The sequence below is a fragment of the Aythya marila genome, assembly GCF_965140915.1.
Source record: "Aythya marila genome assembly, chromosome: 2".
NCBI classification, from domain to species: Eukaryota; Metazoa; Chordata; class Aves; order Anseriformes; family Anatidae; genus Aythya; species Aythya marila.
The window spans coordinates 5,996,999-6,048,446 of NC_139043.1; the positions used below are offsets into that span (position 1 = coordinate 5,996,999).

General features: G+C 35.8%; 1 protein-coding gene across 1 annotated transcript; it reads left to right on the forward strand.

Annotated features, from left to right (window-relative positions):
- Window positions 1-343: 343 nt before the first annotated feature.
- Window positions 344-39,382, forward strand: LOC309875212 (sodium channel protein type 5 subunit alpha-like; the record flags this gene model as incomplete). Its single annotated transcript, XM_082754358.1, is given in 26 exon segments — window positions 344-578; window positions 581-615; window positions 2,019-2,137; window positions 3,527-3,616; window positions 4,775-4,903; window positions 8,442-8,533; window positions 9,817-10,032; window positions 10,711-10,774; window positions 11,414-11,558; window positions 13,797-13,991; window positions 15,512-15,703; window positions 18,041-18,143; window positions 20,770-21,008; window positions 21,126-21,278; window positions 22,442-22,795; window positions 24,062-24,511; window positions 26,053-26,164; window positions 27,205-27,359; window positions 28,765-28,947; window positions 30,226-30,363; window positions 31,018-31,272; window positions 31,810-31,863; window positions 32,839-32,980; window positions 35,356-35,456; window positions 36,153-36,417; window positions 37,803-39,382. Coding segments are annotated over 26 exon segments (5,367 nt in total). The 3' UTR covers window positions 38,954-39,382.
- Between the last annotated feature and the right edge of the window lie 12,066 nt (window positions 39,383-51,448).

Here is a 51,448-nt window from a genome sequence, read left to right on the forward strand (position 1 = left end):
GAGAAATTCAGTGATTGTCAGAGTTCTGATAGAGCTGGGATTTTGTCACTTCCCAGGTGAAAAGAGGAAGGAAAAAAGCATCAGTTCTGCAACCTGAATTATACAGGATGTCTTCAGAATCAGCTGCTAGTCTTTGCGGGTTTTGTTTTACATCACCTTTCTTCTAAATGAATGTTTCTAGTTGCTTTTGCTCTATTTTCACATAGGGTTTCACAGAACGAAGAACTAATTTATCTAATTAGTATTAATTTCAGTTATGTATTATTTCTATTAATTTGTAATTATCAATAACTTTCTCTTTTAAGCTATTTCTAGCATGGGAAACAAATATATAGAAGGAAAGATGGATCCCTTGTTTTGGCCACCAGAACCCAACTGCTTCCAGCGTTTCACTCCTGAGTCCTTGGCAGCAATTGAGAACAGAATTGCTGAGAAAAAAAAGAAGAAAGCCAAAGCTAAGAAGGAGAGTAGTGACCAAGAAGTTGAAGAAGATAAACCTACTCCTCAGCTTGATCTGAAAACCTACAAAAAACTGCCATCTTTCTATGGGGATGTTCCTGCAGAGCTTGTTGGGGAACCCTGGAAGATTTGGATCCATACTATAGTGATCACAAGGTTAAAACCTTCAAAAGCATTTCTTGGTTTAATTTGGTCTGCTAATCTCTTACAAGATAGTAAAAGCTGTGTTCAGAAGTTGCCCTTTGTTCTGTAGACAGAACATTACTAGCATTTATTGGGGTAGAAGTGTTGAGTTATGCTCCATATAACCTAATTACAAGGTATTTTAAGGCCCAGTCAGCAATCAGAATTAATTATGAAAATAGAATACATATAGGATAGATAGGATACATACTTTTTGATCAAAAATAGTTTCTGAAATAACCGATATTTTGTTAGAGCAGTTTCTATGAAGTCTGAGGGGCTGGACTTACTGTAGTATAATCAATAGCTGTTAAATGGTAGGTCACCATGGTCTTACTGCAAATGCTTTTGTTTAATTACAAATATACTAATTAGAAGAGACAGATCTGAAATATTTCCAGTAGTCTATGTAACAAAAAGAAAAAAAAAAATCAGACTACATTAATTTTCTATTTTGTAACATCCTATCAGCTTTGTTTATTGTACCATATTTATATTGCATATATTCCATGCCATTGCAAAGTATTTTCTCTTTTTTGCCTATAGGAATATGTAAATTACTTCCTGTAGTATTTCCTTCTAAATTAAATGTCTATTGTGTGATTGCTTATTATTGAGAGGGACTTGACCTGAAGAGCAGAACATTGCATTCTTTAATATATACCAATAAGTTTCTGGAATGTAATCATTTAATCAGAGAACGTGCAGAAGGCTTTGTAATTATTAGTGAAAAGATTCTTCCGGAGACTTTTTTTCTCAAAGTAATCAGAGTGACATTCTTGATGAAGAAAAGAGAAACTAAAGCTGATTCAGCTGAAGGCATTTACATAATGTTAGTTTGCTGTGGTTTCAATTTAAGGGATTTCATTTTAACTTCATCTGGCAATAGTACTGAGCCACGATGGGCCTTAGGGTAGTTTACAGGGAATTACAAAGTTATTTGATAACTTAAGGATATTTCAAAATTAAAATTCCTGGCATTGTTTTGTTACACAAAACAATGTGTGCTTTGTGAATGATCTCTTGTAGCCTATAAAACTGTCTAAGGGTAAGGTACTTCTGAGCAAGATTAACAACAATATTGCAGTCCAGAATGGTATCCTTTAATTACTTTGACCAAATGAATATCAGCAGTCGCTCTTCTAATTAATTTTCATTCTTACTTGTTTATCACAGTAAATACAAACTTTCCTATAGTTGCTCTTTCTTCAACATGTAGTATCATCATGTCACAGCTCCAAGTAAGAAGGCAAGAAATTTTTACTCATAACTACAATTAGATATAGTGCAGATTTAAAAACCAAAACATTATTTTTTGGAGGAAATTTGTGTTTCTTTAAAATATTTCATATACAATTATTATTATTTTTTAATAGACTTTCATGGTGATAAATAAAAAGAGGAATATTTTCCGGTTTACTGCCACACCTGCCTTGTGTATACTTAGTCCTTTCAATCCAGTCAGAAAAGCAGCAATTCACATTCTGATCCATTCATATCCTTTCATTGATTCCTGTAATTTTAATTTTAGAATATGCTGTGCCATTTTCTGTGATTCTTTTCCTCTCTATATATTAATCTAATTGTAGGCTCATGTGGTTTTGATACTGAGAATTTTGAACCTTGTATTACAACAGCAAAGCTGTTTACATGAGGTTGCTACAAGTAAAATTGTTTAAAAAGCTACTGTTTAACAGTCAGATCTACAAATATTGTTATGAAACAACATTTAGAGGCTACTGTATGATATTTTAGCCCTTTTCTAGAACTTTTTCTAAATCTGTGCTGTGGTGACAAGCTTCAAATTTTAATTAAAAAACAAAACAAAATAGAGACTGTCGAGTTATTGAAGCATGAAGAGTGGGAATTACAGCAATGCTTTGCTGAAAGAATCTGGTGTTACCCTAAGAAAGGTATTTCACACTCAAGTTTATAGACAGCTCTGAGCACCCATTTTTCATGTATTTGCAAAAAGATAAGCGTAGTTTGAAGAAAGTAAAAATATGAAGGATTGCAAGTACAAAACTGTAGGCTTTCTGCTTTTTCTGCCAAACATCTGATTTCATTTAGGTTTATTCATTTGTAGAAATAGATCCTTTTACAGTGACCTTTGGCTGATTTTGAATGTATATTAGTGCTATTAGAAATAGCTAAATTGGCTGTTTGGTTCCAAGTTAATCCTAAATTTTGTTTAAAAACAAAATACAAAACCAACATTTTTTTACATGGTGACTGAACTTTCATGAAAGGACATCTTTTCTTATGTATATTTTCATTGTCTGCCACATAAAATGACAAAACTTTCTGAACTTGTGGTAGGCTGTAACTGTCCCATCATAAAAAATGTATACATGGACCCCCAACTTCAAAGAACACTAGTTATTGATAATTAACATTTTTCATCTTATTCTATTTCATTTTTATCCCTAGGATTTATTAAAAACCATGGTTAGTATGGGGTTGTGACCCCTTTCTCTTTATTTCATGTTCCTGCTGCAAAAGAATGGAGGTTTCTAAAATTTCAGGTAATACTAGACAGCAGAGGATTCTCAGATTTCCTTCTTTAAATGTATTTCATTTATTTATGATCCTCATATCTTCTGACAGCTCTGTCTGACCTCTTATGTCCGATTGGAATTTCAGTCTAATGTCCTGTCTTCCAAAACTGTCCCCACGTGCTGTTATTTTTACATCATGAGGTTTACCCAGCCGAGTAGAAATTTAATCTGACATCAGCTTCTTTGGAAAAAAGCAAGAAAAGTCGTGCATATTCAAAACCAAAGTAGTTATTTGAATAAGTCAATGGGTTTTGTTTGTAAATTGGCAACTTTTTTGAACTTCATTGTTTTATAATACAGCAGTTTTTCCTTGACTTATTATTCACAATATTTGTTGGCTTTATTACATGTACTGTGATACTCAATTGTGCTTCCATGGCTGTAAATAGCCTTCCACCACAGCTCAACTGGACTGAGTAAGTTACCTCAATTGCCTTTTCTTCACTCTAAGGAAACTAACCTGCTGGACTGAAGGAGATTGAACAATGTGGTGATCTAATTCTGGGGTTTGAAAATCCTCTGAGAGACTTCTGAGGAAGATTTGGGATTTTTGTAATAGCAGCCAGTCCTTGTGGATCCTGTTTTCTCAGAGGAATACACAAGGAATATGCCCTTTACTCTGTGTTGGGTAATTTTGCCATTTGGTATAATATAGAAGGTCGGCCCATTTTACCTTTAAAGGATTAAGCTGTTTAGAGAGGTTGTGTAGCATGATTCTAACATCTAAAATTTGGTAGGGACCTTCAAAGATCATGATTCAAGGTGAGGCCACACCAATGGTAAATATAGCAGGAGAATCACCTCATCCTAGGGTAATAACCTGAGTGTCTGCTATGCCCAGCTCATGCAAAAAGTATAGAGGAATAAATATTAATTCCATTCTCTCTTGCTATTTTCTGGGGACACCCCCAGTTCAGTTTTTCACATTAGAAACCTTTTTGTACCATCTCATTACCTTTTGTAACTGTGCTCTGTATCCAGTTTAACTTAAGTTGAGGTTCTGGAATTAAAATTTGTTAAAATCTGCTTGTGGCATCAGAGGTTCCATAATTTTAATCTCTCTCTCTCTCTTTTTTTTTTTTTTTTCCTAAGCAAAGTGATACTGTTAGCTTAGTTTTACAGTTTTACGTAGAGTTTCTTTCAGTTTTAGAGTACTTGCTAGAATAACTGTGTAATATATGCAATCTTATCAAGCTATGCTGAAAAAAAGATTTAATCTTACTGTTCTGCCAAAAGGCTGAGACTTTGATATTTTCCAGTCTGCTTTAGACCATAAACATGGGCTTTCATAATTCTTCATAAGGAAGTTTTTTCATCAGAAATAATATGGTATACTTACATATACACTTATGGTTATAGATTTACATCAAAATCTTACTGAAAGTCAGAAATGCATGTTCTTATACCTACAATGTGTTTCTAAGAGTAATCTATCCTGCCCTATCAGATTTCACATTTTCGACTTTCATTTCCATCCTGTGCCTAAACATGGAAAAGTTACAATGTGCCTAAATGTCTCTTAATCTCTTTCGTGTTTTTATTTCTATAGCTTTAATATATTCTTTCCTTCTCAGACATCTTTTTACAGGTATATATACTGGTGAAATATTGATAAAATTAGTAGCAAGAGGATTTGTTTGGAATGAATTTACTTTTCTTCGAGATCCGTGGAACTGTTTGGATTTTGTTGTTATCATTGTGACGTAAGTAAAACTCCGTTGTTCTCTTACACTTGAGGGACAAACATGCAAATACATGTAATATGATACTTGATGGTCTGAAGTTCTTTACAGTAGTTGACATTCTACCCACTGAAGAGTTCCTGTGTTTGAATCACTCTTTGCATACCTGCTGTCTGAAGAGAGAAAAATTGTCTTAGACTTTAAAGAGAGAAAAACTGTCTTAGACTTTAAAGCAAGACCTAAATACAAAGCTCATCTGTTTGAGTTAGCATTCATTTGCTCATTTACTACATGTATTTTCACAATTAATAGACCTGTTTTATTGTTCTCAGTGCAGTACTTTTTTTTTTTTTTTAAACGAAGTGTCCCCACAGACAGCCAAAACCAAGCATGCTTCCTTGCTTCCTTATGTTGTCTTATTTGCTGTGGTCTGGGTGAGATGAAGTTTTTCTGAGAAGGATTCAAAGTGCATCACAAGATGTTGAATGACATAGTGATAAACAGCAGATGAAATATAAAGAATGTAAAATGATGCTCAAGCAAAAGCAGACCTAACTTTACATATACAGTTAGGAGCTCTGAAATAGATTTCACATGTTGGAAAAAAAAAAATGGTGAAAACACCACTCCAGTGTGCAATAATGGTCAGAGAATTAAATAGTAAAAGAGGGCATCATGGGTAAGAAATAATAGAGCAGAACACAGAGTTATTTCACTGTAGAAGTCTGTTTTTTTTTTTTCTTTCTTTCTTTCCAAGGCCATATGTAGTCTTGCTTCTGACATCTCAAAAGATGACAATTAAAATACATCACAGAGAAGAGTGGCAAAGATGGCTACATCTTGTGCTCAATCTAATGAGAAACTACCTAGAGTAGGGCTCTCATGAAAAACAAACAAACAAACAAACAAACAAAAAAAAGCACCCTCATTGAAGAAGTCTCTAGTATAGAGTCAAAAAGAGAATAAATTTGTTATTTTTTTTCTCCTAAAATGAGAGCTAAAGACAGCAACTAAAGTTCTCAAATAACAGAATGAAAAAGAAGGGTTGAGTTTTTCACACCATGTGTAGGCACATTTTCTTTCAGAGGAGGTTGTGGATGCAGAAAGCTTATTTGCATTCTGGACAGAATTATTTGGTTTCTGGACAGAATCCAGAATGAGAAGATGCTAAGGGTTATATTTAAAACAGAGACACTATGTCTTCTACAGGAAGTCCCTGAGCTATACATTTTCTGGAAGAATGAAATCTGTTAAGCATTGAATGATTGCCTTGATGCTAAACTCTTCTGTAAGCCTTTGTTATGGGCCATTCTTGAAGGGGTAATTGGCCAGATGGATCATTGGCCAACGTGGTCACATTCAAGTTCATATCAAAACCAGGTAGCTAAGTGGGCAAGAAAATAAGAAGAAAGAAAGTCAGAATTTGTATCTCAAATACAGAATGTCAATCTTGAAAGCAAAATAGTCTTACAGCAGTGAGCAGATTCACTCAAAACCAAGTCTCAAGAGTTTTTAAAGCTTTCTCTGACATTTAGCATCTCTGAGTGTTTTTCAGTTGTCATGTTCTAATTTGTTAAAGAGGAATGTAGGTTGGAATGGAAATTATGTGGTCCAACTCCTTGCTAAAAACAGGGCTAATTTAAATTGGGTTGTTTAGGATCTTGTCCAATAAAGTACTGAGTTTCTCTAAGGATGGAGATTCAGTAAGTTCCCCAGGCAACCCATTCCAACCACATTGTGATTTATTTTTTTCTCCCAAATACCTATATGGAATCATGTAGCAACTTAAGTCTGCTGCCTCTCATTGTTTCATGGTAAGCTTCCAATGATAGTGCAACTCCATCTTCTCTAACCCCTTGTATTGGGCAGCTAGTAACAACAGTAAGATTGTAAGGCTCGTCACCCCATTAGCCTTTTCTTCTGTGGACTCAAACCCAACCCAGGCTAAGAATCTAACCATCTAATTGTTTTACTAGCCATCCCCAGAGATCTGGCCGCATGTGTTCCAGTATGTCAAATGTCTGTCTTGCCCTGGAGAGCCCAAGGCTGGTCACAGGACTCCAGATTCAATCAGATTCAATCTCAGAAGTGATGACTACTCTCAGGGATCTGGGAGGCCTGACAGCAGACTTCACAAATAAAGATCTAAGCAGTGTTGAGCAGCCTCAACTTTTGCATGTCCTTAGTCACTGCCTTCTTGAACATCAGTGTAAGTGATCAACATAAGTGAAGTGCAGTGTTCCTGTGCTTTGAAGAAAATAACCTTGACGATCAACCTGCTGTTCTGGGGGCTACTTTTCCCTTTGAGGTGGTTTCCCGTGGGATTCTGCCAAGCAGATCTCTGAATGCACTGGAATCTGTTGTCCTGAAGTCCAGGGTTTTTATCCTTCTATTCATTTTGCTTATTTTTCCTGGGGTCTTTAAACTGCAGCATCGAATGGGCTCTGTAGCAAAGACTGCTGTCAACTGCCATATCCCTCACTGCTTTTCCCTCGTGAGTAACAAGTTACATACTCAGATGACATCACACACCTATGTATCTATGTGAGCAAAGTGTTCTTATGGGTAACCTACAAATCAGTAAGGATTTTATATGAACTAAATTTACACATCAGTAACAATCAAATAGTCCGATAGCTGTATGAACAACTACATTTTGCAGTCTTTGCTACACATGTTCCTAATTCATTTGTGTTCAAACAGGTATAAGCACTTCCCAATAAGTTACCTGCTTCTGGTTTTGGGGTCCTATCATATTACAAATAAAAATATTTTGAAATTAACAGTGAAGTGATTAATTTATGTACTTGATTTAATCTTACAGCTTAGGTAAAGCTGTAGTGGTCTGAAGTTGTGCTTTGAGTGGCAAGTTACCTAGATGGCCTCCAGAGGTCCTCTCCAGCCAGTGTTTGTCATATTTTATTACTGAGACTTCTTATTTTAAGGAATTCTGTTACATGTTATGGCCTTATTATAAGAAGAGTCACAATTGTCCAGTGTCACATGAAGGATGTCTTACAAAATGTAGGGTAACTAGTTAGTGTTGTATATACAACTCTTAAAGTCCTCATTTTATGAAATTTTCAAACTGTTGTTAGCATATTGTAAACGTAATTTTGTTCAAATCCTTTTCTATAAACTATATATTGTGTAGTTTTAAGAGATAGTTGTAGTATATACTTTCATGTATTTTTCTGAATCAGGTCAGCCTTGATGTGAGATGATGTCATATTATTGAATGACAATCAATAATATCAATCAGTTATATTTTTTTTAGTAGACATTTTGATGGATAAACACTTCAAAAGTGCTTCAAAAGCATCCAAATCCACAAGAAGAAAAACTTGCTCTGTTTCTTTCAAGCAGCATTTTTCAAAAGGCTCATTACTTTATAACAATCCCTAGCAGTGGACTTAGATTCCTAACTTCAGACATCTACTTTGGGATATATTGGACCTTTTTCTGTTCTGTATTATATTCATTACTCTATCCTCTATACGCATATTCTGTGAAAAGCTGGATCTTTGTCATTCCATTATATGGTGGTTTAATTTTATAGGTATGTTAGTATCTGTAAAACATCAGGAAATGTTTCAGCTCTTCGAACTTTCAGAGTACTGAGGACTTTGAAAGCTATTTCAGTAATACCAGGTAAGGAACAAAATATATTATTATTTGTCTCTTTGTTTCAGCAGAGAATTACCATTTTACTACTTCCTCTCCTGTTCTTGTGCTGTCTGTCACTTTTTGTGGTAGTTAAAAGCATGCCAAGGTGTTGTGACCATTTTGCAGTGTGTAGTAACTTTCAGCAGCATCTCAACAGAATTTTATTTACCATCTTTCATCAAAATGATTTTGACCTTCGCAAATTTTTGTATTTTCTGCTCTTTTTTTTTTTTTTCCTCTCTGTAATTTTCCACCATCACTACTGTTCACCGTTTTTTACCTCAGTACCTTTGTATTTTTGCTTCTGTCTTTTCTGAGCAGTGCACCCCATCCAATAAGTTTTCTTAACATAATAATTGCTATACCACCATCTTTCTGGTTTCACATTAACTTCACAAGCTTACGTTTCTATGGTTTATTTCAGAGAATGCTGGCCTCACAATATTTCAGAACTGCATTTCTTTGTTTACTGGCCACAGCTGCAATTTGGGTTAAGGATAATTCTTTTATCAATATTATTTTGTATATGTTATCCATATATATATATATATATATATATATATATATATTATTTTTTTTTTCTTTTAAGCTGTGCCACTAATTTAGATGTGAATGTATGGATTTCAGAATCTACAACTCATTTGAAAATCTAAAAATGACTGTATAACCCATTCTCATGATATATAATAGCTGTGCCATTTCTATATAATTACAAGCATTTTTGGATCTCACTCTCTGCCTATGTCATATTTCAAATTTCATTATTCTGCCTGAATATGTATCTTCAATTTATATTTTGTCCCTTTTACCTTCCCAGTGTTGTAAATGTTATGTTTTTAAACTGGTGACATTTACAAGATACTGTTTTCTAAAAAGAATACCCTGAGGTCAGCAGAAGTTACCCTTTATTGTAATGTGTATTCAACAAAATGTGTATCATTTATTTAATGTTGACCAATCACAAAAATCTCTCCGTACTCATTAAAACTCAGAAGAGTTTGTTAGATGCCATCTTAATCTAGAATGCTCAATTTAGCAAAATTAGTGTTAGAAGGAAGTAAAAGCCAAATAAATTTTGATTAGGAAACTTAAATAAAAAATGTATTGCTCATTATATGCTTTATTTTACCTCATTTAGTACTGTGAAGATACAAAATGATTTACACTGACTTGTTTTTAACATACTTGCAACTCTTGTGTGTTGTCATAAAAGAACATTACTGCATTCCTCTTCTCATGTTGCGTATTTTTAAATCTTATTTTTCTAGGTCTAAAAGTCATCGTAAATTCACTTATTGAATCTGTTAAGAAACTTACTGATGTGCTGATCTTGACTGTTTTTTGCTTGAGTATATTTGCTCTAATAGGCCTCCAGCTTTTTATGGGCAATTTAAGATACAAATGTATCCTCAATTCTACTAAACCTGAAACATACAATGACAGTTTATGTAAGGATGCCAAGATATATTTACCAAATGAAACTGGTAAATTTTTATCATTACCTCCTTTTACTTAATCTGTATATCTTCCTATGTATGACTCGTTTTTCACATACGTCTTAAAATATGGTTGCATGTGTCTCGCAAGAAGGCATGTTCTTGCATTTGCACAAGTAGCAATATGAAATCTCTGGAACAACTGAATCAGAGGTTGGTGAATCTGGAATTTGGGGAAAGATTCCAGGAAAGCAGTCTGTGTGATATAAGGGACTGAGTTTTCTGCAAGCATTTCCTTCTTTACCAATGCATATTGCATGGGAAGCCTAATTTTAGGGGAACAGCACTCAGAATTTATTTTTTTTTTTTTGGGGGGGGGTGGGGATGACACACATGAACTTTGTTTTTCAGGGATTTTGCTTACTTCTTTCAGACATTCCTATTTTTACCAGAAAGCAATAAAAATCTTACATTATAAGTTGTGCTGTCAATGAATTTTCAAAAAAGAAAAAAAAAAAAAAGCCATACTTATGAACAGATCTCTTGAGAAACAACTCCATTATGCCCTTTGTTGTGAAAGACCAGTGTTAAAAAGTGCAGTAACATATGGCTTAATATCTGTGTGCTGTAGGAAATGAGTATGTGAACACTCACTTTAATTTGGAGAAGTTTAAAGCAACAACTTCAGATTGTATGATTCCTTTGTTTATTTATTTATTTTAATAGATATCTGTGCCAGAATGAATAAGTCTTCTGAAATACTGCTCTGTGGTTTCAGTTCAGATCCTAAGTAAGTGAACAAAACAGTTTTAGTATTTCCCTATTTTTTCCCCCCAGATAGACTTCGGTTTTATTTTTGGCATGAAGAAATGCTTTTGATTTTTCAGAAGGGTGGAATGTTTTTATTTTTTATAGTTCAATAAAAAATGTATTTCAATTAAGAGAAGAAATGAAATAATGAAAATAAAGAAAAAAATAAAATACTAGGATATAGGCAATTATGTACGTGCTTTATTGCTAATAATCGATAATACAATGGTAATGTAGAATGACCTAAAAGAGGAAGGGAACAGATCAGTAAAGAATATGAGGTATTAATAAACTCTCCTCATCTTGGTGAATTATTTAAAAGTAAGCAAATTCTAATTTTTTACCCCCTCTGCATATTTCTTTGCATCCTGGGTAGATAGTTTCTATCCAGTAAGACTATACCATGAATCTTCGACTAGACAAATGACTTTCCAGGATTTTCTCATATAAATCAGTCCTTCTGGCAGAGTTGTGTTGGGGAATAATTAAACTGGACATTGAGATGAATTGAGAAAATCCATATATAGTGTTGTGCATTGGGTGCTTTCAGAAACAATCAAATACTGCAAGCATGAGTATTGTCTAAAGTTTTTTTTTTTTTTTTTTTTTTTTCGGTTAGGGGAGAGTGCCCCCAAAACTATACATGCTTGAAGATTGGGAAGAATCCTGACTTTGGCTACACTAGTTTTGATCATTTTGGCTGGGCCTTCCTTTCTTTATTCCGTCTGATGACACAAGATTCCTGGGAGCGTCTCTACAGACAAGTAGGTACTTTTTTTTACCTGCTAGGTTGACTTTAGGCATGAAGTTTAGAGCTTTATATCCCCTAGAAAATCTTCACCTGTTTTTGTTTGTTTGTTTGTTTGTTTGTTTGTTTGTTTTCCACATTAGTGATACAAAATTTGTTTTGAAACCGATGGAAGCAGTAAGGAAGGAGATTCAATTAGCTAAGTTCTCACAACTTCTGCAAATTGGATGGCAGCAATCTTTCCATGAGCGCTCATAGCTTGGTTGGAGAGCACACTCGAGTCATTGATTAGTAGCTAAATATATTAATTATGTAACTATCTAATGATTGGGGTATAGAATAGGTCCAGCTAGTGAGCTCACTGCTGTTGCAAGAGCAATGAGGACTTACGGGCTCTGTTTCTCGTTTCTCTCTTTTTAAATATTGACTCCTCACCAAACCTTTTGGCTCAGAACAAACGTGCTTAAATTTCAGAGCATATTTTGATAACTACGATTTAAAAAATGAAGCCTTTCATATTTTATTATTTTATTTTGTAACTTTTTGATTATTATTGTGTATATATATACACACACACATAATTAATACAGAAATTGAAGAGATCTCTCTGGATCTCCTACATCTGTGCAGTGTCTGTGCTAAAAGGGAATTATCTTCTGCTTTGTTCTGTAGCTTTCATATGGTTCACTTGAACATTTCTCCAGCAACTGATTTTTTAGCTGATTTATTAACTGATTTTTTAAATGAATGCATCTGCAGATGATGCCAAATTAGGTAGAAATCTTGGTCTGCTTGAGGGTCAGAAGGCTCTGCAGAAGGACCTGGGTAGGCCAGATTGATGGGCCACATCCAAGCACATGATATTCACCAAGGCTGAATGCTGGGTGCTGCACTTAGGTTATAACAACCTCATGAAGCTTGGGGAAGAGTGGCTGGAAAGTTGGACAGGAGAAAGGAGTTAGGGCTGCTGGTCACCAGCCGGCTAAGCATGAAACAGCGGTATGCCCAGGTGGCCAAGAAAGCCAATGGCATCCTGGCCTACACCAGAAATAGTGTGGCCAGCAGGACTAAGGAAGGGATTGTCCCATTGTATGCAGCACAGGTGAGACTGCACCTTGAATAGTGTGTTCACTTTTGGGCCCTTATAAGAAGGACATTGATTTGTTTAAGCATGTCCAGAGAAGAGCAACAAATCTGGTGAAGGGACTGGGAAATGAGACGTGAGGAGCAGCTGAAGTAACTGGGGTTGTTCAGTCTGGAGAAGAGGAGGCCAAGGGGAGACTCATAATTCTTTACAGCTACATGGAAGGAGGTTGCAGTGAGGAGGGTGTTGGTCTATTTCCTCAGGTGACAAGTAATAGGATGCAAGACAATGGCCTCAGGTTGTGCCAGGGGTGGTTTAGATTGGACATTAGGAAGAATTTCTTCAAGGAAACGGTGCTTAGGCACTGGAACAGGCTGCCTGGGGAGGTGGTGGAGTTGTCATCTCTGGAATTATTTAAGAAACCTGTGGATATGGCACTTAGGGGCCTGGTTTGGGGTTTGGTGGCAGACTTGTAGTGTTAGGTGGGTGGTTGGACTTGATGATCTTGAAGCTCTTCTCTGAAATGATTCTATGATTATGTTTTCTTTCTGCCATTTCAAGGTCATGTTATTTTGTTTTCTGATGCTTCAGAGCTTCATTTTGAGCCATCTCTTCCACTGCTGTTTAAAAAAAAAAAGAATATGCAGCCTAATTACTGCTTCTTATTCACTAAATACACATCTTTCATTATTGTTTAGATAATCCTAGCTTTCCTCCTCTTTAATAAGTTTCAGTAATTTATTCTGTAGTTAGCTATATATCTCTTTACAGATGAAGTAGCTTCTCATAAGTTAAACTCTGATTATCATTTGATTGATTTTCTTAGAGGTATTTCATTTAATTTTAAGATTTTTTTTTTCATTCTCAGTTGTACATGGTTTCATTATGAATGCTTAATGGTCTGTTACATGAAGAGAAAAATATTATATGATCACAGATAAGTTTTTAAGAGCAGAAATTTATTTACTTGTAGGCCAGATGAACTCCCAGCTAGATGTATTTCTAGACCTTCTGTATAACCTAGACCAGAGGTAGTGCAGTTGTTTAAAGAAAACAGCTCAGTATCTTGACCTCTTGCATTGTATTGGAAGATAAATTGTTAGCTTGTAATTCTGTTGTAAATGTTAGTTTGTTAAGAATCTGTTATGACCTTTCTTTTTTTCCTCACAGACTATCCGTACATCTGGGAAGAGCTACATTTTATTTTTTATGGCAGTCATCTTTTTATGCTCATTTTATCTCTTCAATCTGATCTTGGCTGTAGTAACTATGGCATATGAAGAGCAAAATAAAGCTACTCTTGCTGAAACAGAGGCAAAGGAAAAATTACTTCAGGATGCTCGTCAAATTCTAGAGAAAGAACAGGTTTGCAAATTATTTTACATAGTATATAATATGTAGTTCCTTTTGTATTCTTCTGTTTGTGGGTTAGGGGAGAAAGGTTCTTAATTATGCATGATTCACACAATATGTTATAATATTTCATTTCTTTCTTTTTTTTTTTTTTATTTCTTCCTCATTATAAATATGTATAAACAATTCTTCAATACGAGCAAAGAGTATGAGTTCAGGTTACATCATGTTAAGTTTTATTTTTTTGCAGACCTGACACTGCATAATCAAACAATGAGCTTTCAAGGAAGATATGTAGCTTTTGTAGTATTTTATCTTACCTACATCATAGGTACCTGCACCCTGTGGTTTGCTCTGTTCTTGTATAGTACCACTATGGCTGTGTACAAGAAATCCTTTCTTATATCCTTTGGATATAAGAAACTTTTTGCTATTATTGCATAGTTTGACAAAAGATATATGAGTAAAGAGATATGCATCCATTGGAAAAGCTGACATTTCTTTACTTCTCTAAGATTGAAGTTAGAATACTGATGATTTTCAGGGTTGTTCAAAAATAGATCTTTCTGAGAGCTGCTGTTCTCAGCTGTTCTCATGCCTCTTTTTGAATGATCACACACAGAAGGTTTACTGATTGACAGGAGCAGGAACAGTCTTTGGACAGGCTAATGCTGTTAGTTCCACATTAATGTAAAAGGACATCCAGGACTGTGTCAGTTTGTTTGCTTTTGGTTTCAAGAGTTAATACACACTTCAGATTTCTACAGCGTTCCTTCTTATTCTTGTTACAGTATTGCACGCTGGACCACAGGAAACCAGGGATCGCTTTTTTTTTAATTTTTTCTTTCCTTTTTTTAATAAAAAAACTAATTAATTAATGTATTTATTCACTTATTTATTGTTTTTTTATTCTTAAGAAGTGAAGTTCAGCTGAGGCAACATATAGTTTGTAAATAAGATATCATTTATCCTCTAACCTTTTATGAAAGATACTTCTAATTTACTGCTAACAACTAAAAAAAGTCACAGTTGTAAGAAGACTTGCATATATTTCCTACCAACTGTCCAATTTCATCAAGATGAAATGTATCACCAGTGTACCAAATTCCTCCTACATAGCTGTGGACACACCTGTGATGTTTCTCTGGCTGAAATGCTAGGTTTTATTCAGGCTTTTCCTCCTTCTCTTTCTTTCAAGAGGAATAGTAATAAAGAAAGATTTAGTATTTTAGGATTTAGTTGGAGCCCTGTGTCCTCTATTGTCATTGTGTTCAAGGTTGAAAGTGAGAAAAGGGGGAATAAACAGTACACCTGAAAATTTTCTGTAGTAGCTGATAAATAACTTTTATCTTTCAGTCTTGTGAGTAGTATTTTGTATTACTACCACTTTATGATAGTTTAATATTTGAAAGGTAAAAATTGCTAATTCAAAACATTTAGATAGCACAATAATTAAGCTGTATATGGTCCTAGTCCATTCATTGGCATTTGCCCTGTATTAATAGACAGACTTTTTGCTGTTTCTTTTACAGATGTTGGCTGCTGGAGAAAATGATAAGGCCTTGCATGTCAGATCTGAAAACCCAGTTGCTGACTTAGAAAGTTCAAAAGAAAAAGAGATGAACGGAGAAAAGCCCATTTTAAGAAAAACCTTAATTTTAGGTGATCATGGTGAAGAGGAATACATATTTTATTCACAGCCTAATCATTGCCAAAAGAAACTTGTAAGTATTTGAAATACAAGATAAATTCATTAGACTTGGATGTGATATGACAATTTGATGAGCAGAAAAGCTTTCTTTACTTGCATTTTTTCCCCTCTCCCTTCTTGCATAAAATGGATTGAACTTGTTTTGTGGACCAATCTGAAAGTTAGATTTGGGGACCAAAGGGAGAAATCAAATGTGGACTTGAAAGGAAAGTTAGAAGTGGCTGTCGGCATAATTAAGACACACTATAGCCTGCTGCACTTACAGCTGTGGTAAGATATGTCAGCATCTCTGTTGTGCTGCATAAAGAAACATAGAAAACCCTGTAATTTTCAGAACTTCCCTAATAACCAAACCTTTCTTTTTTGTACACATGTAATTCTCTGACCAAAATATTTCGCATTGGATTTAGTTCAGTATGACTACTGCTGATGTTAGGGGCATGATTCAGTTGTCTAAATATAAGCATCTAGTGCCATTTTATATGTTCTTGAACAGGCTGTACATCCTATACAACTTTGGTGTCAGTGGCCTATCTTCCAGTACTGTTGTATTGGGTTTACCTGGCAAGGCTTTTGTAGCAGGGGGGACTGCAGGGGTGGACTCAGAGAGTTAGTCAAATATAATCTGCAACATTTAGAGGTAATGACAACTACTAGATTATCACATCTAGGAATTATGGCAACTACAAGATCTGCTAAAGCTGACAACTCTTCAATATGCTCTGTACTTCAATCACAAGAAGAGGCTGAAGATGCCAAGCCAAAGAGGAAAAAGCTGATCAGAGAGAAAGGACACCATCAGTTCCATAAGAACTTAAAGAACTGTCTTTCTAGAGCTTATTTCGATATAAAATCCTAGTTTGCCAGAGGACTACTCATCACTAGTTATTTCATTCAGTTTGAGAGATGAGCAACAGTAAATAGTTCAGTGTTGATGGATGCTCTTAACTTTTCTAAAAACATGAACGCTGAAAGCTTGTGAACAAATGTGAACTCCAGAAAGAAGACTTTGGGAAGTTCAGGCAAGCAGGCACACAAATTTTTACAAGTTTATCTCTTTAGAGTGACCAAATATCACAGAAAGAAATAAAAGGACAAAATTGCCCTGGTAACTGGAATGTGATTAAGATAATCTAATTGGGTCTTTTAGATTCTGAAAAAATGCAGATAGAAAAAATGAACACTTTATCACTATATTACAAATTCATTTTATATGTCTATTCTATAACTATCAGCTAAGTTTTGCTTAGCTTTGAAGTCATTAAAATATCAAAGAGACAAAAAGAAATTAATTAATAGTAAACCCCTAGGGCCAAGGGTATTAGTTTCATTCTGTGAATAATGATTTTATAAAATATGTTCATAAAAATCTTATTATGATGAAAGTCCGAAGTAATGATATAACATATCAGCAGTTACGTACCCTCCCCTCCCAAATAGAAATGAAATTATTTTTTGTGCTGAAATAGAATACTAAAGTACTGTACATTATGATGTGGTCAGTCAGTAACTTCCTGCCAGCTGGTGGCTAAAATTATATTCTCCCTAATACTTGAATCTTCCTCCTTTCTATTTTTCTCTACCTAGAAGAGTCTCACCTACTCTTTGTAGCCTCTTTTAAAACTCAGTGTTTTACAACTATCTATTTATTTAGGCTTTAAAAATATGCATGTATTGGGATATATCGGGGAGAGGGGGGAAGGATGCACAGTTATTGTATCAGAAACTAAATCTTTGGTTGTAATTTAGCGTATCCCATAAGATATATGGCTGTTTCTCAGTGCATATCAGGAACAGTGAGGTTAGTATTCTGTTACTTTAATGAAAACAAAAGTAGTCCCATTTCTAGTTTTAAGCAGTTTGATATTAGTATTCTTGATAGGCTTAAGAGGTCTGGGCAAACCAATTATTTTGACTCACTAATTAGCTATTATTAATATAAATTCTTATTTCTTAATAATAGTTCAATTTTTTTTTTTTAATTATTTATTTTATCGAACACTGGAAAGATGGAACGATTTTTTTCCTTGCTCTCTTGATAATCATTTTTTACCTTCTAGAATGAGAATATACATTCTATAATGGCATAATTATTTTTGTTAAATATTTTCAGAAGGAAAAAACTTCTTGAAGAATGTTAGTGTTTTTAATGAAATGTCCTGTCTCCATGTGATTTTTTTGTTGTTGTTTTGTCTCAAATTCTGTCAGCAAGGTAAGGCCTTATTACAATGTATATTTAAAACATTTTAACTGCATATTTATCTTACACTGTACATATTATTTTTTATATTAACAAACATTTATTCATATTCCCCGGCTGTATTATCTTCTGTTGTATTTCTAACCAAAGAGGCAGATCCTGCTGTCCTATGAATTGTCAGTGGACTCCATTAATGATCCTCTTCGAAGACAGAGGTTAATGAGTGCAGCCACTGTTATTACAGATAATTTGGGTAAGTCGTTCATTCTTCAGAGTTTTTTTCTACAGTGCTTGAGTAACTTGACCTAAGAGATCAACATGTCACAAACAATCTACATTGTGTAGAAGTCACTAGGGGAAATCATGCTGTAGTCAAAAGTGAATTTCAATAAAATAAATATTCTCATACCTCACATAACTCTAACTGTAACTCAAAATTACCAAAGGTCATTCTCATCTGATCAATAAAGTCACTGGGGTCTGTGGATGAGGGGAGAGAAATTATGTCATTTATCTTGACTTTAGCAAGGCTTTCTGTAGTATTTTGTGTCTCTGTTGGGATGTTAAGGTCTTCATGAGTGGGCAGCCAGCTGATCAATGAACTGGTTGGATTATTGGGCTTTGAGAATCTGGTGGCTGTGTTGCATTATACCTTGGGTCAGGTAACAAAGGGAGCACCGCAGGGTTGTATCCCAGGATCCTTTTTGTCATCAGTGATCAATGACAATAGAGTATTTACTCTTAAAATTTGTGAGTGACACCAAACTGAGAGAGATCAGTTTGGGGTAAGGGGATCACTGGGGGTAAGAGCTGGACAGACTGGAGGAATGGGCCAGCAGGAACCTTATAAAAATTCAACCAGAGCAAACTTTTGCATAAATGCAAGAACCTCTTGAACAATATAGGCTGGGAGCTGGCTAACTGGAAAGAAATTTTGTGGAAAAGGTACTTGGGGTCCTTTTGGGAAGTGAGCTGAGCATGAGCTCAGCAGTCATGGCTGATAGCATCCTGGACAGATAGCATCTTAAAAAGAGCATAGCCAGCCAGAAGACTAAGAAAAGTAATTATTACCCTTAATTAAGCATTTGTTAGACAACATACTATGCCCAGTTTTGGTCCCCTCCCATACAAGAAATACATTGACGAGCTAGCCTGCGTTCAGCAGAATGCCACCAAGACAGCCAGGAGCTGGAATACTTGCCCTGCTCTGGGCTAGTTCATCCTGGAGGTGAGAAAGTTTTGAGGGTTTTGAATATCACTCTTCCCCTATATGGGACAATGTTTCCAGGAAGATAGAGGTGGGCTTTTCACAGTGGTGCACAGTAGGATGACAAGACACAACAGACATCACGCTTCATTGGGTTAGAAACTGGCTGGATAGCTGGGCCCAAAGAGTCGTGGTAAATGGAGTTAAATCCAGTTGGAGGCTGGTCACTAGTGGCGTTCCCCAGGGCTCGGTGCTGGGGCTGGTCCTCTTCAATATCTTCATCGATGATCTGGACGAGGGCATTGAGTGCACCCTCAGTAAGTTTGCAGATGACACCAAGTTAGGTGCGTGTGTCGATCTGCTCGAGGGTAGGAAGGCTCTGCAGGAGGATCTGGATAGGCTGCACCGATGGGCTGAGGTCAACTGCATGAAGTTCAACAAGGCCAAGTGCCGGGACTCCACCTGGGGCGCAATAACCCCAAGCAGAGCTACAGGCTGGGAGATGAGTGGTTGGAAAGCTGCCAGGCGGAGAAGGACCTGGGAGTGATGGTTGATAGTCGGCTGTATATGAGCCAGCAGTGTGCTCAGGCGGCCAAGAAGGCCAACAGCATCCTGGCTTGCATAAGAAGCAGTGTTGCCAGCAGGGCTAGGGAAGTGATCATCCCCCTGTACTTGGCTCTGGTGAGGCCGCACCTCGAGTACTGTGTTCAGTTTTGGGCCCCTCGCTACAAGAAGGACATCGAGGTGCTCGAGCAACTCCAGAGAAGGGCGATGAATCTGGTGAAGGGTCTGGAGAACAAGTCCTACAAGGAGCGGCTGAGGGAGTTGGGATTGTTCAGCCTGGAGAAAAGGAGGCTTAGGGGCGACCTTATTGCTCTCTACAGGTACCTTAAAGGAGGCTGTAGTGAGGTGGGGGTTGGTTTGTTCTCCCACGTGCCTGGTGACAAGACGAGGGGGAATGGGCTTAAGTTGTGCCAGGGGAGTTTTAGGTTGGATGTTAGGAAGAACTTCTTTAACGAAAGGGTTGTTAGACATTGGAACAGGCTGCCCAGGGAAGTGGTGGAGTCACCATCCCTGGAGGTCTTTGAAAGACATTTAGATGTAGAGCTTAGGGATATGGTTTAGTGGAGGACTGTTAGTGTTAGGTCAGAGGTTGGACTCGATGATCTTGAGGTCTCTTCCAACCTAGAAATTCTGTGATTCTGTGACATACTTTGAAAGAAAAGAGCTTCAAGCTATTTGTAAGGACAAGCTTTCACCATGAAGACAGTCAGACTTTGACCTCACAGATGAGCAGGGGGTTGGACTAAGATATGGGAGAAAACTTTCTTCATTTTATTCTGGATTTTTTTTCAATGCGTACTGCATCTGTGACTGTGCAGGTACAACTGACAGAAAAGTTAGTCTGGGTAATAAACATATGAAGAGATGGGTAATATCACCTGTTTCTGTAATTACAAGATTTGTTGATGATGATCTTTAAATGGCCTGTAACTAGTTTGTGTAGAATGAATGAAATATTTTTTTTCTATCATGCTCACGAGTTTGATATTTTTTTCTCAATCTTTTCTATGATTGTTTGTCTTTTTCTTCATACAGTGAAATTCCAATTAGTATTACTAATGTCACTTTCCTTTTTTCTTTTTCTTTTTTTTTTTTTTTTTTCATTCAGAATTGCAGGAGTCAAAGCTGAAATTCCCTTTAATTTGTAAACGTTTTGCTCAAAAGTATCTAATATGGAATTGTAGCCCATTCTGGAGATTAGTCAAAGAGAAGGTGAAATTTGTAATTTTGGATCCATTCGTTGATCTCATAATCATGATTTGCATTGTAGTGAATACCTGTTTCATGGCTCTTGAGCACCCCGACATGACACCCACTTTCAAAGACATGATTTATACAAGTGACAAGGTAAGTTAATACTACTGTAGAGTGAATATGGAGGTATTGTCCCAGACTGACTGGGTCAGCCTCGTAAGATGTATTTTTTCTGTGACTTTATAGTGAATTTCTTCTTCCTCTTCCCAGGTCTTCACCCTGATTTTTGCAGCAGAAATGGTCTTGAAAATCATCGCTCTAGATCCTTACTACTACTTTCAGCAAAAATGGAATATTTTTGATAGTGTAGTTGTTATGGTTGGCTTAATAAGTTTTAGTGCAAATCTGTCATTTTTCAGGCTGGTAATCATTTCTTTATTCTCTTTTTAAAAATGCCCATGTTGTATAGATTTGTAAAATCATTACAGTGATACCCTCAAATTATTTTACTGGTGAATCTGTTAAATCTCTTTGTAAGTGAATAGTAAGCCAACATGAATGTTAGATTAGAATTAATATTAAATGAACATTAAAAAAAAAAACCATTTAATATGTTTATTATAGTGTGTACATTGGATATAACAAATTCTCTGGCATGTGTTCCCCCTTAGAGATTTGACTTTGTGGGAAGTTCATCAGTGTTCTGTTTGGTCTGTACAATGGCACTGATCAAATACATTTCAGATCTTCAATCAGGAAAATGTATTATCCATTTTCATGAGCTTTAAAGATAGCAATGGTTCCTTACCTACATAACTTTTCCTTTTGGGTTGAGAATTGTAAAATAGCTGGCTTTCCTTAAGGCTTTCCACCTTCTTGGGTAAAAGGACTCTCTCTCAGATATCTATACATAATGTCACTTTTTCCTATACCCTTGCAGTGTATTCAGAATTACATATACTAAATTTACTAATTATTTTTAATATTCTTCCTAGCTTTTCAGAGACATCACACCTGAAAAGTCAGTTGAATTCTGTTTCTTCTTTTGTATTGTGACTGAGTTTAACAGCTCAGAATTCTAATTTGACTTAAAAAGTCCCTTTTAATCATGAGGGTACATAGTATATATCCCATCCATTTTTCCAAGTCTGTTGTGTGAAACATAGAAAAACTTCTTTCCACTGTGATTTGATTATACGTGCTTGATGTAGTCCAAAATGCAGTCATTTCATAAACCTCGTCCAAGTTAGCTATCTGATTATTACTTCTGGTAGCTGTAGTACTGTGAGTAATAGAAATGAACTTACACATGCTGTTATTTAACATAGCATTAACAATTTGAAAGCTTGCCTGAGCAGTTCTCCATCCTCAGCAGTATTAACCGTTTGAACTTAAGCACAGTACTTTTGGATTAGAACAGATAAAAACCTTTATTTGGGGGACAAATTATGATGGTCTTATTGGATATGGTCTTTACTGAAGCAAAGACAGCATGATAAATGCAGGATATCTTGTGTGTGTGTGTGTGTGGTGTGTTATCTGTGTAGTGTTCTGCTACTCATTCTTCTCTTGTGTTTTACTTGCAGCTCAGGATCTTCAAACTGGCAAAGATTTGGCCAGCCTTAAATACTCTTATGAAAATAATTCTAAACTCAGTTGGCGCTCTGGGTAACCTCACTCTGGTTTTGATTATTACCGTATTTATTTTTGCTGTAGTAGGAAAGCAGGTTTTGGGAAAATGTTATGAGACTAACTTCACAAAAATAAGTGTAAGCAGAAATTTACGCTGGCATATGAAGGATTTTTGTCATTCATTCCTGGTCATATTCCGAATATTATGTGGAGAATGGATTGAAACCATGTGGGAATGTATGGAAGTGGCTGGAGAACATCTGTGTCTTCTCATTTTCCTGCTAGTCCTGGTGATAGGAAACTTAGTGGTGAGTTTCAAGCTATTTTTCAGTTTTTACTGAATGAATTCAGTTACATTGACATCTTTTTTTTTCCCTGAGACTATCATAATTCAAAGAGTATTCACATTATTCTATTTTCTGGATGTTAGTTAACATTTTATTTTGTGTGTGTGTGTGTCTTTCTCACAAAAGAGGTAGCCAATAATTAAAATACACAAAATAATTAATTCTACCAAAGTATGGAATTGCAGCACGTTCAATAATGTGGTGATAATTTGCTTTCTTCATCTGTTGTGTCACTGGCATCAACTAATCAAATTGCTTTTAATGCTTACCAATTTATCCTTACAGTATAAAAAGCCTACAGTACCCAGGTTTTCTACTCTGAGTGATTTATACTCATTCTAACATATGTTGTGAGCTAGTTTATTCTTCCTGCCTGCCTATCTTGCACAAATACTTTTCTCTCAACTTTTCACAATCTTCTGTCTTTAAGAAGCGTTGTTGGATTTTGTTTATAATAGCTGCAAATATATCAAACACATTAAGTACAGGATTTGTTAGACAATGCAATAAAATTTCATAAAAGACTGGGGTAAGTCCTCAGGAAACTGCCTAGTCTGTTTCTATACTCCAGTAAAGGATGAGTGATGCCTTAGTCCTGTTTTTAAAAGTCTCACTGATGAAATCTTTCTGTTTTTCTTACCCCAGAATGTTTTTCTGCAAAGCACAGCCTTGTTCAACAACTTAACATTGTTTGAAAATGTTACATTTACTTTTGCCTGTAGTAATCACATTTTTTCCCCTTATCTTTCTTCCCAAGAATCTCAAACTTTCTGGAAAATCCAGCATTTTAGTATACTCCCCCTCACTCCCAAGTAGATGCTTTGGTAAAATACTCTATTACCATGAGCAGTCAGTTAATAATTGGAGGAACAAATCTTCTTATACTTGGTTTATCGGTCTATACCAGATCTCTTTTGATTACATTACTATTAAAATTTATTTTTGCCAACTGTTTTTCAATCAGTCTACTTCCTTGTACATTATGGATATCAGAACATATGAAAATATATTGTATATACTCCACACACACACTTCCTTCCTTTTTCTCCTGTCTTTCCTTCCAGAAGAAGCCATAACATATACAATTAATTTCCTATTATAATAGTAAATAATAGCGGTGGTAGATGAAAGAGAGAGTGAGATTTTTAATCTAAGGAAGGTTTGCTGAAATGCTATTTTTCTCTGTTAGAAGCAGCAGTGTCTTCAACTTACTTTATATACTTTAAGGTGCTCAACCTATTTATTGCCTTGCTGCTGAGTTCGTTCAGTACCGACTCCTCAACGGGACAAGAGGAAGCTGATAAACAGTCTAAATGTCAGATTGCCATTGCACGGATTCACAAGGGCCTGAAGTCTGTGAAACAGAGAATTTTGGATAAATGTGGCAAAATAAAGAAAGGAAACCTCAGAACAGCCAAAAAGAATTATTTGGTGAAAACTTCTACCAAAGACCTAGAAGAAAATAGCTATGCCATGACAGATGTCACAAAGGATATAGACAACAGTTTTTTTGACATTGGGTATTACAATACTGAAGAGAGTTCTTCAGTAACAAGGAAGTATGAGGAATTTTCAACTTATCGTAGTACCTGTGTTCCCATTGCAGCAGCAGAGACTTATACCGATGAAGGTGGTGATAGTCAGAGTGTGTACACAGAAATGGAATACAGAAAACGGGTAAGAAATGCTAATGTTTGAAATTTTATTGTAACTTTCACCTGCAAATTCAGTCTTGAAGATTACTATGCTGTAACTAGATTACTTTGTTAATAATTGCATTTTATGAACGTCCGTTGTGGTATGGCTGTGAAGCTGACATGCTTTAAATCTATGAGAACAGGTATTTGGGCTCAAAATGCAGTTACCTAACATTATGCCAAGGCCAAAATGTCAAAAACAGATGCTGGTTTTGGTTGGATTATTGTATGGTCAGTGTCTAGCTGGAATAGTGGAATGCATTTCCTAGGCTTTTGGTTGCAAGAGGAAGTATTGTCAGTGGATATCTGTGGACAAATTCTCAAAGAAGCAGAAATTGCTGATCACCTTAGAATCATCAGTGGCCATTTGAAATATGTTTTGAGTTGGATTATGTATTATGTTATGAGATATCTATTGCCTGGATTTTGTTTTGGCAAAAGGACTGAGATCTGATAGGAATCACTTAGCAATTCTGCATGGAACCAGAGACTGGCTGAGGCTGAGCTGGTTCATCAGAACTTAGTATGTTGGCTGCAGGAATCCACCAGTGGGATAAATGTATGCCTTGAGAAATGATACATGTCCACAGGATAACCACAGCACCAAAGTGTTTGGAATTGAGGAAGAAAGTCTTATTTTATGTGCCCTTAAAGAATATTGTTTAATTCTCTATAATAAGACAGACATGCTAAGCTTTGTGGATGCTTTAGATTCTGTTAAAAAATTTAACTTTCAGAATAACTCTCATGAAGAAAAAGGTAGAACATCAATTGTTTTGCATTATTTCACTCAGGGAGACAGATTAAAACGTAGAGAGCAGTGCCAGAGTTCAAGCAGCTTCAGCCAGATTTCTGGGACTTCAGAAACTCTAAGTCGCTTTTCAGAAACGCACCAAAAGAAAGGACAAAATGAGGTATTCATAACTTTTGTCACCTTGCGGAATGTGCTAGAGATGAAAGTTCTCACAGTGGTTCTCTTATCCAGAGATGACAGGACAAGTAGTTTCTAAACAGTAACAAGTATAATTCATGCAGAAGATGGTGCATCTCTCTAGAGGTAATACTAGTTTAAAACATGGGGGTTTGTGTCTCATGAACAGCTGTGGCTACCGGTGTAACTTACTGTATTATTTTCTACAAAACAGTGGAACAGAAATTAAACAAGGAACACATTTTCTTTAAACTCATCTGACATGTACTGTTCAGTTTTATGGATAATTGTTTGCTGTCATTCTTGGATGCAAAAATTTATTCTCTAGAAATGGTTCTCCAAAAAAAGCATAGCTCTGGTGCAAAAACTTTAGCTTATTCAAATGCAGTGCAGTTCCACATAAAAAAAGGTCATGGTGTGCTTCCAGAAAATTAAATGGAAGTTCAGTAACATTGGATCACTTCTGTATATATACATATATATATATATATTCTTTATTTGGATCAGAAGGGAGTCTCATTTATTTAGAATATGGTGACTTTATTAAGGAAAAACAAATAAATTCTCTTCTGTGCCTTTCTTCTGTGCAGAGATTTGATGTTGGTAGCTATTCTGAAGCCAGCACTGTGGATCCAGTTGCTCTTACGGATATTTTTTCCCAGCCTCACAAATCACACCTGCCTAAGCCCTGTTTTGCAGAAAGTAAGAATATTTTATTTATCACAGTGACACCAAATGAACAAAGGTATCTGTTTGGAAATTTCCAAATTGACAGATACTGTTTGCCTGAGACACTTATTTGTACACATAAAAACTCAAATAAATGTACCTGATGCCAGCACACAACTGAGGCAGGACTGGGATGCCTGAACACAGGCATTTAGTACCATGTGAAACGTCTGAGAGTACCCACAGCAACTGCATGGGGATGGCAGAAATGACACAGGAACTGTAGGATATCCCAAATGGCCTAAAACAAATCTAAATACCTGTATGTTGATGGCAAAATGCCATCTTTGGAGTGTGATCCAGTCTTATATTGAGACACCAGACTGTAGGTATTTGTATGTAAGGGCATTTAAACACCTCCAAAGGGGTAGCTGGAGGTCACCCAGGATATTCATCTTGGGACCTGGTATCTGAAGTGGCACGTCAACTGGGTTTGTCTGAGCTCCCAGTACAGTGGGTGAATATTCCAGTACAGCTACTGTACTGGAAGATTGTACTGAAGATTGTACAGCTCATCCCAGGGTGGACACCTACATCTGATTGCCTGGACTGCTCCAGAGACTGCATTGACTCTGATGTTTCAATCCTGTTGACTTTAGAGATGAATGAAGAAGGGTGTTTTTGGAGCAAAATAGTGAACAATATAGTTGTAACACCTCTGTAATGCAATCAAGTGAAATAATCAGTAAAAATAATAATTTACTAAACCACTAGTGAGATATCTTTTTTTCAAATCAAAAAGAATAAATGCAAAGAATAAAATAAGCATTTTTTTTTTTATGTAGAATTGATAACATTTTAGATGAAACCCTTTCAGAGGGGCTTGTCTGCACAAAAGCTTCTCTACTTTTTCCATGTATGAGATGTTCTATTAAAAGAGATTACTGTTCTCTACAAATTCTGTCTTTTCTTTGGCTTTAGAACTTTTCAGCAACAATAAACATTCATTGTCCTACACTTTCTGTGGCTCCATATTTTTCATGAAACCAATATACTGTTCTTTTTCTTTTCAGGTTGTGTCGAATGTTCTCCATGTTGTGCAGTGGATATCACTAAGTTTCCAGGCAGCACTTGGTGGAAATTTAGAAAAACCTGCTACAAAATTGTCAAACATAGCTGGTTTGAAAATTTTATCATTTTTATGATAATATTGAGCAGTGCGGCACTGGTAAATTTAATTTAATTTCTCAAACTTTGAATGAATGATTGTCAGTAAAGGAAAGAAATCCTATTATTTTATTTCATTTATTTCTTCTTCTATTCTAGATGAGAGTATAATAAATGTATGGTTTTGTAGTTACAAGGTTCTCCTGCATTTGTCTAAGATACTTAAATGTATAGAATCATATTCTTTTTCACAGTTCTTTATGGAACTACTTCTGTGCTTAACCGGGAGGCTAGACCAGGCGCTGAAATTACTTATGAAAGCTTAAAAAATGGTTTACCTCCAAAGTTGTAAAGCAGACTAACTGCTCAATAAAACATTGGGTTCAAAATCACCCAGACATTAAGATGATCAGAATTTAAAAGTGAAGATGGCAGTAAACTGATAAGCTGGCCTAATGTTTAATTGCTAATCTGATTATGTCTGTGCCTAATGAAGAATAAGGTAATTTTTATTTGATTTGAAAACATATTCACTAAGTTTACTGAAAGCCGTCTACTGAAGTGAGAAAGGAAAGTGAGTTATTATTTAATGTACTGCAGGACCTAAGTTGAATACAAAAACATTTGGTATCGAGATGCAAAATAACAAAACAATAATTATTTATTTTAATCAAAGACTTCTTGGGGTGTTGAGAACTTTAATGTTCCTAAATCCTGATGTCTTCTTGCAAAAGGGGACTTGCCCACTTTCTGCTAATTTATAAAGTTGTTTCTTGATAAGAAATTTCCTTAACTAGCTAGAATAAAGAGATATCATACCTTCAGGCATGTCTGGGGTTTGGAAGTAAATTAAGTAAGATGGTGGTCATGGAAAAAATGCATAGAAAAGTGGTAAGTGCTGAGAGCAAGGAAAAAGTTAGCAATGAGAAGTTTTAAAGAGCATCACTTTTAATGAGCAGGTAGTTTGACTAATGGATGGAGATGAAGGTAGCTGAGGTGAAAGAGTGAAACTAATGACGTTAATTATCAAACTTGCTCAGAAAAAAAAAGTAGAAAATAGTAAACAGGATAAAGTACATCAACGCTGAGAGTTCTCAATTACCTACAGTCAAGTTACCAGTCCTGTGGACACAGTGACAGTTGCTCTGTAGATTTTTCTCCTAGTCATAGTAAAATTGAATGACCACTGTAGGAAGAAGCCACACTGGATACTCATCAGATGCCATTTTAAAGAAGGGTAAAACATAAATAAGGCAAAGTATGTGATTTTCAACCCACTTGAAAATGAGAGTGTAGTTATTTTACAATTTCGGTTTTTACTTCTAAGTATAAAACTAAGTAGGTTTTGCCAATATTTTAACATAAAATGCTTATAATAAACCAAACTGTATGTTCTTGTGCAATATAAAAATAATTTACCATGAAACTACTGAACAGTTTTAAACTGAAAATTTCTGAAATTCCAGGCATTTGAAGATATTAACCTCGAAAAGAGAAGAACAATTAAAATGATTCTAGAGTATGCTGATAAAATATTTACTTATATCTTTTTTATGGAGATGCTTCTGAAATGGATAGCTTATGGTTTGTACAGCTATTTCACAAATAGCTGGTGTTTGCTCGACTTCATCATTGTATGTGTAAGTATTGTACTCGTCTTATAATTTGAATTTTGATACTTTGTCTTAAAAACTACATGTGAAATTGGAGTATGATTAAACACATGTAAAATACAGATTCCAAAACTGAAAAGAACTGCAATCAAAAGTGACTGTAGGACAAATTTAAATGGAAATTGTACGTAATAATTAGAAGTTTCTTAAAACAAAACAAAAAATCCCACATTTATCAAGTTACTGTTGTTGAGGACCATATTGGTACACACCTTTTCAGCATATAGCAAGAGTGTAATTAGCAATCAGAAATGAAATTAAAGGAAGTTAATTAGATATGATAGAAAAATGTGAAGGTACTGGCAGCTCCAGCATTTAGAAACATACTTATTCTGAATCCCAACAAATTTAAATAATGCATTCTTGCCATATAAGAACAAAGTATTTTTTTTTTGTCAACAATACAACTGGAAGATACTGAAATTAAATAGTTTAAAATAAGGAATTCTAAATAATTGACTTCCAAGGACATCAAAGTAGCTGTTTGATAAGCTCTCTGAATATTTAGCATTGAAAGTTGTGAATACTAAGAAATTTCATCAGAAGAATCAATACTATGACTATTTAAAAAAGAATATAAAGCAATTACTCTAGCAATTAAAGATCTGCAATTTTCATTACAATGCTGACCAAAACAGGGGAAAACGTGAAAATGTCAGATGGCTAGACAATCGGATAAAAAAAACATTAATAGGAAGGAAGAGACAAATTATGAACTGGGGGGGGGGGGGGGAGGGGACGGACACACGACCCTAATTGTTGAAAGAATTTTTCAGTTCATTTTCTGTCTTATGAAGATCTAAAATCAAGACTGGATGTCTTTTTAAAAATATTTTTTTCTAAAATACTATCTTAAGTTATAGTCAAAATGGGGAATTACTGGATACGCTTCTGAGAATAATTGTAAAGAAAATTAGAATAATTTATCTAAATAATTCTTTCTAGCCTTCTTAGTGTATGACATAGTTACCAATAGTTACCAATTTGGTTGTTGTATTGGAATTTTGAAGTATTATATGAACTGATTTTGGAAAAAAATAATTAATTGGAATGAAAGAATGACATTATTTGAAAAATGTCAGAAAAGAATGAGGTAAAATTCCATCATAATAGCTTTAAGTGTATATTTTTTGCATTTGAATTATTGGTCAAAGATGCTATGACAGTAAGTCTGCAATTGTCTACTGACACAAATAAAATAACTTTTTAATTTTATGCCAGTCAATAATCTCAATTTCAATTCAATTAACACAGCTTTCATTTGTTTCCTGGGGACTAAAATCTGTTTCCCAAGACAAATTACTTTGTTCCCATGGGAGTGCCCTGAAATCTCTCAGGACGCTGAGAGCGCTGAGGCCTCTTCGAGCTTTGTCAAGATTTGAAGGGATAAAGGTAAGGATCTTGGGAGCGGTGTGTATGTTTTGTAATAGCTGCTTTGGAAAAAATAAGAACTTGACTGGTCATGACCCTGAGCAACTTGTTCTAGGTTGGAGCAGTTGATCTGTGTTTCTGTTGTATTATGTATTTCTAGTGAATATTATACAAGGCCATGATAAAAGGCTTGGAACTTTCTCATAATGATAGCAATGAAACACTTCTACAGTGGTTATTGCATGAGGTTCATTTTGATCTGGAGGGCAAGCTGGTATTCTCTTACAAAACTCCTCCAAGATAAACAAAGATTATTTATCATGTTGTAGTATATGCAGATTGTTTTCCTATACTTGCTTTTTAGAGTCCATAGCTACCACACACTTGTCTTTTTTTTTATATATTTGATTTACTCAAGGATAATTCTGGCTGACATCTGTTTTAATTCCTCAGAATGACAAGATAGAAACCACAGAATTACATACTAAGACAAGATTGATGTTGGGCTGAAGGCTGGCTTTAATTGTCATCTGCTAGTTTTTATATGGGTGAGAATCTGCAATAGATAGGGGAGAAAAAATAATTGTTTTTGTTGTTGTTGTTGTTTGTTTGTTTGAGAATATGTTCTATTGAATGTGAAAAAGTCATTCTTTTCATCCATTTTATTTATTTAAGGTTGTTGTGAATGCACTCTTGGGAGCTATCCCCTCAATCCTGAACGTTTTACTCGTCTGTGTTGTCTTCTGGCTCCTGTTTAACATTGTAGGAGTAAAACTACTCGGAAAAAAGTTTTGGAAATGCACACTGAAGACAGGAAATATCAGTGAAATTAAAAACAAAACTGATTGTGAAAACAGTAATGGAACATGGGTGAATAATGCTGTAAACTTTGACCATGTTGGAATGGGATACTTGGCTCTTCTCGAAGTGGTAAGTTCTCTAAGAGCATGCTCAGTTTCAATTTCTTCAAGGAAAGAGCAGCCCAACCACAGAATGCTACTGCACTTCTGTTTATCTCACTGAAATTGGGGATTTTTTTTTAGCTTAAATAAATATTTTTCATACACATTTCAACACTGTAGTGTGTGCATCTTTGTGTTAAAATCAAGCACACTGTTTCATGGCTTTTTGATTTCATTTTAATTTTGATAAGCACACTAAGCCTGAAACAGTCTGATTGATATTGAGTTTAAATTAGTCTCATTTTCTTTAGATTAAAAATTAGTCCCATGTTGGGTAAGAGAGAAGGAGCATGGTGGTGCTGTTTATATTGTCTGTTACTATGTAAGTCATGAAGAGTATGGATGCTAATTTACTGATCTTCCCAGTACCACAACAAAGGAGACAGAAGCACTTTTTTAAATGGTTATCCTCATGTCCTGTATAGATTAAGTTCTTTGCCCTACATCCTCCACAGCCTTCTAGAATTCTGCAGAATGCATAAATTAATTATGCAACTGTTTTTAGGCGACTTTTAAAGGTTGGATGGACATTATGTATGCAGCAGTGGATTCGCGTGAGGTACGTCACTAAAATGAAATTAACTTATTTTTCCTTCCCTTCTTTACCTTTTTATACATACAATTCACTTTTTTCAGCTTTGTTTGCATTATCAAGTCAGAAATGCATGCAGATGAATGCTTCAAGCTATGTAATGAAAAAATAATCCTGAGAATACCAAATGCCTGAAACTTAGATGAAAGAAAATTGGTCAAAATAATGATACCACACAAAAGCCTGCCTACTTTATCAAGAATGCAAGGGCAAGATGTTGCAAGTTTTATAGAAGTCTTTTTCTGGAAATAGAATTGAGAAGGCCTTGGAAGCATTAGTCCTCTGAAGCAAATTTTCTTTCTTTTAAATGTATACAGTAGCATTAAAACAGCATGCATGTTTAGCAGGTATTCCTAGAGGTTTCTTCCCTTTGTTTGATACTCTTACTATTTCTTCCCCATTTCTGTGTGCTGTTTCTCACTCTCACTAGTACAATATGATTTAACTTTTTACGTGTTTAATTTAATTGCCTTTTCCTTATTCATGCAAACACTAACTGTGAAGTAGCTGCTAATTAAAAGTAAGATCATTCCTTGTAGGGCTGTTCATAGTGAGCTGGTATTTTAAAAGTGCTTCTTGTCTGGGATAGCATTCAGGAAGATGACAATTCACTGACTTGTTTTAGCCTGAGTTGTTTTTCTCATCTAGGCATTCAGAGTATTCCTTCTGATTGGAACTAATCATCTATTATTTAAGAGTAAGAATTTTTGCTAGAGCAAGGTTTATGCATCTTCATTTGTAATTATCTTTACATACAGCCAAAAGACAGAACAAGACAATTGTTCTACTTGTACATGTAAATAAGGTTTTAAATATGCATAAATAATCTATTGATCCTTACAATAAAAATGTTGGTTGTTATAAATTTTGGAAATGACAAAGCTGTTACTATCCAGTTTTTAGTAATAATGTTTTCCTGTTTGGATTTTTTTTTTTTAACAGATAGATGAGCAGCCAAGCTTTGAAGCATTCTTACCCATGTACTTTTTTTTTGTGATTTTTATTATTTTTGGATCTTTCTTCATGTTGAACCTTTTCATTGGAGTGGTTATCAGCAATTTTAATAAACAAAGGAAAAAGATAAGTACTGTATGAACTAATTTAGGGTCTCTTCTAATCCTGATTTGATTAACTGTATGTTTGTTTGACATCTAGATATCTAACATTTTCAGATAACTATTTGACTGGAGAAATTTAAAATAAAATTTAGTTTCAGGTTTTCAAAATAGGATTCTTGTTGCTAGCTCATGCTTAAGCATTGTTTGGTGCTTTTCTTTCATTTAGTAATTTACCTGTAAATCCTGTTTACATGGTAGGTCCTTCTGTTCTAAGTGGAAGGATGGGGAGAAAGGAGTAGATAGTTTTAGAGAAGTCAAAAAAAGTGTTATATAGACTTTGCTACAGCAGACTGGAATTCTTTTCTTCTTCTTTGAGGATTAATTTTGGAGAACAGAATAACTCTTTTTGCTGAGAGGAAACACCTAACAAATTTGGTAAGGATAGTCAAAACCCATGACTGCTAACAGGAGAAATAGCCAGTGCTTTCCTGGTAAAGAAACTTGAAAAGGTCTTCTTAATCAGAACTTCTTCTAAAGTAGCTACATTTTAAAAATCTGGTCTTCAATAAAGTCCTCTGCAGATTAATTTACTGAGTTTTTAAAAAAATCTGTGGTGAGATCCATGCCATGGCCCTAGAAAGAAGACAGCTAACCCTTTGTTAAAGCCCATGAAACACTGATTGCTTGCTCTCCTCATAGTTCTTAGATTACCTATTATTTTTATTCATTAAGAAATTGAAGTAAAAATCTCGGAATGGAAAACACAGCCAGAGAAAAGAAACAGTCAGCCTTCCCAGGTACACTTCAGCTTCTTTGTGCCAGAAGATAATACAAAGCATCTGGAGCCTTATTTATTATCGATAAATATGTCAACTGAGTCCTCTTCAATTGAAGTTTAATCAGTCCCTGATTCATTTAGGGACTGAATATGCCCAGAATATTAAGGGCCTCTAGTCAATTAATCCACTTGGAAGTCTTAAAACCACTAAGCATTTTGCTCATTAAAAATATACCACAAAATGGTGTACCACAAAATGGTATACTGACGGGAAGTTTACAAGTTCAAGGTGCACGTTTGGAAAACAGAATCTCCATAGGATCAATTTAGTTATTTCCATAGGCTGACTTACACACAAAGTGTGAAAGAAGTACTGCCTTAGGTAGATATATTAAGAAAATAAATAAATAAGGTGCACAAGAAATTTTTCTGCTCTCTGCACCAGAATCACTTAAGGTGATTCTCCACTTCTACTCTGATCTCATGAAACCCCCCTCGAATGCTGTGTTCAGCTTGGGCCAGAGCACAGGAGAGAATCCAGAGGAGGCCACAAGGATGCTCAGAGGCTGGAGCACCTCTGCTGTGGAGCAAGGCTGAGGGAGTTGGGGTTGTTCAGCCTGGAAAGAAGAAGGCTCCAGGGAGACCTCACAGCGGCCTGCCAGGGCTTAAAGGGAGCTGGGGAGGGACTCTTGGGCAGGGGTGTAGGGATAGGACAAGGGGGAATGGCTTCAAAATAAAAGACGGTAGATTTAGATTAGATATTAGGAGGAAATTCTTCCCACTGAGGGTGGTGAGACCCTGTCCCAGGCTGCCCAGAGGAGCTGTGGCTGCCCCATCCCTGGCAGTGCCCAAGGCCAGGCTGGATGGGGCTGGGGGCAGCCTGGGCTGGTGGGAGGGGGCCCTGCCCATGGCAGGGGGTGGCACTTGGTGGGCTTTGAGGGCCCTGCCAACCCAGTCCATCCTATGGTTTCATGGTTCTATGAATTTAAATTGAATTTTCAGAGATTTTGCTGGAGTGATCGGAAGTACACATGGCCTACAAAAAATTGTTACAGGTTTGTTTTATAAAAAGATAATCATTCAATGATTTTATGATGGCTTCTTCTGGATACTTGGTTCAACATGATTGGTAGGTACAGATGGCATAGATGGTACTAGGAAAAGTACCAGAAATTCATAACAAAGAAAATCCCATAGAACTTGGTCCCAGAGTAGTTACTCATAATCCTCCATTGACTTTCTAGCCCAGCCATATGCTTTTTTCCTACCTTTCCCAAAAATATAAATGAAAAGTATTTTAATTATTGATGAGTCTTAGGTCATTGTTAAAATATGAAATAGATTTATAAAAACAACAGAAAGTCTCTTACAGTTGAGGAATCTGAGTCAGGAATACTGAGTGGACTAGATTTTCACAATCAAACCTCGATCATTTTTTTTCAGTACATCTTTTCAAAGAAGATGGGGAATACTGAAGAAACTTTTTTTTTTTTTTTCTGTGTTGTCTTAAATTCCATTTAGAACAGCTGTAATTCACTTTTTTATATAGATAAACTTGCTGGTATTTATTTAGTTGACTGTTTAAATGTCTACTGAACAACAGTAATTTTTCCCTTTACTTAGGTGGAAAAGATCTATTTTTAACTGAGGAACAGAAAAAGTACTATAATGCCCTAAAAAAACTTGGATCCAAGAAACCTCAAAAACCCATCCCAAGACCACTGGTGAGGCCACACTAAATGGAATGTGGTATCAAATATAGATGGTGACCATATTTAATCGAAGCAACCAGGCATCTGGAAATAAATTTATGAGTTAGAGATGATCATTATCCTCATTCCATATAGATATTCCATAATCTTCCTTACAGATTAAACTTTTATAAAAGTTTAATATTAAAAGTATTTGGTTACCATAATCTTGGTTACTTACATTGCATGATATCGCTTCTGCAACTAGATGGGATTATTGCAGGAGAATAAGTAAGGAGTAGTACATGCTACTCATTATTTACTTTTATATCATCTTACTCTTTAGTTCCTCAAGTTTTTTACTTTAATTCCAGTCCTGAGTTCATATGTTAACTATTCATTGTTTTTCTTGCTTATGAGTTTTTAATTTGAATTGCTTACAGTAAAATGTCTGCTTCAATAAGTATTTCTATAAAAAGAGCAATCACAAAGTACTCTGACTGTTTTCCTGCTAATTATTTTTTTCTAAAGAAATGTAGTTGCATGATACCTGAAAATACTTGGCCAAGTACTGAGTGTTTTCCTTGAAAGGCTAAAGAAAACTCCTAAAAATGCTTCTGGTACCTTATTATTAAACTTATATTCTCTTAAATTCCCCTTCTAAGCAAAAATCATTTGATTGTTGACTGGGTCTTAGAAGTAGCATTAATCAATTCTCTCTCTCCACAGAATGTGTTCCAAGGATGTCTCTTTGATATAGTATCACACAAAGCATTTGACATTAGTGTCGTGACTCTCATCTGTCTAAATATGGTTGTCATGATGGCAGAAAATGACAACGAAGCTGTCAGGAACGTTCTTAAAAATATCAACTATTTTTTTGTGGCAGTATTTACTGGGGAATGTGTCATAAAAATACTAGCCTTGCGACATTATTTCTTCACCAGTGGCTGGAACATATTTGATTTAGTTGTTGTGATCCTCTCACTAGCTAGTAAGTATCATCTGCTAATAATTTGTCTTACCAGTTCTAAACAAAATTTCAGTATGAAGTTACCACTTACATATACCTGACAAAAAATTCCAGATCCAGTGTACTTTTTCAAACCATGTTCTTCTAAAGAAGAACATGTTACTTCTAAAATTGTATATGTTGTTTTCCATTATGTTTTTCCATATATATATTAAAAGATAAATTGATAGTTTCCTTTCATCTTTCTTTTCCTTTCCTTTCTCTATCCTTCCTCTCACTCTTCCTTCCTTTAAAAAGTACGAGTTTTATTAAGCAATTTACAGAATAGCAAATTAATGCAGTGATATCTTTTCTAAGTTATTATACGTAAGTAGTGCTCTTCATAATGTTTTTATACTTTTGATTTGCAAGTAACCACATTAACTGTCATTTCACAGTAAAAGTAAATCCAGGTTAAAAATACATTTGGATGCAAAATGGAAACTTCTATCTCCTTTTCCAGGACTTTATTTTAAGAAGCCAGGTTGCAAGGGCTGATAAAGAAAGATCAGGAGAGTTGCTCAGCACCATTATAAGTCTAGGGGACTGTTTGTGACTGTGGAAAATCTCATTAGAATTTGCTTAGTTTTTGTTGATGTTGTTTGTTTTTTTAAATAAGATCATGTGTTTGTCACTTTTTCAGAAGAGTCAAATATTAAGTTTCTTGTGGAGTTTATTTGGTCTGTTTGGTCTGCCAGAATTAGGTTTTATCATAGAATAAAGAAGAGGACAGGAAAGAGTTCTTTGCTTTTCCCTAACCACAATACTCCTTTGCTATCCCATGAAATCCAGAAGAATGCAGATTCTTAGGTCTTCTATTTGTAATCATACATTACCTCTGTGTTACTGAAGGTGATAGTAGGGTCACAGAATGAGGTGTGATGGAAGACTAATAGTGAAGACAATTTTCCTTTATTTTCTTTTTGATCTTCTCTGATGCCATTCAAATACAAAGCATTAATGAAAGTCTTAATGTTTAGCATGTGGCCTGGGCCAACAGCTAGGAGATGAGCCCCAGGACAGGAGCTGAATGGATTAAAAAGGATTTTTTAAAAGTACTTCAGCAATGCGTAACTTCATGCACTGAATTACAGAAATCTGGAAGGATGCAGTTTCCATACTATACATAAGCTCAGTACCTTTGTAAAGATATGTAAAGATATTACAATTTGTTTTGCTTTTCCTAAGCTCTTTCATAAGCAATTGCAGTATTAATGATAATGTTTCTATGGAAAGTGATATAATATGATCAGTGATAATGTTGATTGCTTTCAACACCTGAAACACAGAATATAACAAAATGAACATAAGTATGGAATTTCATTGATGTGTCTTGACAACATTTTGGTTTCTTTTTCTTTTCAAAGCTATTGGACTTGCTGAAGGCTTTTCAAGCTTCTTCTCTCCCACGCTTCTGAGAATTTTTCGTTTGGCACGAATTGGACGAATCCTGAGATTGATTCGAAAAGCTAGAGGAATTCGAACTCTTCTTTTTGCGTTATTGATGTCTCTTCCTGCTCTGTTCAACATTGGTCTTTTGCTTTTCCTGGTTATGTTCATTTATGCTATTGTGGGCATGACAAACTTTGCCTGTCTTGGCTGGGAAGATGGGATTGATAACCTTTTCAACTTTCAAACTTTTGAAAGTAGCATACTCTGTCTCTTCCAAGTTATAACATCAGCTGGCTGGGATGGACTTTTGAGTCCTCTGATAAAGGAACCTGCATCATGTGCTCCCAACTTAAATATGACAGATAAAGACAGCAATAGTTGCAGAAATAAGGTCGTTGGTATCACATTTTTTGTAAGCTATGTCATTATATCGTTTCTCATTGTTGTAAACATGTACATAGCTGTCATTTTAGAGAACTTCAGTGTCGCCACTGAAGAAAGTGCAGATCCGCTTTGTGAGGATGACTTTGATATGTTTTATGAAACCTGGGCAAAATTCGATCCTCAGGCAACACAGTTTATTGAATATTCTGCTCTTTCAGACTTTGCAGATGCACTGGCAGAACCTTTACGCGTTCCAAAGCCAAATACAATTCAGCTCATATCAATGGACCTCCCTATAGTGAGTGGAGATAAGATCCACTGCTTGGATATCTTGCTTGCTTTCACTAAAAGGGTCTTAGGAGAATCTGGGGATTTGGATAGTCTGGAATTACAGATGGAAGAAAAATTTATGGCTGCCAATCCATCAAAAGTTTCCTACAAGCCAATTACTACAACACTTAAAAGAAAACAAGAGGAGGTGTCAGCTCTTGTTATTCAAAGGGCCTTCAGGAGGCATTTGGTGCAGCGATCTTTGAAACGCAAATCTTTCTTACACCGTCATAAACATCGTAACAGTGGTGTCTTTGAAGAAGAGACACATGAGAAGGAAGGTCTTATTCCATCAAGGCTTAATGGAAATTATGGTAGGAAGATAGACAAATCAGAAACTACATCTTCTGTATCTCTCCCTTTATTTTATGATGGTATTGCTGGAAGAGATAGTGATAATGTGGACACATAGTTTAGCCCAGGCTGCAGCATTTTTACTAAACCAATGAGAATTATTTTGAAATGGAGAAAATCTTCAAATTCTAGTAATTGGATGAAGAAAATATCCTTAATTTACAGTAGTTATAGTATCCTTTAGGTATTCTGATTGTTCAGTTTTGCAAATGATCCTTCAAATAAGTAGAATTTGCACAACTATGTCATAAATATTAGAAGAAAATCAAACCGTGTTTTTTTTTTTTTTTTTTTTTTTTTTTTTTTTTCCCCTCAGCTACTGGAATTGGTGTGTTAATTTTTCTTTCTGTAATTTTTGTATTACTTCATATTTCTGTTACTATGGGAGAAATCTCACAAGATCAGTTGTAATTTTAACATGATTAATAGGCACACAAGGCTGTAGAACAATGTCTCTTCAGAGATAAAGTCTGGTATAAAAAATTGGTTATTGTGGGAAAATGAAATAATTACTACATTTTCTGTGAAGGAGCTCACTTAGGATATTTAAATAAAGGATACTTTAAAAGCCACTAATTTTTAGGTTGCCTGAGACCATCTTTCTCCTAATTCCTTTGGGAGTATTCATTTACGCTTATGAATTTTTGAGTTATCTTTACATGTGCACCTAAACAGATTTAGGAAATCATCCTCAGGTAACTATGCTTGAAAGTTATATGTAACTTGTTCCTTGTATTCCATTGTCATTGATAAAGATGTTGAAGAGCTTGGTCCCAAAACTGACCCCTGAGGGACACCACTTGTGACTGGCGTCCACCCAGATATAGAACCATTGACCAAAACCCTTTGGTTGTGACCAGCCAACCAATTCTTTATCTATTCTAACAGTCCATCCTTCAGATCCATACCTCTCCAATTTAGAGAGAAGAATGTGGTGAGAGACCACATCAAAGACTTTGAAAAGCCTATTCATAAAATCCCGAAGTTAGGTAAACTTTACTTAATGAGATCCTTCAAATGGAATGATTATAAGCACTGCATGTCAGACTCTACTTAGTAGACAGACCTTTTTAAGGAAGCTCTGGGGAAAACCATTTTCTCCTTCATGAAATGATGAAAAGTAGGGATAAAAAATTAGCTCTGATGGCTCTGATGATTCTATTGCTCAGAACACCCAAAGGGCTGCCCTGAGGGAAATCATTTTTTGGAACTTCTCCATTTCGTGAAAGGTCAAATATGTATCACGCAAGACTGATGATACCTGCCTTCTTGTACATGTATCTTATATAATAACAGTAAAATGTTAGAAGCCCATTTATGACATCTTCTTGTACTTAAGAGAGAGCTTTAAAGCATGTTAAGCAATTCATGTGTTTTGTAGTGACTCTTCAGCAATAATAAATTCTAATCACTATGGAAATTAAATAATCTCAGTATAACAGGCTGGAGAAATGAGCTAACAGGAACATTGTGCAGTTCAACAAAAGCAAATGATGAGACCTGTACCTGGAGAGGAGGAATCTCGTGCACTAGTAGATGGCTGGAAGTGATGTTTGCAGAAAAGGTATTAGGAATCATGGTAGACATCGTCCCTAGGGGTGTTCAAGGAAAGGTTGGACATAGCGCTTAGGGACATGGTTTAGTGGGTGACATTGGCGGTAGGGGGATGGTTGGAGTGGATGATCTTGAAGGTCTTTTCCAACCTCAATTTTTCTATGATTCTATAATTCAGTGTAGGAGAACTGTGATAATAATGGTTGCAAAAATCAAAGGATTTTGTGCAAGATGTATTGTTTCAACCAAATCTTAAGAATTACTGTACACAAAATTTCATCATTATACTTCATCCAAACATCATGGAAAGTATTACTTAGTAATCTGCAAAAAACATCACAGAATTCTTAAAAGACAATATTTTTTTAAAGTCAGCAAAAACATTTATTTCATTGGCTCTGAAAACAAAACAAAACAAAACACAACACACTTATGTATGAGCATATATTAATAATTACTTTTTTTTTTTTTCAGTTCAGTTTGATAGGTGAACTGATCTAGTTGTCTCAGAACTAGTAATGAAGTAGAACTACTTTAGGTTATTTAATAAAAAGTTCATATGCATATGCAATTATGTAATTCTGTCTGTTTTGTAAAAGGTATCTTACCCTTCAGTTTTAGTTTATTACAACACACAATCTGTTTTAATGGGTAGAACTACAGTAATATAACTTTCCAAAAATAGCTACATATTAGGACAAGATAACTGCAAATGTTTTACTTGTTATAGGGAATCAGAAGAGATTTAGGAGTCTTAGGACAGCTATAGCAGGAACAATAAGGTAATTACTCAATTTTTGCTGTCATTTCCTGTACTAAACACTATTAAAATATGACAGATAGTCAAATCTAAGCTATCTGTAGGACAGATAAAGGCATGTCAAATCTAAGAGTTAGTGGGTTTAGATACAGGTATGGTTTGAACTACCTTTATGACTTTCAGAAGAGTTTACATTCAGAAAAGAAATTGTCAGAGACGACTCATGAATTTGTACTCAGCATCAAGAGCACTGGGCAGTATGATGCAGAGGGACTTGGTCGGTGTGCTTGGAGCCAGCTCCTGTCCAGCACAGATTGCTTTTGTGAAGGCGGTGCAGGCGGTGCATAGTGATGCTTTTGAGGCAAAACTATTCTGTTTGGTGTGAGCTGCAACGAGCTGTCAGCTTTTGTTCAACGAGTTACCATTAGATGGCAGCATTTACTACACTTTAAAATATGGCCAGTCAAGTGAAACAGATGACAAATTTGTACACTTCATCATGGAAGCATTAAATTAATTGTAAGTAACTTGGATAATATTTTATTTTATTTTATTTTATTTATTTATTTATTTATTTTCCCCTGGGCTCTGAAGTCAGCCACGATTTTTGGTAGGGGCTTGTTTGCTGACTGTGTTCTGTTTTTTGCATGACTGACAGATCTTGATCATTGTCATCTACTGCATCCTGAACGTATCTGTCCTCCTGCACCAGTGGATCCTCCAGGGGTTAGTTTTATTTGTTATCTGTTACTTTGAACAGAAGGAAAATTCCTTCCTGATTCTCAAGCTAGCAATACAATATCTGAAGTTTTTCTTTAGACAGGCATGTACTCCCTCAGTTTATCTCCAGTTTGACAAATTGAAACACAACTTTCCATTGCTCTGCTACCAAGAACTAGTCATAAATTATTAGAAATCAAATTCCACGTCTAGTACAAATTAATGCAGCTGAAGTACTTTCAGAGGGTTTGTCAACCTAAGAGACATATTGGAGTAAGTCCAGTGGAGGACCACCAAGACGGTGAAGTATGTGGCTTTTGAAGAAAAGCTGAAAGATTGGTTTGTTTAGTCTTAAGAAGAGGTGAAATGATAGGTCTTAGTTCTGACTTCAGCTACCCAATGGGTATTTATAGAGAAGTAAGAGTCTTTCAGGGGTACACAGTCAAGAGGCACAAGTTACAACAAAGAAAGATCTGGTTAGACGTTGGAAAAAAAAATCCACATTGTGGGTGGATAACCATTGGAACAGATCACTTTGTGGTAAAACCACCACAAAGTGTTGTAGGATTTTCCTTGGAGAAAATCAGAAATTGACCAGAGAGGTCTCTGAGCAACCTGATCTAACTTCAAAGTTTTATCTATCTTTTCAGATGCATCTTCCTTTGGTTGATTGAATGAATTGCTCTATGACTCCATGACAGTAGACACATGCTTTTCAAACTAATGTTACGGACACAAGACTTATCCTCCTGATTCAACAACCATTTATATCGTTTATATCATACAGGGATCTGAGTCAATAAGAATCAGTGTGGTTTGCGGTATGCAGTTCTAGATTCTCTTTATGGTAGGGTGACAAATTAAAGACAGCAAGGAGATTAACAGGAGATTTCTTGTTCTTCCCCCTCTGGGATCCAAAATAATAAGAGTTTTCTGAAACTCCTACAACAGATTTCTTTCTGAGAGTTTCTTCAGTAATCCCATCTATTGAGCGGTTTCAGAGGTGAACGTGGTGGCAAAAGTTTAGGCTCTTTGCTCTGCCAATTCCAAAGAAAATATGTGAAGCCATCAACTTAGTAAGTGGTTTTATTGATCTGCAGGGACTTTTGAAAGAACAATAGAGATGTTTTGGCAACCCCTCAGGAAAATATAGCTGTTTGGGCAAATCTGTTGCAGTTGTCTGCTTTGTGGTTCCATGGAGCTAAGGCAAGGTGTGCCAAGCTGATTTTGATAATAGTCATTACTTTAATGCAGAACTACAAGTGTTTTGGGCAAATTGAGGGCAATGCAGTTTCCTCTTCTCTTCAGGATCCAGGGGGATTGGCGTTAAGTAGGAGAATTCAAAGGTTAGAAGATTCATAGAGAATAAGTTAGACTAACCACAACAGGTGCCCTACTCTCCTGTCCAAACATTGTGTAGAATTTGTCCCCAGAGATCTATTAAAGTACTCACAAGAAAAATCAGCTTTTATCCTAGCTTTCTTTTGGTCACATCTTTCTTGAAATTAAGAGAGTAAACCAGAGATAGAATTTTAGTAGTGGCCCTACTATACTACCAGTCTTAGCATTCTCTGAAGAGTTTATGAGTAAAAAATTCATACCACTATGCTATTTATTTTATTTTATTTTATTTTATTTTATTTTATTTTATTTTATTTTATTTTATTTTATTTTATTTTATTTTATTTTATTTTATTTTATTTTATTTTATTTTATTTTTTAATGTGGCTATGGCTGGAAGAATCAGTTACTGTAATAACACAGACATACTTAGGCAAATATAATAGAAAGTCATCCCTTTATTCTTCATTTGATATCTCTCTTGCTGTTGCTGCTACTGAAGCTTGCAACTGTTGGAACCAAGGATCTGTGTAGGAGGACAGATTCCTCAATGTCTGTACACAAAAACTGCCCCAAGCACTTCCAGCTGCTGCTTTCCCCCACTTCTGGACAACATCCAGAGAAAATTTCTCCCTCTTTTCAGTGGAACATCAGTAAATTTCAGTCCAAATAGCAGCATCAGGACCCCACTACAGCATCTTCATAAAATGGCATTCTGTTCCTCCTTATATGTTTGTAGGGCCCATTGCTCATTTCTCAGGCTCAATGACATCCCGTTCAATATAAAACTTGTGCCTATGTCCATTACGTCCATCTTACTGATCACATTCTCAGCTTCCTTTTATAAATTGTTTTGTCTATGTAACTAAAAGACTATGGTTGTGAGAACCAAATATAATGGGTAAAAGTTAAGGTCTCCTACTGTCGCCTAAGTAGCGGCTTTATCCCTTAACAGCCAATCATCCAGGTGGCAAGCACCCAAAAAAAACGTATAGGAAAAAGAGAACATTATTGTACAAACACGGGTAAAAACAGTGGAATCTGCACTTTCTTATACACCTGGGAACCCACCAACAAGCTACAAAGACATTGGGAAAGCTAGGTTTTGTTAATTCTGCTGCACACGTTGGTACTTATTTGAGAACACTCTTTCTATAAGTATGTTTGCACTCTTTGTTTTGATCAGTTTACAGCCTGGAGTTTCAGCCTGAGACTGGCTTGTGTTTAAATGCTTAAACTGATGTTCTTCTTCAGCTGTAATCATCTCAAATTATTATTATTATTTTTTAATGAAAACTCTGTTATTTTTTTTTCTTTATGTCATATTGTTTCATCATGTTCATGGTGACACAGATGTATATACTTGGCTTCCAAGAAAGAATCTTGTTGATTCTTAAGTTGATATCACCCACTCCATTTTCTACATTTACTCCATATTCAGTTCAGGGCAAAGGTATTTTCTTCCCGTGTGACTAACTAAGAAATCCCTATAATGGAAGAAGGCTCAAAGGAGATGGGTAAAGGCAATGGGCCCACAAAGACTGGGGAATAATGTAGTGTGTCATTGATCACAGCTGTTGCAAAGAAAGCTGACTTTATCTCAACACAAAGGTATATGTGTCTCAGCCCAACATGGTATAAAAATGTAAGAACTAGCAAAAGAATTTGAAGGAAAGTGATGGTCTTGAGCTGATTTCAGCACATTTATTCCTTCCCTGTGCCTAGCATCATCACAGTGATAATATTATAGAGTGGTAATGGGCATCACCTTGGTACTGTGATTGAACTGTGTGTTACAATTGCAATATTTTTCTACATGTAACTTACATTTGAAATGTCATTTCATTATATTTTGTATCACTCTGCTAAGTCAAAAATCGTGTATAGCATCAAATATCTTCAAATAAATAAATTTGGTATTAAACACCATGCCCTACACACATGGAATATCTGAAAGGATTCTGGCACCCTGGCATGGCTGTTTTTCTTTCTACAATTATCCAAAGTAAAGAATATAAACAAGCAAACATCTAGAACACGGCTTTTCTGTTTGTTAAAGATAGGTCAATTATGAAAGAAAAAAAATATATTTTAGAACCTATTTGCTTACCTTAATGGTTACAGAGACAATTACAACAAACATCTTCATTTAAGGTTATAAATTTTGTATGTTTGTCTATGTATACAGAAGCAGGTATTTTAATTGCAGTGCAAATAAATTAACTTCATAATGTTTTATAGCATGTCATGAATAATATATAAGAAGTAAAGTGAGATCTAACTCTGCATTTCCTGGTTTTGTGATGGTGATTAGTAGATTTGAATACTACATCTAGATGTAGTAAAGAACAGAACAATGGGCTTGACTGGCACAAACTGTCATTTCCAAGTGTCTCATCACTGTCTCACTCACGTCTCAAGAAAGAACACTGTCCAGTGCGTCACTTCGTACTGGGAAATGCCACAGGTCAAATCCAGCTTTGTGGTCACTGCTTAAACAGTGCCCACATTTCATAGACTTAAGCAGAGAGGTACTATAAATGTCTGTGGACTCACAAGCCATTTCCTCACAAGACATGTTGGTTTTCTGAAGCTGATTCAGTAAACCTGCTCCTCTACGTGGAAGTGTTCCTTCCTCTTTCCTAGAAGTGCCCAAGGCCAGGCTGGATGGGGATGGGGGCAGCCTGGCTGGTGGGAGGGGGCCCTGCCCATGGCAGAGGGTTGGGACTGCATGGACTTTGAGATCCCTGCCAACCCAAACCGTTCTGTGATTCTGTGCTTCTACATAATCAAATGTCACTCCATCTTTCTTGTAAGGCATTTCTCTTATTCCAGCTTTCTATGGTGTTGAAGAACAAAGATATGTACTGGCTTTATAATGCTGCTGGCCTTGTGCCATTACTAATACTATAAAATGCAAAGTTGAATTGTTGAATTCCCTAGTCCTTTACTACAGTAAAAAAAAGTCTTTGACTGGGCTCAAACTCTCAGAAGAGAAATGGATTCCCAGAAATCTTAGAAGATCTGCCCTTCCCAAACACTTAGCATTTGAATGATACATGGTATTTGTACCCCAAATAATAAATACTCTCCTACTACTGCCCACTGTTCCAAGCACACTGCTTGAACATTCCTGTAAAGCCGTTAGTTTGAAGATTTGGGGATGAAATCAACCCCAGCTAGTAATGCTATCCTTTTTGTTTTGCTGGATTTTTATGCCAAAGAGGCATAGGGGCCAAACAGCTCACAAACGAGTGCTTTCCTTGTAAACAAAGCAGTGGTTGCTGTCTTTTTTTGTATGTGTGAACAATGTCAGATTTTTCTTCCTTAAAAAGTAATCCTTACCCAATGGACCAGTTCTAGTATTATGACTTGATGATTCTGTTTGCAAAGGAAAAGATCCCCTGTGTCAAAAGTCAACTCCTCGTATCAAAAAAAAGAAAAAAAAAAAAAGAAAAAAAAAAGAAAAAAAAGAGAGAAACAGTCCAGTTTCAGTAACTGAATGAGATGCTGTATAACACTTGTAGATAAATACAAGCCCTTCTGTCCTTTTCACCTTCTTTAGATGTTTTGCAAGCAACTGCGTGATAAAAATTTTATCATTAAAATATGAGAATTAAATCACCATCCAAAAATCTTGTCTGGTATCTATAAAATGTTTGTATTATTGTAAGTAAATAAGCAGAAAAGTGCCTATAAAATAGCAAAAAACTGTGGTTACAAGACTTTTCATTTACCTCAGGAAAAAAAATGCATTTACATGTGCAAATATGCTTGTGAATTGTTAACGTTACAGCAAGCACCAATTCTAGTAAACAGATTGCCTGAATTTTCCCTTTAAGAGGATAATGAAGCTCTCATGTCACCAGAAATATTAGGATGACTAACAGGTGAGACATTAATGTTATTTCAGATTATTACTACCTCTGGCCTTTATGCGATTTTGACACAAAAGCAGCTGTGGCTGACAAAGAGCAGGTGCTTAGAACATAACACATTTCTATAGCAGGAAGGGTCCTTTTGACCTTCCACTCGAATGTTCCTGTTTCCACAAATTCAAACATCTTGTTTTAGCTTTAAAAGATGAGGGTGAGATGAACGTTGAAACAAACCTAGATATTTTCTATTCTGTTTGTTGAATTTGATAGACCTTTAAAGCATGTTTTCTGAAAGGCAATTTCAGTCATTTCTCTTAGCAGAGCCCAATTATGCATTGGCTGCAGCTCACTGTATCTATCAAAGTGTCACAGATGCTTTCATGTAGGCAATATATTGCTTTGTCAGACCCAAGAGAGGGGAAAAAGGAGGCACCCCAGAGTCTTTTCCTTAAGTAGGTGTTGAGCAAATTAGCCCCATTACAATTCAGCATGCATTAGTCCATTAAAGGGCTGGAGGAAGATTCCTTTGTGTAAATGACCAAATGGTCTCACTGTATATTAGTATTAGTCATTTCCTGTTATTCTTTGAAGAAAGTTCTTGATACGTGATATTTAAGAGATCTTAATTTCCAATGAGTGTAACTTTAAAAAATAATTTAATGAAATAAAGAATTTACATATATTTTAAAAGGTAATTAATTTTTTTTTTAATATCATAAAATGAAATTACTTTTTGGCTCAAAGAACACAAGAATTTCTCAATTTGTAAATGCCCATCTAGTTATCCTATGATTAACGTGGTTCCTCGGGTACAAAGCTGCTCTTCCTTCCCCAGATCGTTTCCACTGCTGTTCCCAGATCTAATGGTGATCAAAGAACAGGTCTATGGGCCCTCAGCCAGAGGTCTCAGACCTCTCACCTGGAATGAGCATGCTCAAGTAAAACCAGCAGGCTTGTCCTCCAAAGGAAAAGCTGGGCTTTGAGAATAAAGATTTAGCCCTTGGAGCAGCAGATTCAGCAGTCAGGGAGAGGAAGAGACCTGTTTCATGGATGGTTGACATAACAAGTGAAAAGAGGGTTCAGAGGAGGGCCACAAGGATACTCAGAGGCTGGAGCAGCTCTGCTGTGGAGCCAGGCTGAGGGAGTTGGGGTTGTTCAGCCTGGAGAGGAGAAGGCTCCGGGGAGACTTCACAGCGGCCTGCCAGGGCCTAAAGGGGGCTGCAGGAGAGCTGGGGAGGGACTCTTGGTCAGCGGGTATAGTGGTAGGACAAGGGGGAATGGTAGTTTTAGATTAGATATTAGGAAGAAATCCTTCGCTCAGAGGTTGGTGAGACCCTGTCCAAGGCTGCCCAGAGGAGCTGTGGCTGCCCCATCCCTGGCAGTGCCCAAGGCCAGGCTGGATGGGGCTGGGGGCAGCCTGGGCTGGTGGGAGGGGTCCCTGCCCATGGCAGGGGGTGGCACTTGGTGGGCTTTGAGGGCCCTGCCAACCCAAACCACTCTGTGATTCTGCATTTTCATACCTTGGACTGTCCCCTCAGCTGAACTACTGCTTTGGCTGTACAGCCATATAGTACAGGAGGCTGGGAAACAAATCTAAATATGAAAATAACCCAACCACAAAATGAAAAGGACAGCTTTTAGCTCCTGTAAGTGCACACTTCTGGTCTGGTGTTCAACCATACCGTATGGAGCTAAGAGCAATGGTGTACAGCAGAAGATAAATAGACATGCTGACAAAATAAATGCTAAAGCTGAAGTTATACACAAAGCTTCATTGTGTGACATAATCTCACATCTTCTTGTAGGTTAATAACTTATTTTTGGTATGATTGGTAGAGCTATGCAAATACCTGACTCAAGTGGCAGCAACAGTGAAGAGAGACAGATTTTTTTTTTCTCCTTAGTGTTTAATTGGAAAATAACAAGCCCGCTCAGAAAAATCCCTCCATTAAATTAGATCTCTTCAGCAGTCTATAGACACAAAGTTAGGAAGCTTTGCAGTAGTGAATTGATGCATTGGCTACAAAGTTTGCCTCTTCTCATGCTTTCCTGTTCCATTAGAAGTATAAAGTCAAATGAAAATGTACAAAAATTGGGTAAAAAGGAAAAAAAAAAAAAAAAGTATGATCAGTTCTTTTCTACCACTGACTATGAGAGCTCAACAAGGTCATCGTCTGGCCAAAAAAAAAAAAAAAAAAAAAGCAAAATAGGAGGCAGAGATACTGAAGAAAGACGTCACAGAAACATGGTGATAGATGCAGAATTAAGTTACCAAGATTATAAATGAAAAAGTTTAAATTCCAGCAGAAAACTTTGAAGACAGTAGGCAGCAAAAAGCTCCTCTGTGGATTTGGAAAGAATGAACGTAGCTGAAAGTGCAGAGCTGGCATAAGGAGCTGCTGGGGATTTCTCAGTTTAGATCTTCTGTTACAACTATTTTGCACAGCTGTGAAGGGTCACAGAAGAGGACCTCATTTTCCAAACAGTGTTTGATAGTCATTTTTTTCAGCTATTCCAATCTGATGAATAATACAGTCTCTAAATCACCATACTCTGCCAAACAGACGCTTTAGTCAATCATCTTATTATGTATTAATTAGCTTATCCACTTGTTCTCAGTGTTCAGGGCTTTAAAATTGTCTGCTCCTGAAGGCTGTAGATAATTCTTACCAGACTGGACCTACATTTCACAGCATAATATCTTGACCTCAGTTGCTTCTGATTTACACCCGATATATATATATATATATATTTTTGCTGTGTTTTGCTTTACCATAAAAAATAGAAATATAAGAAGTTTCTTAAAGAGTAAATATCCAGTGTCTGATACATCTAGGAAAATCTAGATATACTTAATGCTGCTTGATGAAATAGTATTAGGAATATTCATTTTCTAACTTGATTTACTTCACTACCGTAATTCTCTTAGTACTATTTTGATAGACCACTGAGGAGAGAGAAAAGAGCAATCCACAGTTTTCCATTTCAGTAGATGATAAACAAATTTTCCTGATTGAAATGTGCATTGGACCATTTAGAAAGCTGAAGATTACTGTATGTAACAGAATGATTTTAATACATACTTACAAAGAAAGCAATTTCCTGTTACTCTGTAATACCAATTATCCATTCAAAAGAGTCTGAATTTTACATCACCATGATATTTTTTTTTTTTTAATTTCATTCTCTGATAAAAGGAAATGAGATTCCTTTATACTAGGTCTTTATTTTGACAAAGATGCCAATTAACTACTTTATACCATTTAGACTTCACTATTATGTGGATCAGAAAATGGCTTCAGCTATTCTTTTAAAATAAAGCAGCAATGTAATATATTATAAAAGCTATTCTAATCTTTGTGCAGTAAAAAGCCATCATAAATCACTAAAAGCTCTCTGCAGCATCATTTCCTTGGTTTCAGACTGGGCTACGAATCCCACAGATGTTAATACTCAGCCAATAAAGAACAATTTATGAGGGTTTCCCCTCTTGACCAGAAGCCCTCAGTCTCCATTGGACATGTTATAAAAAAATGCTGAAAAGGTTTTAGTTGTGTGAAGTCACAGGAACATTGCACAGATGAACATAGCTGGTTCTGATAAGCAATACTGATAAGCATTTATGCAGTTTGGACACTACTTTCCATACCATAATTATATTGAGAGAATGAAATCAACAACACTTTCCCCCAAATGGGTATTTTATAACACAAATCTCATCATGGTGGTTTCTTTATAGGAGAAGAAAGCAGAAGATAGGTGATTTGGTCCTTAATTTATCTGTAAAACCATAGCAGTTAAACAATTCTAAAATAGCTGAAATGATTGTACTGAAATAGTGAATCCACGGAAGTTGCAAAATTGATTTTTTTTTTCTTACTTGGAATTAGAAATCACAATACTTGCAATCTAAGAACAGTTATTTATTATTTTAGTTATAGGTATGCAGTTCAAAGTAGGTAAGTTTTCTCTTGATTAATGGCTGTATAATTCCACATTGAATATCTGAAATCTGTCCAAAACAATTAACATACAATATTGCTAGGAACAGTGAAGAAAAGTATAACATGGACATTTTCTTGTCCCAGTTGAAGGATTTGGTCTATTTTGCTTATTAATAATTGTAGTTATTAACACATTCTACTTGGGTTTCATCTCCTTTCTCCCACATTGTGTTTTTGAAACAGGTCTGATGGATGCATCTTTATCAAATGATAAACTATGATCAGTAACAAAATGAAAACTGATGCCATGTCCTTAAAAGAAGATGATAATGAAATGTGAAAAGAAATTAGTTAAC